This window comes from Prunus avium, chromosome 1 (assembly GCF_965620075.1).
Source record: "Prunus avium chromosome 1, drPruAviu1.hap1.1, whole genome shotgun sequence".
Classification (NCBI taxonomy): domain Eukaryota; kingdom Viridiplantae; phylum Streptophyta; class Magnoliopsida; order Rosales; family Rosaceae; genus Prunus; species Prunus avium.
The window spans coordinates 44,525,819-44,580,466 of NC_142284.1; the positions used below are offsets into that span (position 1 = coordinate 44,525,819).

Genomic DNA, 54,648 nt, shown 5'->3' on the forward strand with positions numbered 1-54,648 from the left:
AGAATAGAGACAACATCATGTTTAGTCTTCATCAAATACACCCATGTTAAACGAGTGCAGTCATCAATAAAAGTCACAAACCAACGGAACTCATGAGAAGTCACACGAGCAGGACCCCAGACATCAGAATGTACTAACTCAAAAGGCAAAGCAGCTTTATTATTACTTAAGGGAAAAACAGTACGGTGGCTCTTGGCCATTACACAAGTCTCACATTTGAAACTAGACTCATCACATGAACTAAATAATGAAGGAAACAAATGTCTAAGATAACCAAACGACGGATGTCCTAAGCGACGATGCCATAACCAAAGTTGGTGCTTGTCCTTGACACTGCCACTCAGAGCTTTATTAGCGACACAATCACGAACTGCTGCAGCCGGCAACTGTAAGTAATATAACCCCCCCTATCCGTTTACCATACCCAATCTTCTCGTGAGTCCTGAGATCCTGGAAAAAACAATGGGTAGAATAGAAGGTAGCAGAAGCGTTAAGTGTATCAAGTAAACGCCCAACAGATAACAAATTGCAATGAATATTGGGAACCAAGAGTGTATGAGACATGGGTAAAGAAGGAGTAAGATGGATGGTACCTTCACCGGTAACTGGGGAAGGTAAACCATTAGCACTAGTAATATATGGGTCACGAGGGTTATGCAACAACTCATCAAACATTTTATCATTATAAGTCATATGATCAGAAGCACCAGTGTCAATTATCCAAGTAGTAGAACCCATACCTGGCATAGTATCAGAAGCACATAGATTTGCAGATGGAGTTGGAGGACGGGCCTCATCAGGAGTCACAGTGTAAGTGGCCTTGGGACCATACATACGAGCTTTGTAGTCAGCAAACCAATCAGGGTAACCATGCTCCTTAAAACACTTTTCAGAGTAATAATCCCCATTACAATGGCGGCACTTAAGCGGACCTTCAAGAGAGGTGGAGGCAGAAGGACGAAACCCAGCAGAAGATCCAAACTTTTTTTGCGGCGGGCGACCGGTCGCTACTTGCGGGGCGACCGGTCGGTGACGTGCTGGATCCACCTTAAGAGCCAGCGATCCTCCTCCAAGCATAGCGGACTGACGGGTATCTTCCTCCATGACCATGGCATAGGCTTCGAGAGGGGGTGGAATAGGACTAAGAGCAAGAATACGGCTACGAACACCATCATACGGTGGATCTAGCCCACCAAGAAAATCATAAACTCGATCGGCTTCAATTTCTTTCAGACGACGAGCCCCATCAGTAGAACAATTAAACTCATGCGGACGCAGACAATCAATCTCTTGCCAGATAGCATGAAGTTTTTCATAGAACACTTTCACAGATTCACCATTCTGACCTATAAGTATGGATTGCCGTCGGAGTTGAAACAAACGAGAACTATTCTGAGTCACAGTATAGGTCTTCCGAGCAGCCTCCTGTTGTGTGGATTTCAGCTGCACCAAAATGGATTCAGTTGCATCCTCAACTTGTGATACTCGCAAGTGCACGAGCCGTTTGGTAGTATAGCATATGTAAGTGCGAGGTCGATCCCACGAGGATTGGTGATTGAATGATCCAATTCATTTTCCCTACACAAAACAGAAATGAAAAAAAAAGGAAATAAATAAAACAAGGAAGAAAGAAAATAACTAACTCAAGTAGATAAGTTCCCAAGTTCAATTAGATTAATGGATTGATTCTAGCTAAAGTATGATTAAGCCATGGTGTGTGGTCATAACCTTGTGTTCCTAATTCCCTAATTTGATCATTTGTTGTCTAACCTAAAATTAAGCATTAGGAACCCATTAAGCATAGAAGAACAATTTAAACAACCAAGCATGTATCTAATCCCTGTTGTCGAATGTCCATACATACTCTTCCTATTCATAGTTCAATTCGAATTAAAGCATGGTGTCTACTCTTAATTCAAACCAAGATAGCTAACATGCAAGCCTAAATGGTGATCAATCATTCAAACTAGCATATTAACTTATAAGCATAATGAATAAGAACAAAAACCATAATTGAAACTTGGAAACTTATCAAACTTGAATACTTAAGAAAGAATGTACATTACAAGAAAAATAAATTACAACTAAGAAAACATTAAAGAGAGACTAAGAGAACTTTGAGGAAGAAAGGAGAAGTGTTTGGGAAAAGTGTTTGAGGACATGGAGGCTTTTTGGAGAAGAAAGTAGAAGTAGAGAGTTGTTTGAGAAAGTGTTTGGAGAACATGGAGAATGTTTGTGAACTTGGAGACTTTGGGAACTTAGGGAGTGGAGAGAAAGGTGTTTGTGAAGTGTTTGAGACATGGAGACTTTTGGAAGAGAAGGGAAATGTGTTTGGGAAATTTGGAGAAGGGAGGAGAAGTGTTTGGAGAACTTTAGAGATGGGAGAAGTGTTTGAGAGATTTGGAGAAGAAAATTTAGTAGAATGATCTTATTACAACAATTGAGAACTACAAAGGAAACTAAGAGAATTTGAGGGAGAGAAGGGAAGGGAGCTCTAGAGAAGTGTTTGAGAGCTCCCCCCCTTGGGGTGTTATTACAAGCTTAGAGAACTTCCCTATTTATAGGCCTAGGGGAAGTGAAAATCAGAATTCAATAAGACTAATGCATACAACACTTGAATTATAAAATCTGAAATGGTTGATGCACTTGTATTAGAAAATCTGAAATGGGTGATGCACTTGTATTAGAAAATCTTGAATTGGTTGATGCACTTCACCACTAAATCCCACCAGCAGCCCTAGCTCATCATGACCAAGCATCCAACCAGCACATGCTGAGGTCAGCATGACCAGCAACTTCAAGGGCTTACAACTTGGGCTTCTCTTAATCAAATTAGGACTTTAAGCACTCTAAATTGAAGTTCCGAATGTCTTCTTTCCAGCCATATGTTATTTGGGCCAATCCAAGGTCGGAGGAAGAAGTTAAGGCCGAAACAAATTGCTAACTCATTTTCCGCGCTGATAAGATCCATCCTGAGCATGGTTCTGTGTTTGCTAGGTAACGGACTCCAGATTTATCCAATGGGGCTGAATTTTGGATATGTTATAGTACACACCAATTGGAGCAACTTTCATGAAGAATGTGGCCTCATCCGAGCTATGTAGGTTGCTGAAACAAAGCTTGCAATATGACCTACGGAACTGGATTGGCAGGGGGCTGTAGCCATAATGAATTTGTCTTTAAGCTCTTCATCAATTCATCCAAATTAGGCCTTAACATGCTTGAATTGCATGAATTATGTTCTCCAAAGCCATCATTGTTACCTAAAGCTCAATTAACTGAAAGATAAACACAAAAAGGATTAAAAGCACAAGTTTAACTCAAAAACATAACCAAATCATAAGCTAGAAGGGTAAGAAATAATATACAATTATGAACCGATCAAATACCCCCAAACCTAGATTTTGCTAGTCCTCGAGCAAAACAACACAAAACAAAGTTAAAAACAAAACTAGAAGTTAACTAAACCACTTTCGTAGGTAACTCGATTGCATTTAGCATATGCAACAAGCCTTTAAACCTCTAGGCATCCCTAGTAGGAGGAGTTGTGTCTCCTGAGGGTTTAACAGATACGATACCCACAAACGTTTTACTGACTCTGTAAAACAAAGTAATTAGAAAACTTAAAGATTGTTAGTCCTTAAGCAAAACCAAAAACAAAAACAAACACAAAAACACAAAGAACTTAAAACAATTTTTCCGAACATTTTCTGAAGAGAAATGACTCATGCACATGACTTAAACGTTTTAACAATAAAAGCTCAATTTTTAGACATTATTTACAAAGCGGCAAAGTTCTAAACACAATATGCTCAAAGTGTAGTAGTGTGATAGCCAAATGCAACAAATTCCCCAATCTTAGTTTTCACACAATTTCAAAAATCATACAAAGCATAAGTTCAACTTCAAATCTCACCAAAGTTGTCCTCTCACAAATGAATCACTCAGAAGAGGGCTATAATGCACACTCAGTTATAAACATGAGAATAGAGTTAAACCATAAGGGACTTAACTCGCAATAGAAATATGAAGAACTTGCATTAATATGATCTCAAGAAGGATGTCAAACACTTAAAAGTAGAAAAATGAATGCAATTCAACCACATGACATTTAATATCAATTTAGGTCTTTAACATGGGTTGTAATGGGGCCAAGGGTGTAAGGTGAGTAAGAAATGAAGGATATGGATAATACAAAGTCCAAGGAACTCGCAATGCAAGAGCATAAAATAATTGTTTACAAGACTTCGAATCATCACGATTAGATTTTTTTCTTTTACCTGATCAAAACTCCTTATACCCTTCATTTACATTGATTCACTCCTTTCCTGAACAACCACCAATTTATTTTGAAGGCCCAAAAATGAAATTTCATTCAACCACCACTTAATCACAACTTTTCTCTTTTCTTTCACCAATTGTGTGATTTTTTTTTTTCTTCGAAATTCCCAAACTTAGTATGAAAAACACATCCCAATTAAAGCTCATGAGTTCTTTAGAAAGGTAAATATTTGTTTTTCAGGCTAAGGCGAGGAAATATAATTGGTTAAATGAAAGAAAAGGTTTACATGTAGGCTCAAAATGGTTAACAATGGAAAATCATGCTTAAGCATGCATAAGGTTAGCTTGAAAGGCACAAACGATCCAAAGAGGGCCTTAATATCACTTCTTAAATGTCGTGAAGTCAAATTGCATAAGAATGAATGACTTTTAAGTGTTCAACCAAATCAATAAATAATGAGATCAAACAACAACTTTGATGACAAGAAAATAAGAGTATGTATATAACACTCATGAATTGAAGTACAAGGCTCAAAAGCTCACTTTATATGGTTATATAAGTCTAATTTGTGCTTGATACAATTCTTTGGGTCATGCAAATCCTTTAATTGGAAAATTATGAAACAAATGGCAAGTGTAAAGAAGGTTTCAAACATATCATGCTAGAACAATGCCAAATTTTTTTTTATTTTTTAATAAAGAAAAAAAAACACTAAAATAAAATGAAATCCAATTTTTATTTAAGTCATGCAAACATTTATCACTATCTCATCATAAGTGTTCGGAAAGTGACTCAAAACAAAAACAAAACAAAACAATACTTAAAATAAAAACAAGCAAAAAAATAAATAATTTTTTTTTTTTTTCAATTATTATTTTTTTTAATTTTAAGAAAAACCAAATTTACTTGCTAAACTCCAATACCCCCAAACCTAGAAATGAACATTGTCCTCAATGTTTAAAAATTAGCCACAACCAATGTCATAACAACAAATGAAGGGTATTAAAGCAAATAAAAATCACAAAACATACAAAAATAAAATAAAACAATTACAAAATAAAAATTACAAAACAAACAATCAAATAAAATAAAATAAAATAAATAAATAAAAAAAACACGAAACAGTAAAACACTCAAAACAGTAAGCCCTAACAGATAGTCTTACACAAACTGAAACCCAAACAATTGAAAGCCCAACCCAAAATGAAATTAACCCAACAACGGTAAAACCCGACCCAACATAAAATCTGAAGCCCACACGTTTAAATTTAATTTTTTTCTTAAAAAGATAAAACGTGAATTATGAGCGCAAAGCGGGATTTCTAAAAAGAGGGAATGTGGTCCCTGATGTCGTTTCATGGATAGTCACGGGCAGAAAGCAGGAGCCACGTGTCGACGCATAGAGGCGCCGCAGATCCACAAGCGAAAATTACGGGCTCATGGAAAGGCGCGACAACTTTGCTGAACGCGTCCGTTCAGACAAAGCAAGTCGTGACAAATGTGTTGGAAACGGTTGGAAAGTGAGAAGGTTGTGGGACTCGAGGAACGCTGGATATTCAGAAAACGCTTAGACGCTGCAACGGCTAGGGTTTGTTTGTCAAAGACTACATCTATAAGAAGGAAAAAGAAGGGAAAAAAAACAAAAAACAAAAAACACACAAACTCAGAAACACAAAAGAGAAAAGAAGCAAGAAAAAGAAAAAAAAAAAGAAGTGAGAAATCAAATGGCTTCTTCCTACCCCTTTTCGTTAGATCTCAACCTAGCTCCACCGACTCAGACACGAGGCCAAGCAGTAGCACCAGTATGGATGCCCTACTTTGCCTCTGCACGGGGGCCTGTGACTGTCAATGACTCAATACTCCTGGACAACGATGTTGCCATTGGAGTTTGCAGAAATTTAGTGACTCCCAAAGATATACGTGTGTTCGGGACAAGGGATGACAACCGGGTCACGAGTGATGCCCTGGCACTGAGCGTGCAGAGTACAGCATGTGTCGCAAGTTTGGGTCATCGCCTACTTGCGAAGTCCCATGAGGTAGAGGTGCTTAAAGCTCAGTTGGCGGCGGAGCGAAGTTTGGTTGAAGACTGTCAGAGTGCTATAAAAAGCTTGAAAAGGGAGAGGTCAAGGATTGTGGAGGTGAATCGACACCAGCTAGAAGTATTGCGAGACGAGAATAAAAACCTATCAAAAATGGTAGAGTTGTACTCTCGCGACATGCGAAAACAGCTGGAGGACCTAGACCGACCGGGTAAACGCAAACAAGCAGATCGCGAGAGTAGTTACGCTCAAGCTAAGATTGCGATCTTTGGGAGCTCAAGTGATGAGCCCCAAGAAGCTGTGCGTGAAGCCCCGGAAGAGGACAGCCAGAGGGCCAAACTCAAAGCTCCAATGGTCGAGACACCAAGCACCGAGAAGAAATGATTTCCTACTGCATTATTGTTGTTTTTATTTTATTTTGTTGTTTTTGTATTTTCGTTATTTTGTTTCGGAAATAAAAGAGTAAGGTTGCAGAAAGAAAAAGAAAAAGAAAACACACTTCCCAACTAAAATAAAACAAAGACGACAAACGGAAAAGAAAACACATTTCCCTAACTAAAATAAACTAAAGATGATAGCCGAAAGGGAAAAGCAAAAACACAAAGCTCTAGAAAATGAAAGTAACGGGCAAAAACATTAAACACCAGAAAACACGGAGGAAAAAAAAAGAAAAGTAAAGTAAAGGTGCTCCCCCTTGAAGCGATTAGGTCGAGCATGCCCGGGAAATCCGAAATGGTGTTGGCTCTCTCTCATCAGCATATGTCTATTTAAACCACACCTCTGCAAGCGGATGATACCCAGCATTTCTTCCTGCAAACTCAAGGAAAAACATCAAAAAATTCAGAAGCAAAACAAATGGCATCCTCATGCACTCACCTTGATGATCTCAACCTTGAGCTCTCACTTGCACCACCGAATGCCCAAACAAGGGCTCCTCCAAACACTGTCTTTCCAAACTCTTCATATCATCACGGCACGGCCTCAAACTTTGCTGAGGCAATACCGAACTTTTCTGAGGCACTGTCGAACAAAGCAGTGCTGCTAGGAGGCATGATTAGCAGCAAGCTCACTCCGACAGATCATCTGCATGTGGCACAGAGGTCTGATAAGGCAGCGGTAGAGGAGTCCCACAATTTAACTGTGCTCCACGCGGTCTCCGCTACCAATTTGGGCATGCGATTACTGGCGAGGACAAGGGAGTGTGCCGCGATGAGCGAGGAAATAGTTTCCTTGAAGGCTATGGTGGCGGACTTGCAGAAGCGGCTCTACTGTGCCAATCAGCACGTGGAAGCACTGCAGAGAAAAAATGAGGACCATGTGGAGTTGCTGCAGATTCTACAAGTGCGAGAAAATAGAGGCAAGCCATGATGATGATGGAGATGAAGAAGATGAAGAAGATGATGATGAAGATGATGATGATGTTGTTATTTTGTTTTTTTTTTTTTTTTTTTTTGTTTTTTTGTTTTTTTTTTTTTTTTTTTTTTATGCAATGTTTGAATTGAAATAAAGTTTGTTTTTAACACTCAGAGAAAAAAAACTAACTAACTAACCATACCACGTAAATAAATACATAAACTAACTTAACAAAACAAAAACAAAGACTTAACAGAAAAGAAAACAAAGAAAATTTAAAAAAAAAAAAAAAAAAATTAATTAATTTAAAAACACACGAATATACAAGCAACTCATGGATGACCAGTTAAGGGCCTCAGAAAACACAGCCAGGGGATCCGGGAAGGTTGGAGGGGTCACAATGGTCCCGCTTAAAACCCAAACTTCTTAGACACCGAAGGTGTCGCCTATAGAACTCCTAGACACTGTATTGACGGAAGTGCTCACTGGAGTTACCATAAGTCAGCTCATATGAAAAATCTTTTTAAAATTTTTAAGATAAGAAACAAAAACAAATTAAGATAAAATGGAACAACAAACCATAAACGAAAATGAACTAAGTACTCTAAACAAATTCAAACAAACAACATAAATTGTTGTACTAAAAGAAACAAACCAATAAACCAAAGAAAAACACAAACAGCACTTTCTATCACCCGTTTATCACCATTTGGACAGATTCGTTTCTATGTTTTTCAGCTTCGACCTCTGTTCAGTTTTTAGGCTATAACTTTCCAACCGTAAGTCCAAATTTTACGTTCTTTATATGGTTGGATTCAGCACAGAAAAACAAAGAACTCAACGCGGACCAAAAGGTAAAAACAATGACGGAAAGAAACATAATTCAAAGAAGAGAAAGGATTGAAATGCTCCCCCTTGAAGCGATTAGGTCGAATGTGATGCACTTGGAGGTCGCGACTTCTCCCATTGCTCCACACTTCCCATTCTTATGATTGAGGTTGCCATCTCTCTCCATTTTTATTAAGCTATCATAAATTGCTAAAACAAACACACAAACTTGAAATGGAATTAAAAGGATTAAGAAATAAAAACTAAAATGAAAAGGAAAATCAACACACATCCAATTCCATGCTTCAAAGCAACAAGCACCAATGGGTTGTGTAAGCTGGGACTTAAACCCAGTTCTCTTGCTTGTTGGGCAATTGTCCTTTTCTGTTGGACTACAAACACAACTTGTCCATTAACGTCATTAACTTTAAAACTTGAAATTGTCTAGAAAAACATGAAAATGAAAAATAAAAATAAAACAAGTAGGGAAAAGAAATAGAACCAAACTATGTTGCCAATCCCCGGCAACGGCGCCAAAAACTTGTTGTGTGGATTTCAGCTGCACCAAAATGGATTCAGTTGCATCCTCAACTTGTGATACTCGCAAGTGCACGAGCCGTTTGGTAGTATAGCATATGTAAGTGCGAGGTCGATCCCACGAGGATTGGTGATTGAATGATCCAATTCATTTTCCCTACACAAAACAGAAATGAAAAAAAAAGGAAATAAATAAAACAAGGAAGAAAGAAAATAACTAACTCAAGTAGATAAGTTCCCAAGTTCAATTAGATTAATGGATTGATTCTAGCTAAAGTATGATTAAGCCATGGTGTGTGGTCATAACCTTGTGTTCCTAATTCCCTAATTTGATCATTTGTTGTCTAACCTAAAATTAAGCATTAGGAACCCATTAAGCATAGAAGAACAATTTAAACAACCAAGCATGTATCTAATCCCTGTTGTCGAATGTCCATACATACTCTTCCTATTCATAGTTCAATTCGAATTAAAGCATGGTGTCTACTCTTAATTCAAACCAAGATAGCTAACATGCAAGCCTAAATGGTGATCAATCATTCAAACTAGCATATTAACTTATAAGCATAATGAATAAGAACAAAAACCATAATTGAAACTTGGAAACTTATCAAACTTGAATACTTAAGAAAGAATGTACATTACAAGAAAAATAAATTACAACTAAGAAAACATTAAAGAGAGACTAAGAGAACTTTGAGGAAGAAAGGAGAAGTGTTTGGGAAAAGTGTTTGAGGACATGGAGGCTTTTTGGAGAAGAAAGTAGAAGTAGAGAGTTGTTTGAGAAAGTGTTTGGAGAACATGGAGAATGTTTGTGAACTTGGAGACTTTGGGAACTTAGGGAGTGGAGAGAAAGGTGTTTGTGAAGTGTTTGAGACATGGAGACTTTTGGAAGAGAAGGGAAATGTGTTTGGGAAATTTGGAGAAGGGAGGAGAAGTGTTTGGAGAACTTTAGAGATGGGAGAAGTGTTTGAGAGATTTGGAGAAGAAAATTTAGTAGAATGATCTTATTACAACAATTGAGAACTACAAAGGAAACTAAGAGAATTTGAGGGAGAGAAGGGAAGGGAGCTCTAGAGAAGTGTTTGAGAGCTCCCCCCCTTGGGGTGTTATTACAAGCTTAGAGAACTTCCCTATTTATAGGCCTAGGGGAAGTGAAAATCAGAATTCAATAAGACTAATGCATACAACACTTGAATTATAAAATCTGAAATGGTTGATGCACTTGTATTAGAAAATCTGAAATGGGTGATGCACTTGTATTAGAAAATCTTGAATTGGTTGATGCACTTCACCACTAAATCCCACCAGCAGCCCTAGCTCATCATGACCAAGCATCCAACCAGCACATGCTGAGGTCAGCATGACCAGCAACTTCAAGGGCTTACAACTTGGGCTTCTCTTAATCAAATTAGGACTTTAAGCACTCTAAATTGAAGTTCCGAATGTCTTCTTTCCAGCCATATGTTATTTGGGCCAATCCAAGGTCGGAGGAAGAAGTTAAGGCCGAAACAAATTGCTAACTCATTTTCCGCGCTGATAAGATCCATCCTGAGCATGGTTCTGTGTTTGCTAGGTAACAGACTCCAGATTTATCCAATGGGGCTGAATTTTGGATATGTTATAGTACACACCAATTGGAGCAACTTTCATGAAGAATGTGGCCTCATCCGAGCTATGTAGGTTGCTGAAACAAAGCTTGCAATATGACCTACGGAACTGGATTGGCAGGGGGCTGTAGCCATAATGAATTTGTCTTTAAGCTCTTCATCAATTCATCCAAATTAGGCCTTAACATGCTTGAATTGCATGAATTATGTTCTCCAAAGCCATCATTGTTACCTAAAGCTCAATTAACTGAAAGATAAACACAAAAAGGATTAAAAGCACAAGTTTAACTCAAAAACATAACCAAATCATAAGCTAGAAGGGTAAGAAATAATATACAATTATGAACCGATCACCTCCCATATATCAAAAGCAGTATCACCATGTTCGAACAAGGCACGAACTGGTTTAGTCATGGAATTTAGAAGCCATGACTGCACCAGACAATTATCTTCTTCCCATTCGGTATAGTCAGCGGAGTCTTGAGATGGAGAAGGCTTCTTCCCATTGATCCAACTTGCCATACGACGACTAGTAATCGTAATACGCACACCACGAGACCAAGAGGCATAATTGGAGCCATCCAATTTGTCAGATGTAATCAGGGTAGAGTAATCACGCGAGGGACGTGCCTCCTTCGGTGTAGATGCACTAGTACCAGTCACAACTATGGAATCATCACCCATGATAGATAGCAGCGGAAACAAATACAACACAAAGCAGATACGATAAACACAGCACAGGCACGGGCACAAGAACCCTAAAAAGAAATTAGGGCACAGAGTAGAACACGGCACAAGAACCCTAAAAAGAAATTATGGCACAGAGTAGAACACGGGTGGGCACAACACACACAGGTCACCAGAAACCTGGCTCTGATACCAAGTCAAACAATATGGTAGAATATTTTCATATATATTTCATTCTCCGAAAGGAGGTATTTATAATACAGGTTACAAACCCTAGTAGGGTTTAATTAGGAAATAAGTGGAATCCTAATTACATAATATCTACACAAAGGAAAAATAAATAAAACCCAAATAGAATAGGACTCGTCAACAATCCCCCCCCTCTACAGAAATGGCGTTTACACTATCGTTTGTATTTAATAAAATAAAGTAAAAGATTAAGCAATATTTAATTTTAGGCCATAGAAAAAAGAGCATTTACTCTCCGAGTCTAGTTAATTATAATTTGTTTCATCCTTGAATTAATTGAACTGATCAGATGAGCCACCACCAGGCTGTTCTCTGACCTTGTATTAAAATTCTGCGCCCCAATAATTTAATTTAATATCCGAACTACCTCATGTATTGCTCTCATCAGTACTGGGATACTGGATAGGACACCTCATGCATGACTACTGCCTGGGACTGGGACACCTTCTTATATATTCTTCTTGTCAATTACTAACAATATTGCGTTTTAGTTGAATCTACTCTATTTATCAAATTCAATTCAAGGGGATTTGAAGAGTTGTTTGCCCGTCACGATTGTTGTCTCCCCACTCGAATTATATTATCTCAGCCTTCAAATATATCAATAGTACCCAGGATGCGATGATTTCATCAGCTCACTCATTATATCTAAAATATTTGGAAAACTATTTAAAATTGAGAATATTTTTGCTCGCCACTCTTAGTTGGTGGGAAGTAAACACCACGTTAATAGTTTTTCAATAAGTATAATTTTTCAGATTCGTGTAAACATATAGATTAAATCACACTCATACAGGAAAGATGGTTTCTTTAAAGTTCGTATTGGAATGGGACTCCCAAAAAAAACATAAATTAATGTAAGCGAGATTTGTGTGTTTTGAACAAATACTTTAAAAATGATATAACAATTGGCTGGTGCTGTCATGCGCTCACCCTCTCTTCTATATAAGTGTAAGGATCTAAGTAGTTTTTTACAACATCAATTTGCAGTCTAGCACTAAGTACACTCCATCCTTCTATCCTATTATTTACGTTAACTTCATTTTGTGAAAATGTCTAGCAATCATGGTAAGGTAGAGACTGATGTTGAAATCAAGGCTCCTGCTACCAAGTTCCATGAAGTTTTCACACACAGACCACACCACATATCCAATGTCAGCTCTAACAACATTCAGGGTTGTGATTTACATGAAGGTGAATGGGGAACCGTCGGCTCTGTGGTCTACTGGAATTATTTCCATGGTAAGTAAGCCTCCCTATAGCTTCAATTAACATCAATTATATTATATATTATGTTCATGTCGTTTGATGTTAATTTCTTTCTTCAACTAAACTGGTTGATTGTTTCTGTTTTTTGGGTGAAAAAATTAATTAATTGTTATGCAGATGGGAAAGCTAAAGTTGCCAAGGAGTTGATTGAAGCCATAGACGCTGAAAAGAATCTGATCACTTTCAAAGTGATCGAAGGAGATCTGCTGGAGCATTACAAGAGCTTCAAGATCACCATTCACGCCACTCCAAAAGCTCATGGTCAGGGCAGCATCGTCCATTGGACTATGGAGTATGAGAAGCATCATGGTGATATTGAGGACCCGCATACCTTGCTCCAGTTTGCAGTGGATGTGTCCAAAGATGTCGATGCTCATCTTACAAGTGCCCAGGCATAATTAATTATAATCGAAGGCTTGATTGAGGCGGGCTTATAGGATCATCTGTGATTCTGTGTGCTGCATATATATATATATATATATATATATATATATATATATATATATATATATATATATATATATATATATATATATATATATATCTACTATCCATTTGCTTTCTTGCTTGCAAAAATAAACGCCTTCAATCAATGTTTGTATCTTAAGTCTGTGTGGGCACTGGGCTACCTGAAACTTTCATTTACTTGTGTTTGCCGTCCTTATCTTATATGATATGGGCTATGTATCTTTTATTAATTCCAAGTTGGGGCTTTACCCATATAAAGCCATATTTCTACATACTCTTGTGTTTCTACATCTCTAATGTCCTCCATTGATCTAGCGGAGAGAGAGAGGGAGAGAGATTTTGGGTGTTTTTGCATGGTTACAGAGCTAGGTTTAAAGTTAGCTCGAGTGTTGAATAAAGCCATGTATTTATAGGAGCCTCGAAGGCTAGGGTTTCATAGAGAATAAACTCTTATTTGGAAGGAGTTTATTCTTTCCCCAAATTGTAGAGATTGAGTCCATTAGAGCTTTGATTGAGATCAAATCTCTTAATTTGATGATGATAATCTATATATATAAAGCAATAGGCAGAGAATGGTGAAACATTCAAAATATCAGAAAATGCTCTTGGTTAATTCAAACATTAAGAATTGAAATTATTAATTAAATGATGATAATACAGTAAATTCACATTTTTTTCATATTAAAAAAATTAAAATTAAAAACAAAATCAAATAATAGGTCATTATGGAACATAACTACCCATATTATCTTTTATTAATTCTAAGAATAAAATAAAACCAATTGGTGGGGCTAGTATCTCTTAATTAGGATCATATCTAAATTGGTGGTATTATCTTATTAAATAAAGATAATATCTCATATTTAAGATATTATCCTTATTTTTAGTATTAATTAATTGGTTAAATAAATGGACTCAATTAATTAACCTAAGGGATATTTTTCTTATCCACGTGGCGTCTTGTGATTGGGGACGAAAATGTTTGCTCCCACAAATGACCCCCGACTTCTGCATGACACTTGTGTGAAGTGGCATGTAGGAGATGAAAGATGAAATTATTTTTTGGGTTCTCCAACCACGTCTGGGATTTCTTCAATGAGTTAGACTCCTTTTTCAGATTGGATTCCCAATTGGAGTGGGCTTTTGACTTTTCTTATAGTTGGGTTCCTAATAAGAATAGGCTTACGATTCCTTCTTGACCTAGGATACCCAACCTATATAAATGCAGAGCTTCTCTTCACTTTTCTTCACATCGCAAACTTAACTTATCTATTTTCTTAACTTAAGAGAGATCTTAGAGGAAGAAGGGATCCCGAGACGAATATTCTCTAGGGAGAAAAATCACTCCCACAGATATCTTTTCTTGTAGTGAGTTTTGGGAGAATTCGCTTCCATTCATCCATTTCTTGGCTTAATTTAATTGAAGATTGCCGCAGGTAGATTAATCAAATTGGCAATGTTGTATTACCGATGTACATGAGAGGGAAAAATTTCTGCTGATACTGTGGCTAAATTAGAATTTGGAAGATATGTTGATTTTCAACTATAGATTGAGCTTCTAGGAAGTGTTCTCTCAATTTTGCAGGATGATGAAGCTGGAAGTTCTCCACGTAGAATGATAGTAAACTATAAAAAATTAAAAATGAAAAAGATTTAATTACTGATCATCAAAACAACAGTCAAATATAGTATATATCATCAGAACGAAAGACTGATGATCTTATTATGTTCAAAAAAATTCCAAGGTTGATGAAAGTAAAATATGAACCTGCTCGAAGATGTCGGTCATAGACTCACAGGAAACTATAACATTATGAAGGAAAGCTAATCTCAGACCTTGTCATGTGATACATGTGTTTCTTTGCAGATTGGCGATCAAAAGATCGTGCTGTCATTCGACAATATGTCAGAAAGTTATAGAAAATCTTTATAATTGCAGGTCAATTTTTTGTATTGTATTATGGCTTTTTATCACAAATGGTCCTTGACGTTTACGAAATTATCACGAATGGTTCTTGAGGTTTTTTTGTGACACTAATAGTTCTTAACGTTTGGACTTTTTATCACAAATGATCCCTGCCGTCAAAAATTCTGTTAAGTGTATGATGTTGAAGATAAGTGGAGCCCACATGTACAATCACATCGTGACATGTGGATTAAATAAATAAATAAATATATTTTTTTTATGAAAATCCATTAAAAAACCATTAATTAAAGCATTGACATAAAAAATGGAAGCCGTTTATTCTTTCAGATATTCTGACTAATTGGATTAATACTCCATTTACGACTTATGTTTAATTTTAGGCCATAGAAAAAAGAGCATTTACACTCCGGGTCAAGTTAATTATAATTAGTTTCAGCCTTGAAATAATTGAACTGATCAGATAGGCCACAACCAGGCTGTTCTCTGACCTTGTATTAAAATTCTGCGCCCCAATAATTTAATTTAATTTAATTTCCAAACTACCTCATTTATTGTTCTCATCAGTACTGGGATACTGGATAGGACACCTCATGCATGACTACTGGCTGAGACTGGGACTGGGACACCTTCTTATGTATTGTTCTGATCAATTATTGACAATTGCATTTTAGTTGGATCTACTCTATTTATAAAATTCAATTCTTGGGGATTGACGCAGCAAGATATAAAAGATAGGAGAACAAATGATAACTCTACAAATAAAAATGTCAAAATTCATCAATAAATTGGAATTTACTAGAGAAATTGAGTAAACCTCAAATATATTGATTGAAAAATAAGATGAATGATTCAAGATGCTCCAACGCATTCCTTTTATACAAGAGAAACCCTAAACTTGTTTGGAAAGTTAATGAGAAACCCTAAACTCGCTTGGAAAGCTAATTAGAAAACAAAAAGGGAAATAATAAAAGTTTCCCAAAATATTCTAAAAGCTTTAAACGCTGAAAAGTCAAAGTAAACGACAGAATTTGGCTAAAATATCTCATACGTCACAGTAAAGCAGTGGGTTGCATTTTTCAAACCGTTCTCTTCGAAACGATAGGTCATAAGCCCAATTCTGAGCTCAGGGCCCATACTTGCATAGATTGGGCTTTGCTGCTGCGACGACGTGCGCACCTATCCAGTTGTTCCTCGATCAACTCGGCCATATGTTCTGCATCAGTCCCTTCCACTTCGAAAGAACTCAACCCCGAGTTATCTTCAGGATAGAGCGGATCATATTCATAGAATGCATACAGGTTAGCAACATTGAAAGTGCTTGAAATCTCCATGGATGGGGGCAAGTCCACAACATAAACATTGTCGTTGATCATCTTTAGAATCTTGTAGAGGACCATATTTGTGGGGTTGTAACTTGCAATAAACACCCACTAAAAACCTATCATTCTTCAGATAGACCATGATGGAGTCGCCTTCATTGAACACCTTAACTCGCATATGTTTTTCTGTGGCGACTTTATATTTAGCATTGGTTTTCTCCAACCTCTCATTGACCTCATTCTTCACGGCATGGACATTTTCTGTCATATGCTCAGCTACGGTACTTACACCATGGGCCTTGGGTAGCTTCACAAAATCAACCACATGGTTAGGAACTGAAGTGTAAACCAAAACGAAAGGTGATTTTCCTGTGGCACTTTGAACAGCACTGTTATAAGCAAACTCCACTTGAGGCAGTGCATTGTCCCACTGTTTGGGTTTGTCTCCACAGATGCTACGAATCATGTTACCCAAAGTTCTGTTAGTAAATTTTGTCTGGCCATCAGTTTAGGGATGTGTGGTACTGCTGCAATTAAGGGCGGTTCCAAACATCTTCCGAAAAGTAACCCAGAAAAACAATTTGGCTATGCTAGTTAGCAGCATCATTCGTCTTCTTGCAAGAGATGAAGTGTGCCATATTGGAGAACCTGTCAACAACAACAAAAATAGAATCTACTCCCCTTTGTGTACAGGGGAGTCCCAACACAAAGTCCATAGAAAGGTCCTGCAAAATATCATAAGCGCAGGCAAAGGCATGTAAAGACCAGTGTTTTGAGACTGACCCTTAGACACCTGACAAGTGTAGCACTTTTGCACAATTTTTCTCACGTCTTTTTTCAATTGTGGCCAATAATATCGATCCTCCATGCCAGCAATTGTTTTGTCTCTTCCCAAGTGTCCACTTAGGCCGCCTCCATGTAAATCTCGAATTAGATTCTCCCTCAAGGATGTCTCAAGAATACAGAGTTTGTTGCCCTTAAACAAATAACCATCAGTGGGGTGGAAATCTGTAACAAGTTGGTTGCAAACACACTTGGATCAAATCTCCTTAAAGTCATACAACTCCTTCAAGAACTCAAATACCACAACCTCTTGAGCCATGGTAACTAGCATGTTTGCTCTTCGACTTAAATCATCCGCCGCATTATTAAGGGTACCTGATTTATGTTTAATTACAAAAGGGAATTTCTGTAGGAAGGTACTCCACCTTATATGCATCTTGCTTAAAGATTTCTGACTGTTGCGGAACTTCAAGGCCTGGTGATCTGTATAGAGTACAAATTCACGTTGCACCAAGTAGTGCTCCCACTGTTTCAAAGCACAAACCACTGCATAAAATTCTTCATCGTAAGTACTCTATTTTTGGCGAGCTTCACTAAGTTTCACACTGAAAAAGGCAACTAGTTTCTTCTCTTGAGACAAGACTGCACCTACTCCCACCCTACTTGCATTACATTCGACCTCGAATATCTTCTCAAAATTGGGAAGGGCTAGGACCGGGTGGTGCACAGCTTGTGCTTAATGAGGGCGAAACTCTTATGTTGCTCATAACCCCACTGAAACTTTCCCTGCTTCAAACACTCAATGATGGGTGCAGTAATGATGCTAAAATCACGAACAAACCTTCGATAAAAGGTAGCCAACCTATGAAAGCTTCTAAACTCACTTACTGTTCTCGGGATAGGCCAGTCACTAATAGCTTACACCTTCTCATCATCCACCTGAATGCCATCCTCGCCAACAACATAACCCAGAAAGAGTAATTTATTGATGCAAAAACTAAACTTTTTCAAGTTGATGAAAAGTTGGTTTTCCTCCAAACCTCGAAGGATCTGTTTTAAATGCTCCAAATGTTTTTCCTTAGTTCGACTGTAAATCAAAATATCATTAAAATACACCATAACGAAAGAACCAATAAAAGGACGAAGAACCTAGTTCATAAGGCGCATAAAAGTGCTTAGTGCATTTGATAAACCAAAAGGCATCATCATCCACTCGTACAAGCCATCCTTGCTTTTGAACGCAGTTTTCTACTCATTACCCGGCTTGATACGAATCTGATGTTACCACTTCGAAGGTCTATCTTCGAAAACACTTTAGAACCCTCCCACACATTTAGCATGTCTTCCAACCGTGGCATTGAAAATCTATATTTGATAGTAATTTTGTTGATCGCCCTACTATCAACACACATACGCCATGTTTTGTATTTCTTGGGCACCAGCAATACTGGGACTGCACAAAGACTCATGCTTTCATGGATAAACTCTTTTTTCAGTAACTCTTCTATCTTCTCTCGTAGAATGTCATTCTCCTTGGGACTCATGCGGTAATGTGGCAGATTGGGGAGACTTGCTCCATGCACCAAATTAATTTGATGTTAGATATCCCTCATGGGAGCTAGCTAGTTGGGTAGGTTGTCAGCAATTAACTCCTTGAACCCTTGCAAAATTTTCTACACTTCTTTTGGGATTTCAACTTTCTCAGGTACGACGGCTAACAACCCTTTCATCATCATGGGATAAAAAATTTCTGCATCTTTAACGGCTTCTAAACAGTCATGTTCATTGCTAGTTATGGTGAAGAAACTGGAATTCACGGCTGGTTTCTCAGATTTACCAGAGTCGTTCACGGGAGCCATAGCACTTTTATGAGATCCCCAATTGAAAACATACACATTATCACGTCCCTTATGAGTAGCATCTGTATCAAAATGCCAAGGTCTACCCAAAAAAATGTGACTAGCATCCATATCAATGATATCATAAATAACCTCAAACTTGTAATGCTTATCAATGGACAACGATACCTTGCAAACTTCTGTCACCTGAACTGAAGGGCCTCTCTTCACCCATCTCAAGGAATAAGGTGATTCATGCTTCTCTATTGTCAACTTTAAATAATCCACAACTTTTTGGATATGCGATTCTCGCAGCTGCCACCATCAATAATTAAATTGCACACCTTGTGTTGTTGACGATACAAAAAGATTGAAAGATCTTATGCTGCTGCCCTTCCTCTTGTCTTGGTACGAGTAACACCCGCTGCAAGACTAGGTTAATTACTTCGTCGCCTTCCTCATAGGCGAAATCAGCTCCTTCATACTCTTCATCAGCACCATGATCCTCATTGTTATCCTCATTCACTTCAGCCAAGTTAACTTGCCGATGATTGGGACAATCGTTGGATTTATGGCCCGGTTTGCCTCAACGATAACAGTGATCTTCATAAGGTTTTGCATAAGGATTCGATCTCTGGAAACGACCCTTATCCTCAGTGCAGCTACTGTCTTCTACTGCTCCCTTTGTACCCATTTGTTAGTATTATTATTCCCATGAACTTGTGCAACTTTTTTACCTTTGTTTTTTGCAGGGACAAGTGAATTGACAGATTTCGTCTAAAAATTGCCAGAACCCGATCATCTCTCATTCTCTATAAGTTCCACCTTGAGAGCCATGTTATTGGCCTCTTGCACGGTTTAGAAAGTCTGCAACCTAATACGATCTTGGATGGAAGGTTTAAGCCCATTCATATACCTTGCCACGTGTTAACTATCGGTTTCATATAAGCTATTACATTCTACGAGGTGCAAGAATTCAGATGTATACTCTACCACCATCCTATAACCTTGGATGCAATTCTGGTAAAGGCAATACAAATATTGCTCAAAGTCTACATGAAGGAATTTGTCCATCCTCAATTGCTTCATTTGTCGCCAAGTCCACACAGGATCTTTGCTTGCCTTTGGCGCGTCTTCTATAATTGATCCCATCATCATAATGCAGCACTTCCTTTGAGACGAAAAGTTGTTAGCTTCACCATCTTCGCCTCGAGGACTTCCATAAGTTCAAACATCCTCTCCACTTGAACAAGTCAATCCAAGAAATCTTTAACTTGTCAGTGCCCATTAAAATATGGAATTTCAGTCTTCATGTGATAGTCTTCTTGGCGTTGGTTATTGGGTTGGGCATGATCATCGTGAATTTCTTCCTCCGACTCCGCATCGCTATCTTCTTGACGAGGGCGCCATGGGGGACGTCGTTCCTTACGTCGGTCTTCTCCTCTGTCTTCATTTGGCCGTGCTTGGTTTCCCAAGGTCAAGATCATCTTACGTAGACCCTCGATTGTTGTATTGAATTCATCACGAGTGATTGGTTCCTCATCTCCATGGGTCATATCTTCTCCATTTGGACGAGCCATTAGAGGCACTTCAAGTCAGGCAAAAACTTGCTCTGATACCAACTAATGCAGCGAGATATAAGGGATAGGGAGATCGAACAATAACCCTACAAATAACAATGTCGGAATTCACCAACAAACTGGAATCCACTAGAGAAATTGAGTAAACCTCAAATATATTGATTGAAAAATAAGATGAATGATTCAGGATGCTCCAACACATTCCTTTTATACAAGAGAAATCCTAGACTTGCTTGGAAATCTAATTAGAAACCAAAAAGGAAAATAATAAAAGTTTCCCAAAATATTCTAAAAACTTTAAACGCTGAAAAGTCCAAGTAAACGATAGAATTTGGCTAAAATAGCTCATACATCACAATAAAGTAGTGAGTTGCATTTGTCACACCGTTCTATTTGAAATGATAGGTCATGGGCCCAATTATGAGCTCGGAGCCCATACTTGCACAGATAGGGCTTTGTTGGCGGGACGACGTGCGCGTCTGTCTAGCTGTTTCTCAATCAACTCGGCCATATGTTCTACATCAGGGATTTGGAGAGTTGTTTGTCTGTCACGATTGTTGTCTCCCCACTCGAATTAGAGCATCTCCAACCGATATGTCAAAAGTGCCAAATAGACATTTAACAACTAGAAATAACATCTCCCACACTCCAACCGATGTGTTAAAGCTGATGTGGAATGAAGGCTGAAGATTGAGATGTTATTTTTGACATCCCAAAAGCAAGATGTCAAATGAATATTTTATTATTTTTTCTTTTCTATTCTTTATTTTTAATTAAAAATAAATCAACACTAAAATGTAATAAAATAATAATTTAATTTGACATATCAGGTGGAGTGTAAAGCTGTGTAAGATGTCAAATTGCCACATCAGCCATCAAATTTAAATTTGATGTTTGGTATTTGACATCTCCCTTGGAGATGCTCTTATATTATCTCAGCCTTCAAATATATCATATTACCCAGGATGCGATGATTTCATCAGCTCACTCTCTCTTCTATATAAGTGTAAGGACCTAAGTAGTTTTTTCAACATCAATTTGCAGTCTAGCACTAAGTACACTCCATCCTCCTATCCTATTATTTACGTTTACTTCTTTTTGTGAAAATGTCTAGCAATCATGGTAAGGTAGAGACTGATGTTGAAATCAAGGCTCCCGCTACCAAGTTCCATGAAGTGTTAGCACACAGACCACACCACATATCCAATGTCAGCCCTAACAACATTCAGGGTTGTGATTTACATGAAGGTGAATGGGGCACCGTCGGCTCTGTGGTCTACTGGAATTATTTCCATGGTAAGTAAGCCTCCCTATAGCTTCAATTAACATCAATTAGATTATATATTATGTTCATGTCGTTTGATGTTAATTTCTTTCTTCAACTATTATTAATTGTTATGCAGATGGGAAAGCTAAAGTTTCCAAGCAGTTGATTGAAGCGCTAGACGCTGAAAAGAATCTGATCACTTTCAAAGTGATCGAAGGAGATCTGCTGGAGCATTACAAGAGCTTCAAGATCACCATTCACGCCACTCCAAAAGCTCATGGTCAGGGCAGCATCGTCCATTGCACTATGGAGTATGAGAAGCATCATGGTGATATTGAGGACCCGCATACCTTGCTCCAGTTTGCAGTGGATGTGTCCAAAGATATCGATGCTCATCTTACAAGTGCCCAGGCATAATTAATTATAATCGAAGGCCTGATTGAGGCGGGCTTATAGAATCATCTGTGATTCTGTGTGCTGCGTATATATCTACTATCCATTTGCTTTCTTGCTTGCAGAAATAAACGCCTTCAATCAATGTTTGTATCTTAAGTCTGTGTGGGCACTGGGCTACCCGAAACTTTCATTTACTTGTGTTTGCCGTCCTTATCTTATATGATATGGGCTATGTATCTTTTATTAATTCCAAGTTGGGGCTTTACCCATATAAAGCCATATTTCTACATACTCTTGAAATGTGTTTCTACATCTCTAATGTCCTCAATTGATCTAGCCACTCAAGTTCAAATTTTTCTTCTCTTGTTAATTTAAAAATAAATATATGCAACATCTCTCATCCACTCATCATGGGGCAAGACATAAGTTGTGCGATTTTATGTAAGATATCTATCTAATATGAGAGAATGGGAACCCACACCTCCCACAAACCAAATGAAAAATAGAGTTAGGTTATGGAGACAAGATAAGAAAGATCTTATAAATATATGAGTAAGTTATCAAGACAGAATTATGTATTAATCTTCATAGTCCCTCATAAATTGTCATCCAATACTTGATCACTATGAGCTTAGCCAAGTTGGTTAGAACGGATGTGTTGATTCCCACTTTGCACTCGAGTTCGATCGCCCTCCCCGTAATCTAGATTAGATTAAAGTAGAATATCGTTTGTATTTAAAAAATATATATATTTTTTTTCCATTTTTGCAAATTTAGAGAGTACACACCAAGAATTCTATAGTGAGGGCCTTATATATAGCCCTTAGATGAGGCTCTATCTCTTAACCATTGAATCAAATTAGTTAGCATGATCCAACTGTGAAGAGATATGACATCACCTAATGGCCATATATAAGACTCTTACTATAGAATGACTCGAGTACACACATACACACAGTAATGGACTAGACCAACGATTTTTGAGCGAGCAAAAAATTTTGAAGCCCACTTTTTAGATGGACAATAAAATTAGCCCAATAATAAGAAGACCAGTAAACCTGGGCCAGCAATTATATATCGAGTCTCTGAAGGAGGAACTGGGCTAACCGGGAAAAGTAATGTTGCGCCATTAATTATGTAAGTTGAAGACTTTTCAACTCTCGTCTCAATCTTCAAATATGTATAGAAGTTTAACAAACTTGCTCCTCAATAGTTAAGGCATACCTGAAAGTAATTATAGAAAATAATAATATATGTCAATTAATTTCAGATGCAGGGGAAAAGGGTAGAGATTAGTTTATACAAAAACTAAAGACTTAAACCACAAGGTGTGGTGCGGTTGGCAAACTGTCACCTCCAATTGGCGAGCTACCTGGTGCCTCAATGGCGGGGTTCGAAATCCGTTGGAAACACTTTATGGTCAAGGGCAAGCCGAACCCCGAGCGAGGATTAATCTCACCCTTCAGATGTGGCTTGTTGTAACTAAATATTCATAGGTTCCAATTTGATCCCTTTTGTATTCTGTTTCAGTCTCTTTCTTATGTAATTGTTTATTAAAAATCACCTTTCATAGCAAATAAAAGAAGAAAAATATATGGGAAGGGGTGTATGTTTGGTGTGGTCACAACGCAGAAAATTCCTAGAGGCCGGCATACAAGCAGAGGCAAGACAAGAGGCATGGAAACTACCTTTCTTTCACAAAATACAAAACCCAATTAATCCAATCTCTTATTATGTTCAAGTAGCAGAGAGGGTATGATGAGGATGAAGTTCATGATGTTGGGGGGGTGCAGTGCAGACAGCAACGTGCAGCTTACTTGGCTTAGCTTCTTGTTATAGTCAGCCTCAGAAAACACGCACGCACATAAATTAGCGGACAGTTTCCTTTTGCCTTTTGCTGTTTCACTTTCTTTCTCGTTTCTTCTGCTGCCATGTCATTATTATTGAATCGATGGTGTCGGGGATGGAGCAACTGGGGTTGATTGATTGGAAGTAGCATTGGTGGTGGATACGACGTCGCCTGAGACCAGTTTAACGACTCTTTTATAAGCACGACGATGACGACGGAAGAGATGATGATGATGACAAGTTCAAGCAACTTGTTTGAGAACAGCAGCAGTTATAGCATGCCCCTACCCTTGTCATCCATCGAAGAAGAAGAAGAAGAGTCTACAATCTCTGTCTCTGATGATGATGATGATGATGCAGAAAGTCTTTTCTCCATTGATTTTAATTTGAGTCATAATAATATGCATAATAGTTATAAGGAGGAGGAGGATGATGATAGGGAAGTTTGTTATTATTATTATTATTATGTAGCAGTTGGGAGGAAGAGCGAGTCTAGCATGGATGCCCTTCTCTGGACGGTTAACCACGCAGCTACTCATCAATCATCTTCCACTTCACTAGTCAATGTAGTCATCGTCCACGTCTTTCCACCTCTTCAATTCATTCCTTCTCCATGTAAGCTCCTTCAATTTATTCATATTCTCTCTCTCTCTCTCTCTGTGTCTTAAACTCTCTGCTTATGCTGGTCTAGCCGAGTGAAGTCAAATGAGGAAGCGTGTCATACAATGAACCTGCACTCACTGTATGGTCTAGGTCATACATGTCACCTTCAATCCCATATATTCATTAGTTTACTGTAAAATTTCCATTTTTTCCTTTTGTTTTTAATTAGTTCCGTAGAAATTTCAAAGCTGAAAATGATACCAGGTTTGACATATATAGATAATATCTTACAGTACCCTTGTTTTATAATTAAAGTCTAGCTGTATGCTTATATCCCAGCTTGGGATATGCAAATGGATATATATTATATATAATAAGCCAGAACTTATAGATACCTATATTAAGTACTGGTCTCAAACGTTATAACAAGCTAACATCATTATTTGTGTAATACAGTAGGAATGCTTCCAAAAAGTAAAGTGAGCCCAAAGATAGTGGACAAGTACATGGTCCAAGAAAGAGACAGAAGGAGAAAACTCCTTCAGAAATACGTTGATGCCTGTTCAGCTGCCAAGGTACACCAGATTTCAAAGTTTCAGGCCCTCCATGCTGCTATTTACAAGTTGATTAACTTTTACAACAATGGAACAGGTCAAGGTGGATGTTATGCTTATTGAGAGTGATACGGTTTCCAAGGCTATCCTAGACCTAATTCCAACTCAAAACATCAAAACACTAGTTGTTGGAACCACCAATTCCAGTATGAGGTACAATCACTTCGCTTGTATATGCCACTACTAGAACTCTGTTTCAAGAAGTTTCACATTTCCAAGTTAAAAGCACAACTAATTTTGTTACGGTTTTGTGTAATTAAGGAAATTGAGGTCTAAGAAAGGAAGTGGGATTGCTAGTCAGATTCTACGAAATGCACCTGAAACAAGCTGCGAAATTCGGATCATATGCAAGGGTAAGGAAGTGATGGATCAGGATCACACGATTACCAGGTCGATTTCCTCACGTAGCAGCAATGCGAATTCCTTGTCCACGCAAGAGGAAGATGATAATCAAGAACTACCAATCTCACCAGATTATAATAAGCAAGGGCTGCATTACACGCGTCCAGCAGTGAAATCTCCATCAGCAATTCCGGACACTACTACTTCTGCTCCACTTGTGTCTTTAAATGGATACAAGGCAATGTGGAGGGGAAAACTAAAACCAAAAAAACAGCTTCATTTTGCTGTGTAATGTAACGTTTTTAAAATTTATAGATTGGCATGTAATATATATAATAGTGTATACTACACATTAAATCGACATGGCACACATATTTTTGTTCTTAGGTATAAAATGTATCCACGTCCACTCTACAACTATGTATACTGGCACTTAAATTATATGTTGGATACAGTATGATGCTTCTTCTAGTTTTATACCTACGCTATACTTCCACAGATTATAGCAGCTCAGCCTACAATTCCACTTTTGGCATACTTTTCGATCTGACTAATGTCGAGGCTTTTATCCATTCCATTTGCTATGATAAATCTGCACAGAACCAGCCAACTTGATCAATGAATCATTTAAGAACATTATTACTATTTACTTACTATGGTATGAATTTGGATACATGGGACTTACTTATCTAGAAGAACTCTTGTCATCGTTTGGCAGCAGCCAGGCACAGAGGATTGCATGTTTACTGCAATATTTGGGTTGTGAATGCTCTGCCGGATGTGTACCCAACCATGTTGTCCATGTTCCTCATCTGATACTTTTGCTCTGAGATGTTCAAGTTTTAATTATAATTAAGCTTAAGAAATATATATGATCCAAATTGCAATCCATCAATTGTCAAATTTAACTCTTGTTTTATATAGCACCTGTACATGCGAGCGTCAACGGCAGCAGCTGAGGTATCACTTGAGTCTACAAGGCAGCCTTCACTGACCCAACAATCTCCACATGAATCTAATTCCCACCCTTCAAGTCTCCCCTCCTACAAGTCAATGTATGTTTTGTTATAATCAACCAAAATCAGCACTACTAATTTATCTCCAGTAGAAGCGGCTTGTACATGCAAGTACCTCAACGTACTCTCGGAACGTGTCAATGGCCTCAATCGCTTTTTCTTTTGCATATCTTGGCTCAGAGACCACGTTTATCCTTAGCTCTATAGACTCTGCTGGTTCTTCAAGGTCTTTGATGATATCACCAACCCCTTCATCCGATCCTGCAAGCTTCATGCGCACCATCTCAATGATGATCTTTACCACCATGTAAGCCCCTGTAAAATGAAATAACCATTTATGCACGCACATAATTGTAATTCTAATTGAACAAAGCAAAAACATAACATGCAGAAACCATAATGCTAACCATCATCTAGGAAATGGTTCTCTTTAAGAGCACCATGTCCAGATGTTTCCATCATGAGATGAGTTTCAATGCCCTCCTTGTTAAGCTGGACTCCCTTATCAATGACATTTCGGTAACCAACCCGATATAAGCAATGGTGCCCCCCTCTATTGGTGATGAACCTTGTAAGTGCCATACTTGTACGAGCATCGGTCACTATGGTTGTTCCGGGGTGTTCCCTTAATACAATAGCAGAAATTAGAGCAATGAGCTTGTCACCATTAATGGGGTTGCCCTTGTTATCTACAACACCACTGCGGTCCACATCAGTGTCAAACACAATACCAAGATCAGCAGAGTTTTCTAGCACTGCAGCTCTGGTTACTGCCATGGCAGTTTTGTCCTCTGGATTGGGAATGTGGTTGGGAAACATCCCATCTGGTTTAAGGTGTAGAGAGCCAAAGGTGTCTGCCCCAAGCTTGTCTAAGACATCCCATGTGAAGAAACCTCCTGATCCATTACCTGCATTCACTATTATCTGCATTAAGGAGCAATTAGTGATATGTCAAAGGCATATTGTTCTGAATTTGAATAAAGGCCTTTAAGTATATGACATTTTGAAGGACTAAGAAGGCTAATTAAGTTTGGAAACCTGAAATCCTTGGAGTGGAGTTTCATAATGCAGTGGATGGTTAACTCTCTCCTTGATAATGTCTCGGAGGTGCTTTGCATAAGTGCTCATGACATCAACTCTTGATAGAGGAATATTAAGCAATATTGAAACTTTGGTGAGCCTATTGGCATACTTCCGGGCAGCTTTGTCGCATATGTCTTCCACATCCGGGGAGCTTAGTCCTCCTTTCTTGGTGAAAAATTTGAGACCATTTCGGGTGTAGGGCAAGTGAGATGCGGTCATCTGTATAGCAACATTCAAACTATCAAATGATGAACTCAGTTTATAACATCTAATGTTAGATGCCCTTCATAATCTTCTGGAAATTGACTTAATAAAAGTGTGATTTCAAGTACATATGTGATATTAAGGCCAATATAGATGTTGCTCTGTATATGCTACCATGATTGAAGCGTCATAGGCGAATGGAGGCAAAATTGTACTCATGAAGCAGGCAGGCGTAGTTGCAAGTCCCATATCAAAGACCAAACAACCTGCACGAGCCAGGCCTGAAAATACAGCTACACTCAAAGATGCTCCTGATATTCTTGGGTCTCTGCCAAGGGACACTCCAACATTCTCCACAGGATGTCCTCGCTCCTTCTCCAAGCCATTGATGACCCATTCGCCAAAACTCTCTGCAATGGCCTCCACAGCCGGCGGGGTTAGGTCCACTGCCCGTCCCTTCTCGCCTTCCAAGGCCACCCCACGAACATCAGACCCGTTCTGGAGCCTTCGAATTCTATCCATCTCTTCATCCACCACAACTTCATTGTAGTACTTGGCAGTGCTAGAAGACTTCACACATACAAATTTAGTACTTAGTGGCAATGAACATGGAAAACTAAGGTTTGTGTGGGATAGTTTGGGTGCTGACTTTGAAGGGAGGCATGGCTTTTGAGCATTGGTTTGCAAAGATATTGAAGAAGTTGAAGTGGAAGCCATTAATTAATTCTGGTTCTGTTCAATTTGGCGCCCTTTAGCTGTTTTTCAAAAGCTTTTGAAGGGGGGATTTTTAGACCAAACAAACAAGTTTGGAGGATAAGATATCTCAGTTAACTATAACCCTTCATTTCAATATCTATACAACACTGGAAGAAATATCTTTGAACAAAATGCCAAGTGCCCAGATTTTTTTTCTTGTTTTATGTCAGGCAAAGTTTCTTCTATTGTCTTAATGTGCTATGTGATAATCTCCAAGTCCATGAGAAGGAATGGCATATTCTTGCATACCATTGGATGCTTTCACGTTTAAAACATTCCCCAAGCGAGAACGAAAGAGTTAACGCGTTACTTTAACATGTTGTGAAATTATTTGCAATTTATAAGCCATTTTTAAGTAATTTCAAAGATCATTTCATTTTACACTGTCCTCATCTCACCTAGCGTCCCTCCCAGCCCCCCTTCCCCTTGCCTTCTCTTCATCTTCTCTTCATCCAGCAACTCACTCACTTTTTCATTTGTTCTTTCACCAGTCCTCTTTCCCTCTACATTCATCTACTATCTGCCTTCATGCCTACAACCACTGAAAGAGCCCTCACAGTAGATTTAATAACAATATCCAACCAACACATTAAAGTAGTGTGTGTGTGTGTGTGTGTGTGTGTCTGTGCTTTTTTCTTTTTTTTTGTGATCAAGAAATAATACTCTCATCCCAACAGAGAAGTAGTGTGTTTATATATATAATATCAAGGGACAAAACAAAAGTTAAAAGTAGTTATATGATTCATACTTTGAGATGAAGAAGATACAATAAAGTAGTCATTCCAAGCAGAAGACATGATGTTTGCTTGAAACAGATTATATACATTAAGGGACAAAACAAAAGTTACAGAGCAGAACAGAGCAAAAAGAAATTTGGGTTGTGCCTAGGCACCTGCTAAACCCTTAGAACCAGGAAGGTGGATCCACTCAATTTGAAGCACAATTTCGCCGCACTCGACGTTTCTCAGTTTGAGAATCATGTCCTGAACAATTTTGCCATTTTCCCAAACGCAGCAGCTCTCAGAGGACAGGCAGTTGGTCCTGTTGGGCTGAACTTTCTTGACGGCGCAGCCCTTCGGGAGGACGTCCAATCCCATCTTGAGGCACTCAACGTAGGGTTTGATGTCTATGTCTGCATCTCCCATCTTGTCGTCCACAGTTAACGTGTCCTTGTCGTACACTTCTAGATGGATGTTTTCTTCCAAATTTGTAATGGAAAGCGTCAGCTCCTCGTTCCACTGAGGGTTGCAATTCTTCTTTATCACTTTTGTCTTCAGTTTCTGGGAGGAACCCATGGTGACCACCACGTAAGGATCACTGGTCTTGGTATCACGAACAGCAAGGTTGATGCCTCGCTTGATCCGAAGCCTCAGAAGTCCCAGGATATTGTTCATCTTTATTTGCTTGCTTGCAAAATCCTAAAAATTAGCTTAGTTTCTTTCTGGTTTTCCAGTTTCTTTTGTTGTTTGTGGTTGTGAATGAGATATGATACGAGGCCTGGCGTTGATGGAAATGTGTGCTCAGGAACTCAGGTATATAAAATGCCAACACAGTCACTGTGCAGCGCTTGAAAGTCGTGGCAAATGTCAATACGGCAACCATTCATGGACAGACCACTCACTCATAACAACCGATCACTTTTTGTGTTTGCCAATTGGAAATTTGGAAGTGGTCCACCGACCTTACCGCTTTACCAACCCTATTATTATGAGTCACTCCTTTTCAATAGACTCCAAGGCTTATTGGGTTACAGGGTTATTGGGTTATGGACATTATGGGCTATGGGTAGGGCTTATCATTTGAGTTATGTGTTTTGGGTAGGGCTTATCAAATTTGTTGGGGTACATTTTGGTCTGGGTTGGACTATCAAATTTTGTGTTTGGGTACCACCCAATGCGTACGTCCAGTTCATGAATTGTTTGTGTACACAAGAGTCATTCTATAATGAGGATCTTATATATGGCTCTTAAGTAAGGTCCTATCTCTTAATCATTGGATCATTTTAACGAATTTGATTCAACGGCTAACTAATTTGATCCAACGATTTAGAGAAGTGTTGGAATGGGCTTTGCTTAATAAGGTAGAAAATGTAGAACATGAAAGCTGGCTTTTTTTTATGAGATTCATTCATAGGAGCGTGACATGGAAATTGCTTTCAATGTATGGTAAAATGGGAGAGGGAGCACTTATATTATATATAATTTTTGTATAGTAATTTGTATACACATCCACAATGCCTTTACTACCATAGGCATATCCTATGAGAAGACTTGTGATTTGGCTGTCTTACCTTTGTTCAGCAATATCATTCACCTTTGTTTCTGGGGGGCCAATATCCTCATACCATATGCTTGAGACTAATTATATGGTTTCATATATTTTAATTTAGGATTGCTTTTTCCTGAATCCACGCATCCAAATTCCAATCCAAATGCACGAAATGCCAAATATTATACACACAATTTGTTTGCTAAGCTTGCTTGCTTTTTGTATTCACTTGTACGAAGAGAAGGGAAGGGACCCAAAGTTATCATTTTTAATGGACCCTTTTGAGCTTTATGTCCTTTCATACATCTCACTCATAGCTGGAAAAGGTTCAAAGGGAATTTGCAAAGGATCATCTCTCTCTCTCTCACTCTCACTTTATATATATATATATATATCAATATCATGTTACACATGCCCTGCTTATGTATGAGTATATTGTCCATGAACCATGAACCATGAACCATGAATGTGCGTGATCTCATGGTACATGTGGTTGACATCCTGGTACAGCAGCACCAGCATATCCAGTGGTATATGATTCTTCATCACATAGCGTTCGGCGGGTTTCGTTTTTTCCTCCCAAGCCTACCAACAACTAATTAAATAATTCATTGATATATTATTATATTATATGAGAAAATTTAAGCCTCTACTTTTTGGCTGATATGATATGACTGGATTTGGATGTGTCATGCACTCCAAGAAAATTGTGATATTATTTATAAATAAACAAATACCACTTGATTATCTTCTTAAGTCTTGATTAATTTCATTGCTCTAAATCCTATTATTCTTTCTTTTGTCAAAGGTTCACACCTAATTACCAAAACAAATTAGTGTTAAAACTTAATTAAATCAGCCTCTCTCTCTTGACCACCAAGACAAGGTTGGTGGGTTTGGGAACGTCAACTTGTATCCCGCACATTCAGAGAATATATCATTCTTGACCAGGAAAAGCAACTTTAATCATATTTTCTATTTACCTCTCTTTCTACGGGAGGGAGTATTATAATGTCATTCTTACGTTAACATAATAAAGACAAACATATGTTCAAAGACCCTAATTCTCTAGTTATGGGTAGTTAAACTAACGGATTTAGTCCCTCTTATTATATTAACACTCTGTCATTTTTATTATAAAGTCATTTTTTGTTAATTTAGAGCTTTACATATCTTTTTTTTTTCTTTTAACAAAATAATATTCGAACTACTCTAATGAATCAAAAGGAAAGGAAATGGAGCTCAAGTGCAATGGCGGACACACTGTCTTGCCCAACTGCTCTAATCTAACCTTCATATATAATTTTATTTTAAATAAAATGGAAAACCCTTGTAGTTTCAGTGACCATTTAAAGACAATAACAAACAAACCCACGCTATGAAGATCAAAGAAGAATGCATTAATTTTAGGATATTTAATTTTTAAAAAGAATGAATATGTCTAGAAAACCCTAAAGATAAGGAATTTGGTGCCTCCACAAATAAAATGGAGTGTAAAACCAGTTGGATGCTAAAACTTCCTCTCCAAGTAAGAGCGTAACTAGTCAAAACAAGTGAGAAAAAATAAGAAGAAAAATAACTGAAATTAAAATAGGATTAACTACACTTTAGTCCCTAGAGGTTTAGTGTCAGTATCGAAATGGGCCCCAAAGTTTCAATTCAATCAATTTCATACCCGACATTTCCAAGTATTACCAATTTACACCCACCGTTACATTGACCGTTAAAGTCAGACGTTAAATGCTGATGTGGCAGTCGTGGGACCCACCTCATAACCAAACAGTAGTTAGAAAGAGACCAATATGGGACAAATAATATTAAAAAATTATTTATTTTTAAAGTTAATTAAAATCAATTATTTTAAATAAATAAAAAACATAATTAAAAAACCCTTCAAATTCCCCACCCGTCTCCTTCTTCCTTCTTCTCTCCACCCATCAAACCTAAATCCAAACCCAGCATCTCCACCACCATCCTTCTTCCTTCTTCTCTCCACCCATCAAACCCTAAATCCAAACCCAGCATCTCCACCACCCACCCTTCTTCTTCCTCCTCCTTATCTTTCAAAAAAATAATTTAATAAAATGAAATGAATATACCCAGAGCGTTATGCTTGGAAGATTCACGCATCAAGTTGGCTCAGAATTGGTCTCCATCGTTCAACGAGTTTTTACTCAAAAATTCCATCATCTCTTCATATGCCTCGGGGTTGTAACTCTGCTCTGGGAATTTACTCTCCACGCAACCCCGCCCCAGCCCCATCCCCTTTCCCTCCTCCTCTGAAATATCTCCTCCCCTCTTAGTCTCTCTCTCTCTCTCTCTCTCTCTCTCTCTCTCTCTCTCTCTCTCTCTCTCTCTCTCTCTCTCTCTCTCTCTCTCTCTCTCTCTCCCTCTCTCTCTCTCTCTCTCTTACATATGGTTCGATCCAGTTATGCTAATACACCCATATTCCCACCACCAAGCCCCATACCCAAATCTGCAAGTGGCTAGAAATTTCCGGGTGATTGGGAGGTGCGATGGGCAATCGGGAGGGGCAATCAGGAGGTGCGAATTTCCGGGCAATCGAGAGGTCTTTGTCGACCTCGAAAACCCAAGTGGTTGGGTCATCGTCAACCTTGAAAACTAAGCGACGTCGTCGCGAACCCATATGCCGAATCTGCCATACGTCTCCGACGACGCGCAGATCTCCTCCTCAGATCTATTGGCTAGGGCTCTGGTATTGGTTGGGGCTAGGAGGAGAGGACTGAGGGAGAATGAGGTGGTGGGTGGTGGGTGAGGAACAAAGGTGGGGATGTTGGAAGAGAAGGAGGAAGAAGAAGGATGGGTGGTGGAGATGTTGGGTTTGGATTTAGGGTTTGATGGGTGGAGAGAAGAAGGAAGAGGAAGAGGGATGAGTGGTGAAGATCTGGGTTTGGATTTAGGTTTGACAATAGGGTTTTTTAAAATCAATATTATGTATTATTATTATTGATTTTAACAATATTATTGATTTTTTTAAAAATGACATGTATTTACCTAAATCCAAACCCAATAATACATGTATTTACAATCAATATTATGTATTATTGATTTTAACAATAGTTTCATTGATTTTGCCAATCCGACAATATTTTTAAAATCAATATTATTATTATTGTCATTTTAATTATGTTATAAAAAAAATTTTTGATTTTAATTAACTTTAAAAATAAAGAATTTTTTAATATTATTTGTCCTATATTAGTCTCTTTCTAACTGCTGTTTGGTTATGAGGTGGGTCCCACGACTGCCACGTCAGCATTTAACGTCTGACTTTAACGGTCAATGTAACGGCGGGTGTAAATTGGTAATACTTTGAAATGTCGGGTATGAAATTGATTGAATTGAATCCTTGGGGCCCATTTCGATACTGACACTAAACCTACAGGGACTAAAGTGTAGTTAATCCATTAAGGGCATGTTTACGTATCAGTAATGGAGAAAGTAAGGAATCAAAGAATTTAGGAATCGGGGAACTATTGAATCGGTATGGGAAGAATCATTCCCATTAAGCTGTTTACTAAACATATGGAATTAGCAAAGGAATGAGGTTGATTCCCATTGTTATTGTTTACTAATTTTCATATATCAGAATCCAAATTAATTTGATTACTAAAATGCCCTGCACATTTTCGACACAGCACATATGTAATTCTCAAATTGGCTAAGGAGACCAAACTAATCCGGTAGCAAACTAGTAAGGCGGTGTAAACATGAGGAATCAATATGTTGAACAAGATGAACAGCAAGAGGCCAGCTCAATGATAATGTTAATAACACCTTTGTCAAGAGCCAATTTCAAACGAAAAAATAAACTCCAATAAATATATATCTTTCACCTATGTAACTAGTAAACAATCAAATAATAATGACCTGCATAATCTTCATACTACCAAAAAAAGAGATATATAATCTCCACAAAAGTCTTTATCTATGACCGTATTATGTTTTGTGATAAATGTGAAGACAGAAGATAGAAGAAAAAGATAGATAAATAGAATGATTTACATAGCACAAGGCGTTGCTGCTGTTTATGGGAGGTTGTGTCTGCAACAATAATGTGAAAAAGAAGTTGGAGCGTCTTGGAACTTCTTGGCGTGAGTTTTTATTTTTTTTAGGGTTTGGGGTTTTTTGGAATTATGGTAAAGTAGTAAAGGTATTTTTGAAAGTTATTAAGAGAAAACAGGATTGGGAATCGTATCGACTACTCTCCCCTAGGTGATCTGATACCCAGTTTTGAGGGGATGTGATTACGGATTTTGAGGTGGAGGTGGGGCCCACTTATTTTTTCATTCCTGATTGCAAGTAAACGCAGGGGAAGTCGGGAATGGAAATCATTCCCTTTCCTCCCATACCCATTACTGATACGTAAACATGCCCTAAAATATTAAAGAATTAGTCACTAATTATTTACTGATTTAGCCGCAGTCAAAACTGACACGATAAGGAGTACGCGCCAGCAAGAATAACGGTAACAAGAAGGAAGGAAGCGGTAAATTTGGAAAGTCGGTGGTAGTAAAATGTACCCCCAACCGACTCACAATTCCAAACGAAAGAAGGAAACCGGAATGTAAATATAAAAGGCAAGCAACCCCCGACAGGCTCTTCTCCCCAGAATTACATCCCTTCACAAATACACTCAGGATTTGATTCTTGGAGAGAAGAAAGAGCCGCCTCCGCTCCCAACCAAACCCTAACCCTAACCCTAATTCCCAAATTTCCTTTCGCTTTCGTTCTGTTTCGATTGATCCCCCCCAGAAACCCACAAAATTCTTCTCTTCTCAAATTTGTTTCTTGATTCGAAGCCAGCAAGTTGTGAATGGTGGAAATCTTAAGCATCAGTAATTTCATGCGCTCCCTTTTACAATCAAGGGCGAGCGCTTTTCTCCCGATCTCTGCTGCGTCTGCTTTCGCTTTCGGCTCCTGCAAGGAAGGCTGGTACTACCGCTGCCTCGGCGTCGACCCCTGAACCCCCTTCGTCCCATATATCTCTATATTTCCTCTTTCTCATCAACCTTTTTGATTATCGCACCGGATTTTCATTAATCGCCGTCCGTCGGTTTTTTGATTATTTGATTGAGATCAATAACTTGTTGGGAAAGAGGGACTCGGAAATTTTTTAGATTTTTTTTTGTGTTGGCTGCCTTTTTTGCTGTTGATTAATTGATTTGAATTCGATTACGAAACGACGAAGATGTTGCTGTACAAGCAGAAGAAGAATCCGAACAGCGCCAAGGGCAACAGGCTCTTGATCAGCATCACTGTGCTCGGCAGCGCCGGCCCGATCCGCTTCGTTGTCAACGAGGAGGAGCTTGTCGCTGCCGTCATCGATACCGCCTTGAAATCTTATGCGCGTGAGGGTCGCCTTCCGGTTCTTGGCTCCGATCTTAATGACTTCCTGCTCTACTGCCCTAACGCAGGACCTGATGGTAATGAATTCTCAAAAATCGTTATAATCTTATTTCATAAAAATTCAATCTTGTTTCTGAATCAAATTTAAGAGTTGAAGCCTTACCCCTTTTTATATTCTCATGACTGAAACAACCCATCTCAGTTTGGACATAAATTTGTGAAATTGAATACTGTTTTGGTGTTGGTTATGCGAAATTGGTTCATTATATTGAAATACCCAGCTTCTGTTTTTATGCATTTCTTGAATGTATATATCTCTAGGCTTGCTTATTGACGGTGTTTTTGGATTTCATTGCAGCTCTGAGTCCGTGGGACACAATTGGAGCACAAGGAGCTCGTAACTTTATGCTATGCAAGAAGCCTCAGCCAGTGAAAATGGATAGCGATGAAATACCAGCGGCTGTAATTACTCGCAAGGGTAGTGGGAGTTGGAAGGCATGGATCAATAAGTCCCTCAATCTCAAGATCTCCTCCCATTAAATTAATGGGGAATGAGAGAGTTTTGTTTGAGTTATTGGTGTTTGGTTCATTAGTTATAGAGCCAGCCATATCCTTTGGGCTGTAATATTTTCAAGTATTTTGTTTTCGAATAAATTACAGATTGGTTTGTTTGTTATTTCTTTCCATGGCATTTTTGCCAATGGCTTTTGAGGATCTTCTAGTGATAGTTGGAACTCGGGAGTTTGCTTGCATTTGTTGTGCAATGGTGGAAATTGCACTGTACCTTTGATTCGGTTTAGTTGCGTAATTAAGTGGATTACTTCTTTCATGATTAAATGGAAGTTGCAGGTTTGAATTTTCTGATATTATGTGTTCAAGGTGGGAATTTTTTTTAGTTTCTGACATTAATTTTAGTAAGTAGTTAGGCTTCTGGTCAATCAATTATTGAATCAGTACGGTTTGCCAACACTTAAGTTGTAGAAGCTTTAAAATTAGTACAGTTCATGTTGCTAGTGTGAGGACTCGCAGCTCAAGTGGTTAAGGGCATTTACTCTTATACATGCTTATTTTCCAACCGTGAATACCACATTTTCGAATTGTTAAAAAATTATGTCCTTTTTCATTTGGGAACTAATAAATAGCTAGTTTTATGCATACCACAAATTTATTTATTATTAATTTTTGCCAGCCGTTGTGTATAAGTAGAATTGCCATCTAGGCATGGGAAATAAATATGCCATTCCCATCCTTTTCTGAATAGATGAGATGCCATCTGTTTCTTTCTCGGTGGTGGCGCAGACTGGAGAGAGAGAGAGAGCAGCATCTCATTATTGGAAGAATATGCTTCTTACCAACCAAAGTGTTACGTATGAACTTGCGCTTGCCATCAGAATCAATTAAACCTACGAATACCCAATATAAAAATTTAGTAATGCTTCCTCGCATATTTTTCATTTCTAATGGTTTAGTCAAAGATAAAATGCGCCGGTGATGGTCCACCCGTCTGATTTTTGTTAAGTCATTGCTTGTGTTGTGTTGTGACCGTCCACCATCACAAGTTCACAGCCACAACCCAAAGGGCATCAGGTTTTGCTAAATTCTGAGAGCGACATTGCTTGTCCTATGATGATCCTATCCTCAAACATGCATGTGGTACAACTGTCAACTGTGTGTATGTACGGTACCACAAACGTACGTGGCACCATCACAATGTGTCTCGTCTCCTATATTGTCCTTTATCACCATTCATGTATTCCCTCGTCTCGTTTAAAGCCACGAATCTCTCTCCTTTTTTGGGTGTCTGGGTGCATCAACTGTCTGTCTGCATCATCCTCCCTGCCGTTCTTTCTTTTGTAGTCTTTTCGCATATAATTGATTTGCAATTTCTCCTTAAAATCTTTTTCTTTTTGTTCATTGGGTCTTAATTTACAAGAATCAATGAAACAAGGTAGGTCTTAATCTCAAGTTTCGTTTTTTCTGCTTCGACTTTGAACACTTGTTGCAACCATGCCCACTTATTTCTGTACATCTAAAATGGTGCTCAGCCCAAGAAATTCAATTTGGGCTACAACTTATAATCATACAAAACCCGGCCCACTATATTAAATCTGAATCTCAATATAGTATTGAGATGATAAAATAAGCAGTAGGCAAGGCCACTACCATCTGCTTCACTTGAAGTAACTTTTTTTTTTCTCTAGCATCTGTTTCCCAAAAAAACACTCCAAGCACTATTTTGATGAATCCAACTATTATCGCACTTGACATTAACAGTTCGATTTTGAAGTTCTTTTCACTAAATACTAAACTCGCGAGTTGGAGATAAGCAGACTCGAACCGCTGACATCCGTCACGAGATAAACTATCGCCTCTCAAGCCCCCGACTGATTCTACCATAGAGGCCAACGATGGACAATAACAACCCGTCAACACAGCTTAACTGTTGTAAGTGTATTTACTCAACTAAGAAAATCTAAAATAATACAAGCATTTTCCATATAAAAAAGAGAAGCCAGAGTTACTTAGGCGAAAGCCTATCGCTTTATTGACATCTCGAGGAAGCTTGACGTGGACACAATAAATAAAAAAGTCGTCAGGTGTTGGCATTTGAATTCTCATAGGTTCCTAGTTGCTTCCTTCCTTTTATGAAAAGATTTATATATGGAATGGAGTAAGAATTACTTAATATTTGTAGCATTTACTCGGTCTCGATCAATTCACAGCGGCCAAGTGGTGCGACGAGATATGTTGTGAGAAAAGAAAAGAAGGAAAACGTGAAGAAATTGGCCAAGTTGGGGAAGGAAGGAAGGAGAGATGTCGATAGAGAGCAGAGCAAAGCAGTGGTCAAAGGTTTTTTAGAGCCTTAAAAAGGCTGTAACTAAGACATCATGTCATATTCAAGTTATCCGGACATGCAAGTTGCAACAACTGTTCCAAAAACACACGAGTGATTCTGACTCCTCATCATTAATTATTAATCACCGCCTTTTTCTTTTCTCAGTAAAACCCTAAATTTATTCATTATCCATATGAGCAGTTTTCTGTCGACTGTTGAAGAAGATGCAGTGCGGCCACCCAAACCCAACGCCCCCTTTTTTTCCCTTTCATTTTCTTCCACCTCCGTTCACTTTCTTATTATTAACAAGATGTCATCAGATCACTAGTTGCAGTCGCTTCTCGACCCTAAATTGTTAGCTAGTTCAGTCTGACTTGGCTTTCCATTTAAAATAATTAACAACGAAAACGACCAATTTGATTTATTAAAATGAATAAAAGAAAAGAAAAAGAAACAAGTTGCTAAAGTTACACGTCTGCTTTTTGCTTGAATTTTATTTTTATCCTTATCAAAATCACTTCCAAACGGACCTTAAAAGGAATAAAAGAAAAGAAAAAGAAGAAGTTGGAAGAAGTTGCTAGAGTCTCACGTCTGCTTTTTGCTTGAAATTTATTTTAATTTTTTGCACTTTCAATTTGTGGAATGGGGACAAAGGGTAATGGGTTGGAGAATAGGGCATGGGAAGTTTCAAATGGAGCCTGATGTGATGTGATCTCCAAGTAAAACTAAAGCTTGTGGGGGGTCAAGTTGATATTAAACAAAAAATTATCATTTTGGCCTTGTTCGTACTGAATAAACATAATGTTAATAGGTGTAAATTCGACATTATAGATTATTAAATGTGTAATTGTGTTTGTCACATAATATATAAATGGTGGTCCAATGCTCTAAGACTAAGATGGCTCGGGCGGCCCTCCCCTCAGTGCTTCTCTTCCCTTTCACTCACTTACTTATGCTCATCTATGCTGCTCTCTGAAACCCTAATTAAAGTTTTTGTTCCTTCCCTTAAGAAATGCTTATATATATATATAATATATTAATTTCCTAAAATATGGGGCAGGCCAATAATAAAGAACAATACTGATTGACGACCCAAGATTAATAATTAATAATATTGCCTTTGATTTTGATTAATATATATTGTGAGTGACGGTGACGATGACCCTAAATGATTGATAGGGCAGGGGATATTTGGTTTCTTTCAGCTGCTACGTATTGGTTTTGGTCATGAATTCTTATATCCAAACGAAAGAAAGTTGACACATAACATATAATAATGACTCAATTTTGAAGGCATGTATATGATATATCTAGGTGGTGGTGGTGGTGGCTAAAATAATATATCTGCTGCAGAAATGAAAAGAAAATTAGGTGCTATTTTATTTGTTTGTTTCTCATTTTAGAGAGGAGAATTGGTGGGGTTCGATCGAGAGGCACACAAAACCTGCACTGATGAATGAATCCTGAATGTGTATTATTATCCTGGATGAGAAATATAGATGCAATTTAAATTTGAATTTCTGTCGTTTCATCTGAGATTCCAAGGCACTCTACCTACCGCATATACTATTAGTTGACCTGGCCTGGTCATCACAGACAAAAATCAAGACCAATAAGTTTAGAATCTGATAATTGAACAGTGATCTAAAACTCCTTCAACTTCAAGGGTTTTGGTTAAAGTATGTATAAATGACAAATTCTACTGTAAAACTGAACCCAATTAAATCAAATCAAACCAAACCAAAGTGTTATATTGTATTTCATTTGGCCGTGATAACCGATCCAATCCAAACCATGCCAGATCTAGTAAACAATTAATATATGTTGCATTTGCAATATTTGTTTCCACAATTTCTAGGTAGAGCCTATATCGATAAATAATCCGGGATAATGGGAGTGTGGTTTTCACCCCATGTACATGTAGATTAAAAATAAGTGATTCCATGCAATATTACATTTATACCCTTAACTAGTAGCTACGTACCCATGGGCCATGCGTATGTTATAAGTCTGTGTGTCTCTTTTCCTCCGATGGAAGGGAACGAAAAGAATAATTGCACTTTGATATTTCAGGAAAACTGAAAAAGAAAGAAAATAATTGATCATGTGGCCTGTGGGGATTAATTAATTCACAAAGCTGGAGAGAAGTGAGATAGATGGCGCTAAAGAAGATAATATTAAAAGCCAACTTTTTCAAGAAAGTATCAGAAAAGAGAACACTTTGACATAATAATAATAAGTGATCCTTTTCCCTTTCTTTCTCATGAATTATGATCGTGCTTGTGTTTGACGACTCCTCCTGACTCCTCCTCCTGACTCCTCGTAGAGATGCAATATTTGTATTTAATTTCTTTCTTTCTTTCACCAGAATTGTTCATTAGTAAATTATTCTCCATGTTTATAATATGCAACAGTAAGTATCCCATCCCTCCCACTCCCACTGGTACTAAATTCAAGCACATTTGACATTTCTGGTAATATCCTACCCCACAACCAACCCAACCAAAGCTGCCCAACACTAAACTAGTGGAATCCATCCATCCATCCATCCAGGTTCAATTTTAGTAACACTTGTGCCCTCTTACTTTTTCCCAATTCAGTTCCATCATCATGATTCATGATTATTAATGATTCTTGATTCATGATTCATGCCATGCCACCACAACACAATACAACTACCAAAGTCTACTGTCTTTTTTTAATTTATAAGCGATAGTTTAAACCACATCACTCTAAATGAGGGAAACTCAAATATCTCTAAATGAGGGAAACTCAAATATGAACGTAAAGTTATTACCCTGACCCAACTACCCTAACTCGCGTCTGGAAGTAATTTTAGTTTTTAATTACACATCACCAAGTCCCATTAATCAGTATAAATATAAATCTGTCACATCAAATAGTAGTCAAAAAGGTTTCCATTTCTTTTTTATTATCACCACCAATATATATAAAAATATAAACATGAGTACACATCCACCTCTTGGTTCACAAAAGTAACCCCTAGTAACAAAATTAAGTAAAAAGGGCAAATTGAAAATGATAGAAAGCAAAAGAACAGGTAAAAAGAAATAGAGATAGAGTGACGGTGTTCAGACAGACACATTTGGTAATGGACCTAAATGGTGGGGCTTTTTGGTGGGGGTGTCTCAATCTCAATCTCATTATCGCACCCAGCTCACAAATGCACAGAGACACACATTTCATTTCATACCCCACCACAACACCACTAGGGTGTGTTTGGTTGGCAGCAAAAAGATGATTCAAATTTTTTATAAATAAAAAAAGGCTACTTAAAGTTGACCCAACTCGCTACTCGACTCAGTGAGCCATCACCGAGTCGCAACCGGGTTTCCAAGCCGAAGTGGCGATGAGCGGGCGAGTGTGCCAACCCAACATCAAACACCCATTGTTCTCTTCCACTCGATACCCATCCCCGCCGGCAAACAAAGCCAACAGCATACTCGCTTGCTTGAACGCGTTCGACCCAAGGTGGACCGGCACAAAACCGGCCGAGTCCAACCGGGTTCGCCACTGAGTCAAAGTCTCGTGCCTCTCAACCCGATCCACCCCTTCGCAAGCCACCACGTTGCAGATTTGCTTCCCCAAATACAGCTCTGACATCGCCTTATCCTGACTGTTCACCGACCCCTCCAGCGAGTCAAAAAGAGTCGAGTAATAGTGCAGCGACTCGTTGAACCGGTCCATGAAAACCGGACCGTTGTGGTTTGCCTCTTGCTCCACCACGGTGACAATCTCCGGCTTCATTTGCTTAACCACAGACAGGACCTTCTCAATCGCGCCAGGGCGAGCCAATAACTTGTGTAACTCGAAGACCGAGTTAACAGCTACCGATTCGACCTCACTCGGTCTGAGTTCCAGCATGGACGCGTCCAGATCAGCCAAGCTGTTCGCCACAAACCCTCTGTATTCAAACTCCACATGGATGGTTTCAGCCAATTGGGCCAGCTTCCAGCCCACTTCTTGGAGATGGTCGGAGTTGTCGGACGCCGGCGGCCCGATACCCGTAAGCCGAAAGGCGGGTGGACCGCCGGGTCGGAGCGCCAGGGCTTGCATCAGCGCCGGCCACTGCATCCCTTGGTTCATCGAAAAATCGATGACATGAACTCGAGTTTTGCCTTGGAGGGCTTCGAGGATGGCTTGATTGGCCGTAAAGTGAGCGAATTTCAAGTACGGGCAGGTCTCGTAGAAGTGCATCTGCAACATATCGGAGAATGAGTGGTCGATTGGGGACTGAGGGTAGACTCTGAAGATTCTTTGAGCTAGAGCTTCGGCGAAGTAGGTTGCAACTTTTCGCATAGCACCTGCTTGAGAAATTGCCAAGTAGCCGATCTGGGTCACCAGAGCTTTGGCCAGGTTGAGGTTGTTTTTCTGTACGGCTTCCGCGCAGGCCATGAGGCCGTGAACGAGTCGGACCCCGTTCTCTTGTGAGTCGACCAGGAGGGCAGGGCGAGTTGATGACTCGGTGGTGGGGATGGAGAGGGGTTGTGGTTGCGGAAGAGAAGAGGCGGTGCGCCGGTTGAAGACGAGGTCAGAGGCAGAAGACCCAGATGAGGGTTTGAGTCGCTTGGCCTCCCGGGACGAAGAATCGTGGTGGGTTTGGGCGAACATGGTAGCTTTGAGGTCGTAGTAGTTGGAAGAGGAATTACAGTCGTCGAACACTACCTGATGATGAGGATGATGATTTTGAGTTTGTGGAGGAGGCGGGCTCAGGGATTTGCTCATCTGTTGATCTCGGAAATCGATGGAGGTGATGGTGGAGGACTCGGCCGGAGCTAAGAACGAGTCGTCGCCGAGTTGGACTTGTTGCTGCTGATTAGGAAGCGGTGCAGCGGCAGCAGCCATTAAAGGGTCGAAATTGGGTGGTGGGTTGATCTCGGAGATCATGCTCTCTAGCCACGTCGATAGATCCGACGGGTTATAGTGAACGGTATCAGAAGCAAGCTGCGAAAGGCCATCTTCCTGAACACTGCCCATGAATTCTTCAAGCTGTTCGAGCTTCTGGGCCACATCTGCCATGTCAGAGGACCGTACCTTGTACCCCAACACGGCCAGAAGCTCGTCCATCCCACCGTCGATTCGTTGGGCGTCTTCTTCCCACATCTTATTGGAGGCTTTGCCACAGTCGCCGGCGGAGGTGGAAGCCATGGATGATGGGTCTGGATAGGTATATTGACGATAACTCTGATGCTCTCTTTTCATTTCTCTTTTTCTGGGTTGGGTTGATTTTGGGTTTGTGATTAATTGTGAATTGTGAAATGGTTTGGTTTGGATTTGGGCATGGGGAGGTGTGTACTCAGAAACCAAAGCGGGTTATGAATGGTTGAAGAATCTGAGCATTGGGGATTGGGGGGCGTTTGCTTGGTTTTTCACTACCACCACTACTTGTTCCATCTCTCTCTCTCTCTTTCCCTCAGCTGAGGAAATAAGAATATTAATGATGCCTCTCTTGAGTCTTTGCCAGTTTTAGTATTTTTATTTCCATTTATTTATTATTTTACAAATAAATAAATAAAAACTGCAAAAATAACATATGTATATATATATGAACTCGTGATGGGGGCGCGACCTCCAATGAAGTATCAGGCAAACAGCAACAACTACTACAGCTCAAACACAAACAGATAAACATGAAATTATTTACATTTTACCCTCTATTTTCCTCTCTCTTTTTTTTTGGGAAAATTAAAAAAATGGTCACAGGCTCTGCAGGGTGCAGCCTCATATTATTATTGTATAGACCTCCTCGTTCATTTGATTCCCATTCTCTCTCTTCTTCTTTTTCACTTTTTAATGGCACGTGATTTGAATCTGATTTGGGGTTTAGTTTAAGTAAAAAAAATTGAGCCGAGGTTGGAAGACCATGTTCTGAATCTGATCTTCAGTTACTAGGTTTTACTTTTTACTTAGTCAAGGGAAAAGAAAAGGACACTGTTCCGTTAATAGCGACACATCCATTAATTATAATTATTATTGATCATTATTTATTTGGTGGCTTGATGTTCACTTAATTAATTGAATTTGGGTTTCAGGGGCATATGTGGTTTAAGATAAGTGATTGCAGCGTAGGAAAGTTAATGCATATTATTATGGTCGTGATTTGCTGTTAATTTAATGATTTCCATCCATTTCATTGGGGGGAATCGGATGTGGTCAGATGCATTGTACAACAATTTAGGTAAATTTACAATAAAATAATGCTCGAGCCAGATCATTAAAAGTTGTCGAGCTTTGAAGTTGAGCAGCTTCTCTCTAATTAATGTGAACTTATCCAATCTTTTTTTTCCTTTGCTTTTATGTATGGCAAAGTTTCATTCATATGGAAATTAATGCAACGAGCAAGTCCTATGCAATGCAACCGCCAATTCTCAGGTCTCACAACTCTTTTGTCGACTGATGTGTAGAGATGCTCGCTTAATTCTCTAGATCTTATTATTTTTGTACCTTCACTTTCTTGTAGTAAAAACTCATCTTGTGTACTGATGCGTAGATATACTCACTTAATTCTCTAGATCTTATTATTTTTGTACCTTCACTTCCTTGTAGTAAAAACTTATCACTATTTCTCTCAAACTCTGATCACCAAAAAGACAGAAAAGTAAAACCTCGTAAAAATTCTCACACCCAGGAAGAGAGAAAATTTCAGAAATCAGGAATTCTTTAACCTCCAATGGTCAATTACAATTATTGTGTAAGAAGCACATGGAAATTATATATTTCACTTTAAATACAGTCCTAAAACAAGAAGAAACGACGACACATGTGCTCACATAATGCAGGCGATAATTGAAAATCAAATATTCCTTTTTTAAAAAAAAACAAAAACAAAAACACAATCATTCACTATTAAAAATATGATTACCAGCTAATGGTATTATTAATTATACTCATGAAAGATTACTCTCATTCATGATCAAAATTGACATCGTCACTTAACACAAATCCACTGCCCCTTTCTTTGCCAACTTCCACAATTAGATAGATAAGATCGAAATCCTCTCATGTGAACCATACAATATGCACTAGTACTATAACTCCAGCATTCAAGTACTCATAATTTGATGAGACTGCTTTCATATTATAGCCTAGTCAACTTTTACTTGAACTTTTTTTTTAATTAACTTTTACTGGAGCTTTCTCCATCATTAAAAGATAACAAAAGGAAGTGGCAGTGGGGGGTTTGGTTTGGACAGAAGGCATCGACTATATTGTGTGTGTAATTATGCGCTATCTGTGTGCAAACAAGTTGAAGCAAATATTCCATGTGTATTGTTCTTATCGCCACACAAAATTTAAAATCACAAATATTATAAGATAATGGTGCTCTTCTTTGGCCTCATACGTAAAGTTCCACTTCTTTTGGATGGTTTCAAACTCTCTCTCTATTTTCCCTTCTGGTTCACATAGAATCTGGGAGATAATAGCTTATGATGGTCCATGACACGTTCCTCAATACAATATTTCTGTACCTTTCCTTGCTCTGCTTTTTCGATGAATCTTTTGAGGGACCATTTGGGACCAACGAGCGCTTCCAAAACCTTCACCACGTGAATGTCCTAATGCCTTCAAATATAAATCAAAATTTGGCACCTGCAACACCTGCGGACAGCTACCGATGAGTTGGTAACTACAACATCCGTTGCAGACAAGTTTAAAGATAGTAATTAAGCTACTTGAGTAAAGAATTTCCTAAACCTTTCGATTAGCATCATGATCCCTCTACGAAAGATTTTAACTGCTGTCGAAATGCAGGGATCTTGTCTGCTTTAACCGCCATGACTAACCCCATTTGCCGATAGTCTCTCAGCTGCAAAATTTAAAACAAAAAACAGAGAAGAAATCGATATTGTCATAAAGGCAATTAAATTGCAATAATTAAGCCATAGGCACAATCAACTTAAAATTAGACATTCGTGATAGAGTTTGAATGTCTTCAGCATAAGGACCTTTTGAGCTAATTGGTATTGCTGCGATCTTGAGAAATTGTCCAGGTGAAAAATGCTATGAACTATTTGAGAAAGAGTGTGGGAACTGGACTTAATAGCAAGGTTCCGTGTAATTTCCCAAACTGTTTTTGTTTATTTGTTTTTTCCAATCCTCATTCACAAATCAAATAGTAACTTAAGAAGAGATTTTCAAATTTTCCATCCCTTTCTTTCTTTGGAGGTGAACTACTCATAAGTACGTTAGTGGATTAGGGCCAAGACAAGAGTTTGAAGTTGAATAGGAATCAATACGAGAAATCAGGGCAGGCTGCCGATATCTTTAATACTTGCCTCATGAGTTGCAAGCTGCTGAGTGTGCAAAGAAAATTCAAACGACCAGGAGCTTAGCTGAAATGCGTTTAAGGAAACAATTAGTAAATGAAGCACGAGAGACATGAAATATTATTTATGTCAAATGATCAGTACCTCGTGAAAAATTTCATCTTCTGGCTTTATATATATTATTTCCTCGTCACTAGCACTCGTGCCCTTTTTCTGGTGTGCATTTTTGTGCTATATTTTTCCATCCGAAAACAAAATAAATATATGGCAGAGAGAGGGGAAGAGGGTTCAATAGGCACGGAGAATGCTTAAATGGCATACCTTGTAAACTTTACTGACTATTATGTAAAACTTAAAACGAAAGAAATTGCGGAGCTCCTCTGTTGGCTACAAAAAGTGAAACAACAAATGTTATTTAAGTAAAAGAATTTGTTCCCGGCAGGTATGGAAATATACATAACCTCAATCCCATATAATCTGAATCTAACCTCATCTTCTGTAGCCCAAGAGACTTCATCAAAGAGCGCATCATAAAGAGGTGGCAAGAGCTGTGGAGGTAAATTCATCACCCGTTGAGAGACCAAGAGACCGACACTCTCTGCTTCCTTTCCCAAAAGTGATCGCAGGTCATCTATTACATCCTTCTCTTGAGATACCTTAAGGAGAAACTCCTTAACCTCCATAAAACATTTGTGGTCCTATTTAGAATTAAAGAAACGCAATCAAGGATCTAAATAGTAGGAAAAAGCTATGTAAAGCTAAGAAAATGCCTACCAACAGATAAATGTTAGAAAGATGTAGCCATGTGAATAACTGGAATACAAAAGTATAGATTACTTGCCTTATATCTGCCCAAGTTAAGGGCAGTAGCAAGAGCAAAAATTCCATTGTCTTCATCATCCTCTATTTTAACAACAGTTCCTACAGTGGTCTGTTCCAAAATTAAGTCTACAAAACCACTCAAATCCCATTCTGTATCATCAAGGTAGGTCTGTAGCAAGGTCTTCAATCCGTGAAAGTCATCAGGTTTTGGATCAAAGAAAGCAAAATCTGCTTGCACAGTTCCCTTCAAAGTATGAACCAAATTCTCATAAAATTGCTAGTAGATACAATATGAAAGAGTAATTACTTTTGTATTTCAGCTATCCTGATACACAAATGCAACTATATGGACAACGAATACTATCAGAATTTTCTATCCCTTAAAAGAAATAGTACCAGAAGAATGTGCTTACATCAAACTCTTCTTCATCAGAAGACTCGGAGTGTTCATTCTTGACTTTTAAAGTGTTCTTTCTCGATCCATTACCTAAAAAGAAAGATAAGGAGTCATTAGCACGCCCATTCTGAAAGAGTTAACAGATAGCAATATTAATTATGAAGTGATGCCTTATCTTAAGGAAAAGGGCTATTCAGATGATGATGATATTAATACCTGCGGAGTTAGGTTGAGATTTTTTCGGGAGGTCTGGGCCGTGCATTTGGCGGCTGGACATGCAGCTGGAGGCAACCCGAGCGACTTGACGAGCAAATGGGGAAAAAGTCAGAGGTTGATATTTCATCAATCGGCGATGCCTCACCGGTTTACGGGGCATCTTTGATTATCTGTTGCAATAAATGGCCGAGTAAGGTTCCGGTCATTGAGATTGAAGGAAACCCATATCTATACGTAACTGAGATAGTAAGGCACTCTGTTGCTCGGAGCTTATACGGAGCCGATACGATACGGCACCGATACGACACTTGGCGTATCGTAGACTTTTCTAAGATGTTGACCTTACGATACGGCTCCGATACTCCATTGATACGGTCACGATACGCTCGCGATACTGTGCCGATACATCGAGGGGTAACTTTGACGGCAACCAAAAGACAAGAAGAAGACGAAGGAAGAATGAAGAAGAAAAGAACTTACTTGCGCTTGCAGCTGCTGCGAATCTGCAGTTGCAGACAGCGGCTGTGCGAAGAAGAGGCGCGGTTAACAAGTGAAGAAGATGATGTCAGGTGCCCTAATTACAATACACACCGTTTTAGTTGCATAGGTGGCCAATGTTAAAAAAAATTGTTTTATACCTTTTTTAAGTCTGATGCATTCATTTGGGCCCAGCCCAAGAACTGAAACAAGCCATATATAGCCTAGAAAAACATAAGGAACCAGGAAAACAAAAAGGCCCAAAATGCTAATTTTACATATATATATACTAGACCTGCACGCACTTCCGCTCATGCGAGAGGCTTTTTCTTAATCACGCGCGCTACGTGCGACTTACAAAGTTTCGTAAATATTTTTTCTCAATTATATTTATTTAGATGTCCGTATCAACAGTTTCATATTTTAATCATGCACGTGTGATAAATCGTCATCTTAAAAGTTTTCCTTTATCGTCTGTATTTTTCTAGACGTCCATCTTAGCATTTTATTTTTCTAGACGTCCATCCTAGCCTGTACTATTGATGAGGCTAGTATTGTACCCTATCACTCATTCCAATTGAATATAGTACTCGTGATTAATGTTGCATGGCTTTATTCGTAACATAAAAAATAGAAGTTGATGCCTGAACTGGACACTTTACATCAATATGAAACTGAATCTGGATCTAGAATGACGTGGACACTTAACAAAAAATAAACATAAAGAAAGAAGAAACTAATAGTGTTAGTTTAAACAAATAAGCAATGTAAACCAATACCCAATTCCAGTCAGAAACAACCCAAAAGTATCCCAAAGGGTGATTTGTTTGCTTTCTTTTTCCTTTGTCACCTGCGTATTCCAGAAAGACAAAAATAGCAATCGTGGATTCTCACTAACACATAAACGTAGAGAAATAAAGCCATGGCTTTGTTAGGCACATTTGGAGGCCCAAATTATCAGCAGAAAACAGAACACCTAGTTACAGTAGAGCCAATATTAAAAAGTCCAATTTTGGGGGAAAAAAGGGATTGTATAATAATGGACAACTTTTGAGAGAACCCAATAGGAAAAAATCATCTTCCAACTAAACTAATGTATGTTGATTGGAAACTTAAAATACAAAATATAACGAAATGAAGAATCATTAACCTTAAATATAGTTTCCTCTGCTTCTTATGGAACCCTTATGCATCAGAGAGTGTGAGGTGAGAGGCGATTCCATCTGTTGAGATAAAATTCCAAAGACTTTTTAATTTCATAAGTCAAACACATAAATAATTACAAACACAAACATAAACACAGACCTAGACCCTAGCCAAAGTTTCAGTCAATCAAACATAAATTAGGGTTAGCTTTGTGTGAGAGAGAGATTCATACCATTTAAAGAATTGATGCTCTGCAGATTGAAGATTATTAAATAGAAAGCATGGAACCGGAGTCATTGAAGCAATTCTGGACTTCGAGTTCTTGAACTAATGACTGGACCCCGAAAAGTGAAGAATAAGAAGATGAGAGCGTAAAAAAACTGAAAGGAGCTGCTCCCCTATACGAATTAAAACTAAAGAGAAAGAGAAATGATTATCAGATAACTAAAACTAAAAATTGTTTTTTTCATTCGATCCCTTTTCTCAGAAACCATACAATAATATAAAGGCGGCCAAAAACATAATAGTGAAATCAAACTTACACACACTTTGAGTTTTAAAATTTATTCCCCACTCCACTGATTCCAACAGTTTTCTCAAACTTCGGTTCTGTTGAAAAGGCCTCAAGCATGCAAAGCACAGGGTGAGAGGATAATATTATAACATGAATCCTAGGAAGAAATACTTGAGTTTTGTGCAAGCCTAAACACATGAAAACTTGACCATACTTGGCATCTTGAAGCATGGCATACTAGTACATGAAACTATTATTCAAAAAGTCAATACAACAAAGAAAAAGAACTAAAAAGACAAAATTTCACCAACACTAAAAAATCTTACAAATTTCACCAAATCTCTTCACTGTTCTCACTTCTAATTTCATTTTCACCCTCATTATGGAGTTGTTGCATTCATTGAAATTAGTTTTATTATAAAGAACTAAGCTTTTCTCATTTCTCTTCATTTCCCAATTCTTATTTACAAAGCTAAATTAGATAATACAAAATAAATCTGACCAACAAAGTGTTCAAACTAAAATCAACTTTGGCATTTTAGCAAACACTTGGAATGCTAAGCTGAATATATGCAAGTGAATAATCTAACTAACCCTTATAGAGGAAACAGTTCAAATATGAAAAAAGCAAAGGCAGGGCGTCATATTACCTGAGACTGAGGGTTGGTGATGCGAGATGGACCGTCTAATTTAGAATCTGAGTAAACATTGATCGGTTTTAACAGCATCATACCATAATTTTCTTGACTCTCTCATACACTGCAACATCTTACAAATACTGAAAATTCACAACAACAAAAAACGAAAATAAGCACACAAAATCTACTAAAACATAATGACCTACAGAAGTTTATCAATTACTAATATGCAGCTATAATTTCATATTCTCACTGTTGTTGGGGCCAGAAACAAACAGTTTACAACTCAACTGGGCTGCCTAACCGAACAATTTGGCTTAGTTCAGCTAAGCTCTAAATATCACGAAGAATCCCAAAATAATATAAACCAAATGATTTCAACGAACTAAACAAGGAGCTGCACGGCTTACAAAAAACTGGATGATTCACTTATCGATAAAAATATAACAAAACAACAATTTAAATGAAAAATAGAAACCCAGAAAATAGAATTGCTTCGTTGAGTAAGTAGGTTATTCAATTTCTTCACAAAACATAAGCAAACAAACATACAGAGAACAATTACTTTTTGATGAAACAGAACATAAATAGGAGTCTGAGAAGCAAGGATTATAATGCGAACGAAAAACTTACACCGTACTGGTAAGGAATTAAACCGAGTGGAGATGAGGACCCAAACTCGGCGACGCCGCGGCGGAATCCAGATGTCGAAAAGATTAATTGGCGACTCGCGCGCAGGACTCAGCAGGTGCTGCTGGGTTCTTTTATCTTTTTACTAAACGGTGCGCCTTGCAGCCGACGGCTACTATGTTGCAGAGGCAAACGCGCGGAAGAAAACGCCGCATCCGACCCATTTTTTATTTTATATAACCTCGCACAGTAACGACGTCGTGTAGATATATAAACTTTTAAATTTGAACTGAAAGACAGAGAATGGTAAAATATTATAAGAAAATGCTATTAGTTAATGAAAATATTAAGAATTGAAATTATTAATTAAAATAGGATAATATGGTAAATTCACACTTTTTCATATTAAAAAATTTTGAAATTAAAAGAAAAATTAAATAATAAATCTTATTTTTATGGAACACAACCACCCATTATCTTTTTTAATTCTAAAATTTATTTTTTTATTTTTTTAAAAAGCATCTCACATGCGCGGGAGAGCATGCGGAGATGCTAGTTTATAATTATGCTTGAAACATATTATAATTGAAAATATATTTTTAATTGCAATAATTTACGTTCAAAACGTTTACGCCTTCAAATTTTAAGGCTTACGTCTCATCTTACGAGGCATAAAAAATCTCTCTTGCCTTTTAAAACATTGGTTTCAATCCACAACCCTAAATGTTTGCCTTTTAAAACATTGGTTTCAATCCACAACCCTAATTGTTTTTTTTTTAAAAAAAATTTTTGGTTGGTTAGTGTGAGTTTTTGTTTTGGTTAATTACTACAAGTTTTGTGTTTTAATTAATTGGTGAAAATTTTGTTTTGGTAAATTCATACAAAACACAAATTAACACAAAAACGAATTTATACAAGGTATGTAAATTTACTCCCCTCATCTCTTCCTCCCCTCTCCCCTTCTCCTCTCATCCCCTGCTCTGCCCTTCTCCCATCTCCTCTTCTCACTTAAAATCATCTAAAGAGATTCTCTATATAAGTGTTTTTTTGCCTATCCAAAATAGTCCCAAATGACCATTACATCCTCTGAATGTGCGAGATGTAAATGTGGCTTTACACATCCAATTTACAACTTGTGCATTAGAGATGCTATAATGACTTTAAGTGATTTTATGTAGAAACACTTCTCCGGATCCCTAGCAATGTTAAAATCACCTAAAGTGATAGGTGATTCAGGCTCGTTTAAGTGATTTAAAGTGAGAATAACTTAAAATCACTTAAAGTGATTATATGAAGAAACACGTGGGAGGTGCTTCTCCTCGTAAGTGATTCTTCTCATACGTGATTTTGGCCCTCCTATAATTACTTCTAAACAAGCCCAAAGTTTTTGGCTATATTTGGTGACTATTGGATTTTATTTTATTACATTTATTTGATTGGAAATGATAACACTAATTCAATAATGTGTTTGGTTGATACTACACATGATTAAGGGATTGGATTAATAGAAAGGTGCTATTAGTATTTACATGGCTAGAAGGATTATGTATAATCCAATCCAATTTAATCCCAACATTTTAGTAGGATTCATAACCCTACTACATTTAGCCCTAATAAAATTAGACATCCACCAATCCATATTTATTTTAATTCAATAAATATTTAATTAAAATTATAAATCAAATCCAACTATATAATCCAACACAACCAACCATTTAAGGATACAACCAAACCAATCCATGAAAATAAAATTTAAGAAATTGTTCACATTTTGGAACAATAATTGTGCCCCGTCCAAAAAGATATACATGACTTAAAAAGGAAACTTATTTATTTAGATATGTATTCCCTAGGCATGTAACTGGATACCAAATCTGGCACGTAACCTCCATTACCAAACAACCCATACCATTTGTATTTTTTTCATTTTCCCAATTTAATCACGTGACAGTCTGTCATAATCATGTACATGAGTATGAGTTACTATACAAGCATTGGGCCCCATACAGAAACAGCCATGGAATGGGCTCCCTCCGGTCTTCCATTTTTCAAGCTCCAACTACCCCACGCTTCCATCTAACGGAAAAGCTAGAATGAGGAGCTAATTTGAGGAGGTGAAATCTCACCATCAATAACCAAAAACAAAGT

General features: G+C 38.2%; 8 protein-coding genes across 13 annotated transcripts; 4 read left to right on the plus strand and 4 right to left on the minus strand.

The window, feature by feature from the left end:
• Nucleotides 1–12,547: 12,547 nt before the first annotated feature.
• LOC110751475 (MLP-like protein 31) lies at nt 12,548–13,594 on the plus strand. Its single transcript, XM_021951950.2, has 2 exons — nt 12,548–12,827; nt 12,972–13,594. Exons 1-2 carry the CDS (start codon nt 12,638–12,640, stop codon nt 13,250–13,252), a joined length of 471 nt encoding a protein of 156 aa, XP_021807642.2. The 5' UTR covers nt 12,548–12,637; the 3' UTR covers nt 13,253–13,594.
• An 8,158-nt stretch (nt 13,595–21,752) lies between these two features.
• LOC110751476 (MLP-like protein 31) lies at nt 21,753–22,732 on the plus strand. Its single transcript, XM_021951951.2, has 2 exons — nt 21,753–22,065; nt 22,173–22,732. Exons 1-2 carry the CDS (start codon nt 21,876–21,878, stop codon nt 22,451–22,453), a joined length of 471 nt encoding a protein of 156 aa, XP_021807643.2. The 5' UTR covers nt 21,753–21,875; the 3' UTR covers nt 22,454–22,732.
• Nucleotides 22,733–24,048: 1,316 nt separating this feature from the next.
• On the plus strand, nt 24,049–26,430 carry LOC110751459 (U-box domain-containing protein 35-like). Its single transcript, XM_021951931.2, has 4 exons — nt 24,049–24,895; nt 25,340–25,458; nt 25,535–25,650; nt 25,759–26,430. Exons 1-4 carry the CDS (start codon nt 24,490–24,492, stop codon nt 26,129–26,131), a joined length of 1,014 nt encoding a protein of 337 aa, XP_021807623.1. The 5' UTR covers nt 24,049–24,489; the 3' UTR covers nt 26,132–26,430.
• Nucleotides 26,164–28,961, minus strand: LOC110751458 (phosphoglucomutase, putative / glucose phosphomutase). Its single transcript, XM_021951930.2, has 7 exons — nt 28,317–28,961; nt 27,894–28,157; nt 27,263–27,779; nt 26,971–27,170; nt 26,767–26,882; nt 26,525–26,665; nt 26,164–26,431 (listed from the first exon to the last, which is right to left on the minus strand). The coding sequence occupies exons 1-7, from the start codon at nt 28,857–28,859 to the stop codon at nt 26,350–26,352; spliced, it is 1,863 nt and encodes a 620-aa protein (XP_021807622.2). The 5' UTR covers nt 28,860–28,961; the 3' UTR covers nt 26,164–26,349.
• Nucleotides 28,962–29,617: 656 nt separating this feature from the next.
• Nucleotides 29,618–30,475, minus strand: LOC110751456 (Calcium-dependent lipid-binding (CaLB domain) family protein). Its single transcript, XM_021951929.2, has one exon. It carries the CDS (start codon nt 30,290–30,292, stop codon nt 29,783–29,785), a length of 510 nt encoding a protein of 169 aa, XP_021807621.1. The 5' UTR covers nt 30,293–30,475; the 3' UTR covers nt 29,618–29,782.
• A 5,270-nt stretch (nt 30,476–35,745) lies between these two features.
• Nucleotides 35,746–37,400, plus strand: LOC110751455 (uncharacterized protein At4g22758). Its single transcript, XM_021951928.2, has 2 exons — nt 35,746–36,613; nt 36,895–37,400. Exons 1-2 carry the CDS (start codon nt 36,379–36,381, stop codon nt 37,074–37,076), a joined length of 417 nt encoding a protein of 138 aa, XP_021807620.2. The 5' UTR covers nt 35,746–36,378; the 3' UTR covers nt 37,077–37,400.
• A 4,875-nt stretch (nt 37,401–42,275) lies between these two features.
• On the minus strand, nt 42,276–44,849 carry LOC110751454 (DELLA protein GAIP-B). Its single transcript, XM_021951927.2, has one exon. The coding sequence runs from the start codon at nt 44,593–44,595 to the stop codon at nt 42,694–42,696; it is 1,902 nt and encodes a 633-aa protein (XP_021807619.2). The 5' UTR covers nt 44,596–44,849; the 3' UTR covers nt 42,276–42,693.
• A 1,723-nt stretch (nt 44,850–46,572) lies between these two features.
• On the minus strand, nt 46,573–52,714 carry LOC110751466 (CDK inhibitor P21 binding protein). 6 transcript variants are annotated; one of them, XM_088246842.1, is made up of 16 exons: nt 52,504–52,714; nt 51,883–52,010; nt 51,261–51,340; nt 50,951–51,131; nt 50,723–50,795; nt 50,352–50,422; nt 49,576–49,669; nt 49,096–49,265; nt 48,896–48,969; nt 48,502–48,726; nt 48,149–48,358; nt 47,982–48,047; nt 47,805–47,891; nt 47,670–47,726; nt 47,089–47,200; nt 46,573–46,992 (listed from the first exon to the last, which is right to left on the minus strand). In XM_088246842.1, the coding sequence occupies exons 8-15, from the start codon at nt 49,253–49,255 to the stop codon at nt 47,102–47,104; spliced, it is 978 nt and encodes a 325-aa protein (XP_088102968.1). In that variant the 5' UTR covers nt 49,256–49,265; nt 49,576–49,669; nt 50,352–50,422; nt 50,723–50,795; nt 50,951–51,131; nt 51,261–51,340; nt 51,883–52,010; nt 52,504–52,714; the 3' UTR covers nt 46,573–46,992; nt 47,089–47,101. The 6 variants fall into 6 exon arrangements, with proteins under 6 accessions (XP_088102968.1, XP_088102966.1, XP_088102964.1 ...); XM_088246840.1 differs by having other exon boundaries at nt 49,096–49,489; XM_088246838.1 differs by having other exon boundaries at nt 49,096–49,669.
• Between the last annotated feature and the right edge of the window lie 1,934 nt (nt 52,715–54,648).

Coding starts and splice junctions, on each gene's coding strand:
- LOC110751456 (XM_021951929.2), bottom strand. CDS start 30,292: ATGAACAATATCCTGGGACTTCTGAGGCTTCGGATCAAGCGAGGCATC.
- LOC110751475 (XM_021951950.2), top strand. CDS start 12,638: ATGTCTAGCAATCATGGTAAGGTAGAGACTGATGTTGAAATCAAGGCT. Junction 12,828..12,971: donor CTACTGGAATTATTTCCATG/GTAAGTAAGCCT, acceptor ATTGTTATGCAG/ATGGGAAAGCTAAAGTTGCC.
- LOC110751476 (XM_021951951.2), top strand. CDS start 21,876: ATGTCTAGCAATCATGGTAAGGTAGAGACTGATGTTGAAATCAAGGCT. Junction 22,066..22,172: donor CTACTGGAATTATTTCCATG/GTAAGTAAGCCT, acceptor ATTGTTATGCAG/ATGGGAAAGCTAAAGTTTCC.
- LOC110751466 (XM_088246842.1), bottom strand. CDS start 49,255: ATGCCCCGTAAACCGGTGAGGCATCGCCGATTGATGAAATATCAACCT. Junction 48,359..48,501: donor TTAACTTGGGCAGATATAAG/GCAAGTAATCTA, acceptor AATTCTAAATAG/GACCACAAATGTTTTATGGA. Junction 47,727..47,804: donor AAGATGAAATTTTTCACGAG/GTACTGATCATT, acceptor AACGCATTTCAG/CTAAGCTCCTGGTCGTTTGA.
- LOC110751458 (XM_021951930.2), bottom strand. CDS start 28,859: ATGGCTTCCACTTCAACTTCTTCAATATCTTTGCAAACCAATGCTCAA. Junction 28,158..28,316: donor CCTATGACGCTTCAATCATG/GTAGCATATACA, acceptor GTTGCTATACAG/ATGACCGCATCTCACTTGCC. Junction 26,666..26,766: donor GTTGACGCTCGCATGTACAG/GTGCTATATAAA, acceptor TGAACATCTCAG/AGCAAAAGTATCAGATGAGG.
- LOC110751454 (XM_021951927.2), bottom strand. CDS start 44,595: ATGAAAAGAGAGCATCAGAGTTATCGTCAATATACCTATCCAGACCCA.
- LOC110751459 (XM_021951931.2), top strand. CDS start 24,490: ATGACGACGGAAGAGATGATGATGATGACAAGTTCAAGCAACTTGTTT. Junction 24,896..25,339: donor TCAATTCATTCCTTCTCCAT/GTAAGCTCCTTC, acceptor TGTGTAATACAG/TAGGAATGCTTCCAAAAAGT. Junction 25,651..25,758: donor ACCACCAATTCCAGTATGAG/GTACAATCACTT, acceptor TGTGTAATTAAG/GAAATTGAGGTCTAAGAAAG.
- LOC110751455 (XM_021951928.2), top strand. CDS start 36,379: ATGTTGCTGTACAAGCAGAAGAAGAATCCGAACAGCGCCAAGGGCAAC. Junction 36,614..36,894: donor CCCTAACGCAGGACCTGATG/GTAATGAATTCT, acceptor ATTTCATTGCAG/CTCTGAGTCCGTGGGACACA.